Below are 71,115 nucleotides of genomic sequence, written 5' to 3'. Positions count from 1 at the left end.
GTTGTGACCACTCTCAGTGTCCTTAATGCAAATGTGCACAGCTGTGAAGGTGCTGTTCCACTGCATCCAGCCTGAGTGCATCATCTGGCTGTGCCTCCTCTCAGGGCAAACAGCCACTGGAGTGAGACCTAAAGGTCCCTCCCCAGTAGGTTGATGGAAAAGCTGCAGCAATGCACCTCTGGGAATGCTGATCCAGACTCATCATGGTGAGCACAAACCAGACTGATCACAACGGCAGCAGAGCAGAGGAGCAGTGGGAAGCTGTATGTGTAATGTGAGGGGTGGGAAGTGTTTCCCTGGCTCCCTGGGTGAGGTGGGCCCAGCCCAGGAGATATCACTGATATGCTGATTAGCTTGAGGTGCTGTTTCCTCTGCAAGCTCTGGTGTGAGGCTGCTTGGCCTCTGACATACCAGTCTGTGTTTGCTTTGCATTTTTCTGATCTGCTGCTGGTCACTGAGCACCTCTGTTGCCTTGTCAGAATTCAGGCTGGGGCAGTGCCGGCCCAGATGCTCCCATTGCCTCCAGGTCAGCTCAGCCCTTATATCTCCACATGGAGATACTTATTTTTTTCTGAATTACACTGTTTGAACTGTCATTGATACTTTTCATTAAATCAGTGCTTGAAGCTTCTGCAGAAGGGAATCGGAGTGGATGATCACATCTCTGGTGGTTGATGATCCAATGGATTGATGGTCCAAGGTGAGGTTTCCTTGGCTGCTGATCTGCATAACCCAGAGCTGCTGGTTTCTTTGGCCAGGTGCTTAAAGTCTCTCAAGTATTTTTGTTGTGTCTCCACATGATGGATCCAGAAACCTTCTATTTTCAGTAGATGATAAAATCAAATAACATCTCCTGTGTAATTTCCTTTATTATTTTTAAAAGTCCTATTATTCACCTGGCAAGAAAATGCAATTTCAGAGGGCAAAAATCCCTTAAAACACAAGTAAAGAAAGGGTTCAGTCTATAGGCTCAGGGCTATGAATCACTTCTACTGCATTTCCAGGCTGAACAGAGCTGTCCCAAGGCCCTACACATATCTCATGATGCTCTGTCCTGCTCCACTTGCTCTGCAGCCTCCACTCCAGCATGTTGTGTTGCTTTCCCTGCAAATCCCTATTCTCTCAAAGGCATTACTTAGAGCAAAAGAAAAGGAAAAACCACACCATCATTTCCAGTTGCAGAAAAAACTGACAATGCTGCTGACACTGTGCTGTTCAAAACCTGTAACTCCTGACAGCTGAGGAGCAGATGGTGGAGTTGGGTGGATGACCAACCACGGCCATCAGCTCATTGTCCCTGCAAAGAGTGAGAGCTAACAGGGCCTGGGGCACATCCATAATTTGGACTGTAAGACCAGTACAAGACAGAATGAACAGATTATAACCTTTCTCTGTTACTTGTTTGGCACACTGAAGTTATTTTCTAAAAAATAGCAGCCACTTCCCTGCTGGCACTGTTCACTTCCCTGACTCTCAGCTGTAGGATGCTCCAGCTCTTGAGCTGTGGGATGCTGGCTGACCATCACGCTCCTCTCTCCTGCAAGGGGCCAAGCACCCCAGAGCCCAGCTCCCACCCACAGGTGGTTGTAAAGATCCACCCACTCTGTTCCATACAGGGTGTTCAGCAGCAGCAGCAGTGTTAAACACTAAGGGAAGGGCAGAAGTGCTGTGGCTGATCTTGACTGATGAACTGCTTTAAACATCTGTATTCCAGCTGTAACTCTTGTTTTCAGTGAGGCCTCACAGCCACTACCACGCTTACACTCATTCCCCATTTTCGAAGAAACTGGTATGCTGGATAATTAAGAATTAAAAAGTCACAATTGTGTTTTGTCATGTCCCTAAACACGCTAGTTTCTGCATAGGTGATTTGCTGGCACAGGCTGGGTTTCAGTTTTTCAGATTGCTTCAAGAATGCCAAATACAGCTTTTTTTTTTTTTTTTTTTTTTTTTTTTTTTTTTTCCCAAAACAACATCAAGCTGCTGGTATTTATATAATCTGATTTGGTCTCTTTGGATGGTGTTCCCACCACCACCTGAGGCTTCTCCTCCACAGCTCTGCTTTCTCCCTTGGGCTGATCAAGTACCATAAGTTTCCCTAGTTCAGTCAATTCTCTAAATCCCTAAATGTCTACATCACCTGCAGGGCAGGCCTAGAGATCCTGTCATGAGTTTACAAATTTCTCCTGCAAAAGCTGTAACAAAATGCCCATGAGCTGTTGTGACACTGGAGATGAAAGGGCTCTGTCACTCATCCTGGAGCTGAAACCTGAACTTGACAACCTGCATGACCTTGTCTGGAGAAGCTAAGGAGAGGCTGCTGTACAAACACACAGGGATGCTCCTTGCGAGACATTTCCAAGCAGGACAAAGTGTCACTTGGGTTACTCTGGGCAGCATCCTCCAGCTTCACAGGATCTTTGAGCTCATTCTGTGCTGAAGAAATGGAAGGGACATTTAGAGATTTGGTGTCCTGGTGCATAAAGTGCCCCCTGTGCTGCAATTGGAAAGAAAAAGCTGGCACAGAACTGGGCCCATTATAAGCACATGCATGAAACACCACCAGCATCCTGCTCCTCAGTGTCATAGCAGAGGACCTGTGTTCAGTAACCTCAGCACCTACTCCTGGCATGGCAGAGCCAGCAGCACAAGTGCTGGAAAAGGTTGAAGCTGCCTCCACCAACCAGCTTTGTCACACACCCTGTTTCACTCAGCCTTCCCAGCAGGCTCTCACAGTCCTACAACCAGCACCCTGCATTTCCCTGCCCATCCCTGGGGACATGTCCAACCCACAAGTCTGTTCAAGGAGAGGCTGGGAGAAGCTTCACGCTGAGGAAGACCTGCATAAATCCAGCTTGTAGGAGACCCAGATCAGTCCTCCCTGGGGTGCTGCAGAGCAGGACAGGGGTGGCTCAAGGAGCAGGGGTGTCCCAGTCCCAGCACAGCCACCAGTCGGGTGCTGGGACACAGCTGAGCACTCGGTGGCAGTGGTGCAGAAGATGTTCTGGTGCTGCTCCATCTGATGGTCTCTATAGCAACAGGCTTTTTCTTTCCCAGCTGAACTGCCAGGAGCAGCAGGTAGATATGACAGAAATTCAACGCTGCAATTAATTTACATGAGCTGGGTGAAGCGTAAGCAAGAGGAGTGTGGGGGATAAGGAGCTGGCAATGTTCTCCAGGCAGGTTCCTTACACCAGCCAGGCTCACCTTACAGAGATCCCCAACTGCATCCTGGAACCAGAGCTGCAGCAGAGCTTTGGGTCACCCAACATTCCAACCCTCAGGAAGTGGCCTGAAAGGGGGAAAATTGCATTGAGGTCTGGCCAGGGTGCCTGGGAGAAGGAATTTTTGGGTTTCATCCAGCTCTACAAAACTTTCAGGCATACACAAAACCTGGATTTAAACTTATGTTTTACCAATTTCAGGAATAGAAAGTCTATTTTCCCTGGTGGGGGGAAAAAAAGTGAACTGAATTCAGTGACAGAACTGCCTGTCTCAGGCAGTGTTTTGCTACCTGCTCTCCCACTGCAGCCACCTGCAGCACTTATTGGGGACTCTGGCACGAGTCACATGTTTGCAGAGTGCCTATAAGCACAGAGCTGCTGGGGCTCAAACCCAGTTAAACATCTTGGGTGGTGCAGACCATGGTGGTGATCCTCAATATTGGGCTGCCCCCAGTGTTCTGCCCCAATCTCATCATGGCCACGACGGCAAGGAGCAGCAGATGCTCCAGGAACTGCAGAGAGGAATGATGTTGTTTGTTTTTTCGTTTATTTAATACCTGATTAAATGAGCTTCCCTTGGTTCCTCTGCGACAAAGTGATTTAATTAATGCTGAAACTGCGCACACGGGATGCGGCAAAGCTGTTCGTGGTTGGCATGGGCTACATCTATAGAATTATTTTGGAAAAAAGAAAACGTCAGCATGATAAAAATGGAAAGTGTTAACGTGCCATGTGCTGCTAGGAAATGGGGCTGGTACCCTATTCTAAACCTGGATCACACTTTTAATGAAAGTTAACTTGTTCACCCCACCTTTTACCATTTAAAACTAATTTAATGGAAAACCCGCCCCCAGCTGAGGGCCAGCAAGTGCTGCCGTAGGAGGCAGGTAGGCTTCCACTCACTAACTCATCAGTGCACATCAACTACGGAAAGCCAAGCGGCAGCAGAACTTCAGTCAGACCATGACAAAAACTAGGAAGAAACTCTCAGATGGCTGCAGGTTTAGGACATTGCCCTGTGCAGTCACCTCTGCAGTGAGGTGGCTCAGCTGTGAGACTCTGGGTGTCTGCACTCCATCGATTGCTTACCCACCTGGCCAGGGCCATCTGCAGCCTGGCTGCTTCCAAATCTACACCCTGCTGCAGGCACAGATGCGAAGACCACTGGTGAATTTAGAGGAAAGACCCAGGAGAAGCAAAGCTGCTGGCCAGCCATCAAGTGTGGAAATAGCACGGAGGAGACAGGGACAAGGAAGGACACCACCGTTTCAATTGGCAATCGAGCTGCTTCCTGCCTTACAGACCAGGCACCGCTCTTTCATGCCAGCCATTCACAGGCACGATTGAATTCACTCTCTCCTGCCCTGCAGGACAGCATTTTTAACCCGTACAACTCTCCTACAACACTTCAGACAGACCTTTACCGACAGGTAAGTACCAATCTGCAATTCCAGCAACATCCTCACCAGGGCAAAATCCTGACTGCTGCGGAGGTGACTGAGAAGGCTCCTGTGTCTGACCAGAGGCAGGACCGCGCCCCATCCCCTTCCCTCGCAGGGCAGACTGTGACCATTTCCGGCCACTCAGGCTCGCCCGAAGCAGCTGCTGCAGCAGGACAAGCGCTGCTCCCAGCCTGGGTCCGCCGGCAGCTGCCACCCCTTTCCAGACCGGCTCCTGCTGGCTACTGGCGGCAGGTGAGCCTGCATGTCCAGCTAATGAGCTGCCAAACCCGACCCGCCAGAGCCAGACCAGGCCAGCTTTGAGCAACACTACAATCAACAGTGAGAGGAAGCCCAGAGCTTTCCTTGGAGCAGAAACTATTTTCATGTTTCTGTTTTTAAGCCTGGTGCTAAGGTACGCTTCATCCTGCCTGATTCCCCCTCTGCAAGGCATCCACCAGAGAACAACACTGACTATAAAAGCTAAAAAGCATCCTAGGCAGCCAGGGAATCACTAGACAAAATCCTCAGGAACATTTGGTGGTGGTACTAAGGAAATACTTGCACAAAGGGTTTTACTACCTTTAACTGTTGGTACCTGAAGTAAGCACAGTCCTAACGAAGGCTGCTCCAAGCAGCAGCTACTGCAGAAACACTTGTAGACATAAAACTCAGGGAGGCCACTGTGCCTTGGTCCCCTGAGCAGCAGGAACATCTCTAAGCCCCCACATGGGTCATGCAGGGAGAGGGAGGCTACAGAAACAATTTAAAATAATAATTCAAGTGTTGAGCAAGACAGTCCCAAAACCCCAGTGCCGGCCTACGTGTGCAAATCAGACCCTGAAACTCCACAGCTTCGGATTTTATGTTCCTCTTGGCATCCTAAATCAAAACCTCATCTTCCGAGGGCTGAGCCAGGGTCTTGTTTCAGCTGGTGGTGTGCTGGTGTGCCAGTCAGAGGCAGGGGAGGTTTCCTTCTCAACAGCCCCTGTCTCTGCAAGGGTTTCAGCAGGAGCCTGGCCACGACCCACTGCCCACCCTACCCACCTGCAGCCCTGAGGTGTGGGGGATGTGGCTCCCAACCCTGCCAGGATAAAGAGTCCAGGGCACACAGCCCCTCCTTCCTCAGCCAAGCTGGAGGGCTGCTGGAGGCACAGCAGCAGCTCCAAGGCAAGTCCCAGGTCTGTGGGATGCTTGTAGAGCCCAGGGGCAGCTTCTTCCTTGGGCAGTTATCACCCCATGATTTTGGGCACATGCCGGAGGTTTTGGCAGCTGCTGCTTCAGATCCAAGTCCTCTGATGGATCTACTGGCACAGTTCCCAGTGCAGGAGGCCATTGTGCAAGAAGGCACTGCCAGGAACACAAAGCTCACTCTCACAGGTTTAGTATATTCCCAGGGCTGCTAGCTGGATTTGAGAATAATTCAAGTATCTCCTCAGTTAGCAGCTTCCTTAATTACCAGCTGTCTTCTCCTTCAAGTGTAACTAAAGCCTCTCATTGGCTTACCTGGTCACAGCACCAGATATTCACCTGGAAACTCCACTTTGGATTGGTGCTACAAAATGAAGTAAAACTTCTCAGAGAAGTGAAAGAAAATCCCCTAACATCACTGATCATCAAATGAATAGTGATTCTTTGGATGAATGTTAAAACCCATTTATTCAGGCTTTTGTGCAGGGTGCACAGTCCAGCAATTACGTATACACAGTATGCACATCCTGACAGCATACAAAAAAGAAAGGAGCAACGGGTGTTTACACTGGGAATGTATATACAGACATATTAAACTGGGATTTTTACATTAGAAAATTATCTGACACTGTTCAGGTATCATCAAGGCTATTAGAAATTGTGTAGAAAACCAATAAAACTTGGAAAGTATCTACTGTCATTTTACTTTACCCAGGCTGGATATAAGTCAGGCTTCCCACACTATATCCCTTGTGGACAAAGCCTACAGGATGCCTCAAGCACTTTGGAGGGTCACATTACTCTAGCACATCCCATTACAAGTTAAAGAATAACACATTAGCATTATTTCCTGTTTTCCTGGAAAGAACAACAGCTTAAATATTTCAAATAGCTAATTTTCTCCTGGGAAAAGACAACAAAGGAAAGATTTAGAGACCATGAGAGAATCAAACACTAATGAAATGTTGTAACAGCACTTCCTGGTCCTTCCAAAAACTCTTCACAGACCAGGAACCTAATTTAAAACACTGTACACTGTCCAGATTTACAGAAGTGCAATAGCAGGCCTTGGCAGACCCCAGGTCTTCTGCAGATCTTTACCTTGCTCCTATCCTAAGGGTTGCAAGAGATCGTACTTTTGTAACCTGCACAGAAAGACACAGAGAGATCAAATAGATTTAGCAAAAGGATACTAAACAATAGACAGAAATATGCAGCAATATCATACGAGCCATACTTCACTTCCTGTAGCTATTCCTTATTTAATTTCTGACTGAACTTTTTTCCTAAGGTGTCAGCAGAATGAGGGAGCATCAGAAACACAGTGATTTCAGAACACATGATTCTTGTGGCCAAGGCACCCAGGGACACCCAGAACCCATCTTCACAGGCTTTCAGCTTGAAGAGCAGGTCCAACTCTCTACATACTCTTCTATGCCAATTTTTTGCACATAGCAGTCCAGTTTTGGTATAAAATTCTAGCATTACAAAGAACCTAACTGAAAATCCACCCATGGGGTAGTTTTAAAGGACCAATCCACTCTTGCAGGTAACAGAAACCACATATGAGTGCAACACAGAGTGTGTTAAAACTGCTCCTAAAGATGGCTGAAATAAAATGCCTTGTGCACAAATACACCAAATATAGGACATATTTGTAGAACGTTCAATCACAGCCAGTATGATTTCAGACACATTTTCCTTTTAGCACAGCACATGTGCTATTTGCTATGTAAACTCTGGTGTTCAATTAATTCCATTTGCTGTTCTGCATGAGCCTTTTGGAGAAAAAGGTGAGGACAGCATGAAGAATCTCTCTCAAATTTATTTCTCTCCTTAAGTTTAAAGTTCTCTGGTGGAAATCGTTACAATGAGTCTAAACTTACTTGAGTGGAGACATTTCAAAAATTTATATTTTCCATGTAGAGTTTTACAAAAAAGCATTGTTGAAGTGGCTTGAAAATTGCTTTCCTTTTGCAGAATGACCCCCTTAAATATATTATGACTAGGCAAAGGATAACTAGTATTTTATACTCAACCTCCCTATGTAAACCTTCCTTTGTTGTGAACAACTCATTTTGATTGTTTAAAGAAAAAAACATTTCAGCTGTAAGTAGCAATATATCATAATACTCTTCAAAATTAATCAGGAAAAACAGTAAACAACCAAATTCTCTTTTCTCTTTGATACTAGTAAGCATGAGGAATAAGCAGCTATTCAAAACAAAGAAGCCTTCAATAGCTTTTTTTTTCTTCATTTATGACTGCAGGTACAGCATGTAACATGTAGGAACTTCAAAATTCTATACCACAGCCTGGTTCCCTCACAGATCATTTCCTGGCACAGAAAGTCAGAAAGAACTTCTAGGGCTTGACCATAAGCAAATAAGGCATGTGGTTAATAGTGATGCTTCAAAAGTCTGACAGCAATTCCTGGACATGGGTGGGGAGAAGAAACAGGTTTATGTCAGTGGGTGAAACTGTAGGCTGGGGAAGGCACTACTGAAACCAGTGAAATGTTTCCTGGTACCAAGAGATCCCCAGGAACAGCTGGCTTTCACAGGTGGCTAAAATCAAACATGCAGACAAGTAGATTTGATTTTAAGATCAAGAACAAAACTGAACCATACTCACTCTGCCTGCTGTGATTTTTTTAAAATTGTATTTTAAACACAGTTTTTAAAGGTCACATTTTTAAAACTAAGCTCTAATTCAAGATCTAAGTTCCTATAAGTGGCAACTTGTACATTTCACTTTAATGCAGCCATTACAAGGCCTGATGCCACATGCTGTATTAGAATTTAACCATGCTATCTATATATTTTTTAAATATATGCATATATATACATACATATAAATCAGAGCTCAGTTAAACATAAAACAAACACCTTTCCCTCAGAAAATAGTTTCTTCCATTAAATTCCAGATTGCAAAGATAATTTCAGTATCATAGGCAAAACATAATTTTACAAAATTGCTGGAGATGAAAAAAAAAAAATTTTACTCTTAAATAGGTGGAATAAGTCACAACAGAAGTAATTAAGGGAAATATGATTGAAGAATGATTCAATATTTTCTTCTCCAGTGTTCTCAAAATAATCCAGCAAGTGCAAATAAATAAAAAGTCACGTGAGTTTTACCAAAGTACTTTTCTTTCATGAATTTAGGTTGAGAAGTCCACCTTGCCATACCTAGCCACCTGCTTCCATTTTTCACCTTGAATCTAAGGTCTCATTAGTTAACTAAGTGCACCATATTTTTTTGCTAGGACTTCAGGCTTAAACTTGCCCCCACAATGTTTTTAAACTAATAACTATGCAACATCTTCCTTCCCTGTCTTAATTTACGTTCTCATATTGAAACAAAGTTATTTAATTGCATTGAAACTGTCAGTGATGTAAACTGAAATCTGTTCTTCAGATTAAATAAAAGGCATGACACATTAGCAAGAAGAAAAAAAGATAACAACAAAACAAAGACAAGCCCAAACCAAGCAGTAAAGCAGCAAAGAGAAGCGAGATGTAAGAACCAGCTCAAAGACTGGGAGAAGCACATATGATAGGACCATCCCAAAGCATACAGAAGCCACTGCTAGTAAGAAGCAGAATTCCAGAATTTATTTTCACGGCCTTCTGTTAAAATGAACAGAGACAGGTATTTTTTCCCCACACCTGCCACTGCTTTTTACAGACAAGTGTCCTGGGGTGACTTTATGATGCTCATATCCCCATTTGTCTGTTTAGCCCAGAAAAAAGTTTTGCACCTTTGAGACTGGTTCCTAGACCAAAGCAGGGGAGACAAGAAGCACACAGTTCGTTTCCTTTCCAGAAATTGCACTCACTCCTCCACATTCTTGCTCCTGGACTGGGTTGTCTGTGGATGGATGGGCAGACAGTGGGACAGAGCTCTCCTTTGCTTTTAGTTAGTTTTAGCTAGGTGAGGTAGAGAAGCTCCCTGGACTGTGGGTTTTCTTTTTCTTGGACCTGTTCAAACCTGCTCTGGACTGAACACCCAGAGGAGCACCGGCAGCTTGCACCTGTGGCCCATCAGGCTGGGCTTGGGCTGCAGCACTCCCAGCACCGGAGGGACTGGTAGAGACTGAGTGAGCTGAGCTACAGCCCATGAAGGAGACCTTTCTGAGTTTGTCATCTCTTTGGAGTGGCAAGAGGTTTTATTGTTTAATATTGTTATTTAATATTGTTATTTTTTGTGTGTGTGTGCTGGTGAATGCTCTGCCTGTTAAATAAACAGTTTTTTCCACTTTTCTCCAAGGAAATATTTTCCCAAACCAGTTGAGGAAGGGACCACTTGAATTTGCTTTCTAGAGGAACACCTTTGGAGGTTTTCTCCCAAATTTGCCCTAAACCAGGACAACAGGGCAGGCTGAAGAACCATGGGATACCTGACTCCTGTTCTCAGGTATCTGTGCTTATGCTACAGATGAGTTCAGTTTTTACACAAGTGACCTGCAGAGAAGGTTCAAGCCAGACAGGAATATAACAATAAATAAGCCTTATTTAGGACTCCATGGGAAAAGCCACCTATTTAATGGCTGCCTTTTTTTTTTTTTTAAATTTTTATTTTTACATCCAGGACACCTGTTGTGCAGGAAAGCAAAGCTGCAGCACCATGCAGTTGTGCTGACAGCTCTGCTGTTTGAGCGGGAATAACCATCCTGCTCCAGTGCTCTCTCCTGCCTAGTCCAGCCAGCCAACCTACACAATGAAAGCACAGAATTTCTCTGTCTCCCACATGCTCCCTTGTGCATGTTAGCAGAGCTAGGCTCAAAGCTGAACCCCATGGGTATAAACACCATGATTCAGATTCTACATTAACATATTTGTTTTATAACATTTTCTCCAGAAAGCTATCAGCAATTATTAACTAGTCAATACAATTATTTATGCTATAAGGTGGCATATGCCATGCATGTCTGGTAAGAGAACATGCACACAAAATTAATCCAAAGACTATTTTAAGAAGCAGCAGTAATAGTTCTAAATTTGAAGATGAGTTCACTCGCTTTGCTGAAAACAACACTAAGATCCCAAATGCAAAAGAAGAAAGAGCTGTGTTTCCAAATGGTATGGAAAAGTACAACCAGCACTGAGCAGCAAGACAGATGCCCAAAACATTCTTCACAAGAGATCCAAGAATTCAAAAGGTGAATTAAACTGAAGAAACACTATCAAGGACATGAAACAAACAGTGGAGTGCTGATTAATGGTGTGAAGACTTCTTAATTTTTTTTTTAGTTTTTTCAGGTGTGTGAACAAGGTTGCCTGAGTCTCAAACACTGAATCTGCTCACTTGGATGTAAATGAATTTGTTCCCAGCAATAAAGGCAGCATCAGGATTGACTCATCTGTCTGTTCTGGATGTTATTTCTCATCTTCACTGAAGACTGAAATGGACTTGGCAGAAAAGTTTTGAGCCTCCATCTCAATGCAAATGAATCTCTTTCTGGCAACACAACTGCAATTACCATACTCACAGAGATTATTAATTAATCAAAAGTGCTATTTGAATAAAAGTGTGGCTCATTGCTATATTTTAAGAAAGCATTTGACACAGTAATCAACCATTCACCCTAAACTTAGTTTAGCAGAATGTTACTGAAGCCACAGATTAAGAAGTTAAATACTGTATCAAATTCAAAGAAGAAATCAAGGGTGAATAAAAGGTGTGAAAGCTGAGGCTGTAGGCAGCTGTGGATACAAGATCCCACTGAGCCGGGTGCAGGCAGCTGCAGGGCTGTGGAGCGATTACTGTTTCACAGGGGCACACATGGGTTTCCTGTTGCTGGAGCATGCAGTGGGGCAGCAGAACCCTGCATGTGCACAGCTCTTGGCCCTGCAGAAACGTCCTGGGGCAAAATTACCACACTGCAGAGGAAGTTATAACTATAACACAGCAGCCAGGCTGGGAGCATGTGGCTGTGAGAACTTGAAGACCTTTAAGTGCTGGGCAGAAGTTTTCTAAAAGCCTTCAAATAATGGCAACTCCTCCTCTGCAAATAAGGTAGCTTAGAAGCAAATAAAGAAACAAATAAAAAAAACCAAAAACAAATAAGCAAAAAAAGCAGTGCAATTGTCCTACCTCTGAGCTTGATCTCTTTTCACCTGATCCACTTATCCAGAGCACAGGAAACATTAACTCTTATGCACACATGTATTAGGAACACTTGCACCAGCCAGGTCGCCTCCTTTGATGTGCATTTCCATCACCCCTCGTTTCTTCTGCTGCCTAAAGCCTACTGCTGTGAACAGAAACACTCTTGACATATTATTTACAAAAGCCAATATAAACACCTCAGGGAATACCAGCAATTCAAAATGCTTCTGTTTCCTCCTGCTAACTTTGTCGTTACCTAAACTATGAGCTATGTGAGCATAATCCGTCTCTTCCTGAGGCACTGCTGTAAGTATTGTGGTCCCTTCTGAAGAAATTTGATAGCATGGTGAAAAAATCTTTTGGGCTTGGTGAGTCCACTTCATTCACACTGAACAAAACATATACATTTGATATGACAGCAATCTCTTGGGTGGAAGGAAGGAAAAAAAGGCAATGCAAAGCACTTTAACAGCACTCCAAAGTGGCACTTTATCAGCTCAGACAATAAAGTGAACACAAATGACAAACTCCATGAATCAAAACAAAATCAGGCAACTGGCCTATGCTTATGGATCAAGACTCAGCTCAGTGCAATGAAAAGTGAAACTTGCTCCAGAAAATTGGCTGCTAAATTTGCTAAACAGTTTACTGGTCACACACCTGCCACAGGGTGATAATGAAAAGGAATCCTCCACACAAGTAAATAAATGAGCCAGTAAGGGAATCTAGTGCACATCTGCATTTGGGGTTTTCTCTCCTCTCTGGGCCCTCTACCATCACACCAGCCCTTCAGCTTTAAGTTGCCCCTTGCTGCTGACTGGGTCCCCGGACTGGGAAAAGGAGCAGCCAGGCAGAACTCTCCAACCTGCAAACCAATTTTGTGGGGAGGAAAGGACTGTGCTGCTTGGGAATGGAGCAGTGGGACATGGTGCTTGATGTCTTGGGCAGAACAACTTTTTAGATTATCCATATGTAGACAGACACAGAAAATGCTTGCATAAAAGTTCCTCTTCAAAAACCAAAGGTTTTAATTATTTTAATCGCTATATTTTCTTTAAAAATGTAGAGAAAATATTTGTGGTACTTTTTATTCAGAAGTTTGAAATACTTAACTCAGAGGTGCTCAAAGCAAATAATTTGAAAAACCCTAGAGAACACATTCTAAGAAAAATGCAAAAGCACTATAATGCTTTCCAAACTGGTACAAGTGACAGAGAATTGCAGGTTTGGATGTGTACAATGGACTATTTCAAGAAGACAGAATATCTTCTTGCACAACAAGGCATTCTGTTTGATTGTAATAGTCTGTAAATAGTGGCTCTATTTTGCATCTTTTTCTCTCCAACACAAGAGCATATTTTTGAAAAAACAATCTTTCAAAGCACTTCCCTCCCCTTTCAACCACACTATTGGGAAGCTACATACCTATGTAGAAGCTCTCTAACAAGTGAGAAACCTCAGAGCTAAGGCTTCAGCAGGAGGGGCTCCGACAAGAGGGAAGCATCAAGCTAGAAATATGCACATTTACAAGTACTAAGTTTTAATTCCTCGTGGCAATTCTGCCCTATGGAGCAACAGATAGGGTCACATGCTTGTACTGAGTGAAAGGCCAAACAAATTCAAGAGAGAACAGAATGGCCTGAGAGGCAGGATAATTTATGTGAGAACATTTTAGCAGGTTATTTGTACACCTATTTACATGGACTGTTCCTGTCTTTTTCAACTGTATTAGAAAATTAAAAAGCCCATTAACTTGCCATTGTTTAAAACACATGGTGGCCATGCATGTGTTTGACAGCACTGTCTACTATAAGGTACAGTATAAAAAAAAAACTATCAAGGTTTCACAATAATTAAGATATAGACCCATTAAACTAAATTTCACTTAACCTGGGACTAAGCAATATGTAGGCAGTGATTGAAAGTTCTTACATTACCCACAGAGCTCTTATATGGCCAAATTACCCTATGTTCTCAAGAGACCAAATTTGCTGGGATGATTCAAATCCTGTTTTGAATCAACAAACACCAGTGCTTCCTCCTAACTGTATGTGGTAATTTCTTAAGCAAAATACCATTCTCCAGGGATACAATTTGATTGTTTTTTAAATTTCATTCTGACCAGAGTGTGTAACAAAAAGATGATCAAGATCTCTACACTGCTCTGGAAAGAGAGTCTATTAAACTGTGCTCAATAAAGTTGTCAGAAAAAAAGGGCATTAAATAACAACAATGGACCTCAGAGAAATTAACTGTATCTCTTTATTGTTAACCAATGAATGTTATCCAAAATAGTAGATGTAATTGTAGCTTAATTGTACAACACAAAACATGATGCTAAAGGAAAAAGCATGTGGAAAATTACTTCACTGAGTAATCATTAGATGTATTCTTAGTATTTCTGCACCAGTAAGTGTTCCCAACTGCTGGTGACAGCAGCTATTACCACTTTGTTCACTGTGAAAATTTGTATTACAAAATGGTTGTTCTTGGTTGTTTGAATTAAAAAAAAAAAAAAAAAAATCACACAGCTTTATAAATGGATCTAATCCATCCAGCCCTACTCTATATGTTGTAGATTTAAGAACAACAATCTTTACTGGTGTTTTTTCCCAACACTGAAACTGATAGATCAGTGTTAGTGCACACTTTTCAGGGAAAAATGAAAACTCACTGGAAGCACAGCATTTCACCTGCCATGGCCAACTGCTCAAATACTTCAGAAATTTGCTTACGCTTCGGTGTATGAAGCCTGTGAAACAAAAACTGTTCTTACAATGCACTGCAAGTTGAAACACCAACTTCCACCAAGCAGCATTTTGATGCATGTGCACACTATCTGCACATCAATCTTCAAGGTCAAGCAGATATGTTTAGCCCACAAACTAAAAATATATTAATGTATCTTTATTTAATTTTCATGATGTCACCCCACATAGCCAAACTTTTACTCCACAAAATAAAAAGAAACAAACTTAGTTGGATTGTTCATGAGAAATTTAGACCTACTGTGGATGAAAAAATGTTTAATAAAATGGCAAATTTTAATAGATAAGTGTAAATTTATGAGTGCATAATATCAAACAGAAAAAAAGCTGAACCATCCTCAGAGAAACCTAGGTTCTTCTACTGTTGATATTTATTAGGGTACTCTAACATAGGGAGTAACTGAAATCCACATTAACTGTAAAGTTATTACTTAAGTTCAATTTCTAAGCAAATTTCTCAAAAGAGCAGGTTTCCTTTTCAAGAGGGAAAGAACTTAATAATCTGACATTAGATATGACAATTACAATACTGGCTTCACTGAAACACTTTTACTCCAATTCTGGGAAGTTTCATTTTGTATTTGAAACCCAAACTGACTGACAAACACATTCTACACACCCCTCCCAGAATACAGTATACCAGTGACAGTTACAGCTTTAAAACACACCAGATGCTTTCACAATTTAAACTCAACAGAAGGCAGTTAGACAGTACTTAGCACTGTAAATCCATAATAAAGTAAAATAAAATCCTAGGAGTAAGGGCTCCTAGCAATCTTTAATGTTACTGTGTAGTGACAGTCAATTTAAACAGTTTTATTCATGGTGTTTGAAGGACCAGTCATCATGTACATAGTAGTGAGGTAGGATACTGTCCCCTCCCTGGGACTGATGTTTTCATATGCTCCCTTGCCAGAAAGGTCCAGGTTTTCCTACTGCAAATAAAATAATTACAAGCAAAGAGCACATTAAGGTTTGTTTCTTTTTTTCCCCTCTTTGTTGCATTGGAACATTTTGCACATCTAAAGAATCAGCTAGGAAAAGCAATATTTACTCAAGCCTATTAGCAGCCATGTGCTGCCCACAGGTAGTGTTCCATTTAAAAACATTTCCTGGAACTACCACCTGTCATCTAGACCTTTGTGAACAGGTAGGCAAAGAAAACCATCAATGATGACGGGACATGAAACACCACAGAATTTCACTTGGGGAAAAAAAAAAAAAAGACACAGAACTCCCCAAAACAAAACAAGAAAAAAACAAGCAAAACTGAAAGTGAGCAGAGCAGTATTAAACTCTTTATAGAGTAGCTACATTGAAAGCTAATTTCAAACTTCATATTGAAATAGTACCTATCCAGTTTAGGTACCTATACAGTTTAGGTACATTCTTTCTATTTTTTAATGTTTAAGCAATATATACACTTGTCAGTCATTATATACTTCACATCTGTTTCCAAAGGGGGAAATAAACCCAAACAAACAATGAAACTGAAAACACAATGGGGAAAAACCTGCTATTAACCCCTACACCCTCCCCCCCACCCAAACCCTAGTGTTAACAGACTGCCTTACTGTTGAATAGCTTCCCCTAAATTTGTCTTCTAGTCACTGTAGTCAACCTGGTATTAAGTGCTTTGGCAAAGTGGGGTGCAATCCATCAAATCTGCAAAGGCCTGCTTTTTTTCTCTGTTGGTGGTTCAGCTTTACGAGGAACATATATGCAAAATACCAGCTCTCACATTGCTTCAAACTCATCAATACGCTGCTTTGTATTGCCTTGTCGGATTTGCCGGAGAGTCTTGTACTTATCGCGGCCTGCTTTAACATTCTCAGCATGAAGGACATCGTTTTGTGTTTTCTTGGTTTCATCTCTGGCTTGAGCCAACTCTGAACTTAACGCCTGTTGAATAAAATATTTGAATTTAAGTGCTTTGACTAATCCTTTAACAGTTCTGGAGTTTCTGATAACAACTATTCTGCAATCTGGATAAGAATTTCTTGAATGCCAATCTATGGAATGCTTGTTGTGCTCCTCAGTAACTCAACAAGTTGTGAGGTCTATTAGGAGGAATGCAGAAGGAAAGATAAGGACAGCATAGGATTTCTTCCTCACATGAGTGTAAACATCAAACTGTATTAAAAAAAGCCTCATCCACCATAAAATCCAAGCAGAAAGGGACAAGCAAGCTAAGAGGAAAACCACCTTCTTTTCCAATTTTTCTGTAACTAAAGACTTAACTCCCTCATCTGGTCAGTGACAGACAAATCAAGAATACAACACATACAGGCTAGTAAGACAATGCTGTCAGACAAAGTAGCAGCTTTCCTTTTCTTGTTTTCTTCCCAAATAAACATTTTGTAACCAGGAAAAATGTTAGATGCTATAGATTATTATGCTTCGAGGGGTAAGACATTGCCTGGGAGGAATTGCTCCGTTTTAGGGAAATAAGAACAATCCAAAACGAGTGCAATTTGAATTTTTGCATTTACAACACTTATGAGTGACTACAAACTAACATAAATACTACCAAGCAAGCATCTGTTCCTACCACTTAATTAGTTTTGGTATTGAAAAAGGAAAGCATTATGTTTTAACATGCAGAGTTCTGGAAATCATATAATTATTAGAAACATTTACTGGCCAATGCAACAGCATACTTACACTTTAAAGCTATATAAAGCACAATCTTACATCTTGCAATTTTGCTATATATTCCATTTCTAGAACACTATGAACGATATTGGTTGGTAAACTGCTATTAAAACAAATAAATTATAAAGAAGCTGTTTCCTTAGCAGACCATAACATCACTGAAGTTTCTTACAAAAGAAGGATGAAAACCCAAAGCCTGAATTGTGTTGATACAACTATGAATCTTCATTACCTGGAGCTGTTTCTTAACACGTTCATTTTTCTGTGTTTCTGTTACCCGTTCTTCCTCACTCCTGTGATTCATGACACCATCAGAAGACAGTTCTGCACTGGCTTCAGCATTGTTCTCATCATGTTCATCATGTTCATTCTCTGTTGGAGGAATAACTGGTGGGGGTGGGGGTGGAGGAGGAGCAGACATTACAGATTTCAGTTCTTCTTTGGTCTTTTCCAAGTCCTCTTGGGCTGCAAAAGCCTAAATACAGTAAACAGTACTTAGCATCTTTTTAAATGATTTATCAAGAGTCAGAAAAATAAAAATATGAGATGTTCTCAGACACATGAAACTGCTGACATGACTAGCTTACACACTGAAAATTGTCAGAGACACAGAGTAAAAACCAGATATGGCTCAAAATAAGCTGTACTAGTGTCCAGCACTAGTACAGGCTCAAAGATTTCCTAGATCAAAGGTGATGAGAATTCAAATTTCATACTTAACCAGAACTTATGAAAATTTGTTCAAACCCTTTTTGAACCCATGCACAGTAACTATTCACACTCCATAGCTAATTACAGATTTTATGAAGAAATACTATTTTGCTTTAAATTTTTACCCAGCTGCACTTCACGTGCCTTTGTTAACCGTTTTGGTTCAGCTTTCCATCAAATCTCTTGATTTTATACACCTTCCTCCTGAGGTGTTTTCCTCTCTGAACACAAAGTTCCAATCTACTGCACCATCACACAAAAGGAAGCAATTTCTAATCTTTGACCATACCTTTGTGATGAGAATGTCCCCCCCTCCATGACTATGTAATATCAAGAAATGAGTTAAACAGAAGCATAGGCTGGTTTCAGTAGTCTGGAGGACAAAAACCTTTAAGAAAGACTTTTCTGAAGCCTAACGGAAAGAGAGAGATTTGACCCCATGGACTTCTAGTGAGATTTCCGCACTCATTTCCCTCAGCCTCTTTGAAGTTCTGACTTCACACAGCATGGGCTCATTACTTTGTGCTGCCATTCTGAAGCTTCCTCTTCTTTCTTTTTCTTGGCCTCCTCTAGAAGTGCAATCTTGGCTGTGAATTCAGCAATTTCTGCTGCCTGAAACAAACAAAAGAACAAAGAAGTTTTAATTTGGTATCAGTCTGGCTTTGCAGTGGAAGAAAGCAGAGACTTTGCTATGATCCAGCTTGAAAAGTTAGTTACCATCGACCACCTCTCTGTGAAAAATAGAAATTTTAAGCATACATGACAGAGGGAATGAATCAGAGTACTCTTGCCTAACAGAAATAAAAAAAATCTTCTGCATTTCCAAAGCTTCCTGGGAAACAGCTAGCTGTCATTACAAATTAGTCATTACATTTCAGGCTGTTTCAGTCTAATACAATTTTGATGGTCCCACCATTAAGATTATGATTCTGGATCATAATCTCAGTACTATTAAGCCAAATTTTGCCATCAAAATTATGTGCCAAGTTTACAGAAGATCAAAAACTCATTTACAGTTGAGAAATCATCTCTTCTATTTTCATGCCTTTCTCAATTATTATGCACAAATCTTGAATTAGAAGTAGTCTAACACAATGTAAAAAGATACTGCAAATACTGGCAACAGAAGAGGTAAAGTAACAAAAATACCCCAACAAAGCCCAGTGTCACCAATTCCCCACCACCATCAAGCTTCAGAACAAACCTGCCTCAGAGAGCAGGCTTCCCGGTGGGCTGCAGAAGGAAGCTACGCTTGTTCTCAACTGGATAAGCCTGAGACTATTAGAAAGAGAATGTAATGAGTGTTGTCAGTCTGAAGGATGGTGGTTGTCTTTTAATCTCCTACAGACACATAGTTCTATTTATGCCTTGCAAAGTAGAGGCAAGTCTAACGCAGTTTTCTAAAACAGTTCCCACAACACTCTGTAAAGTATTTCAAGTATTTTTGTGTTTCAATGTACTTCTTCATTTGAAGAAAAAGGAAAAAGGCTAAATTTTCAACTGTATTTTCCAATTTTAACCCTATTTTGAGGTAAAAAATAAAGTTTCTTACTAGCTGCTCCTGGTTCTTCATTTGATCAGCTGCCTGCTTGGCTAGAGCAGCTTTGGCTACTTCAGCTGCTCGACGCTCTTTTTCCAGGCGTTCTGCTTCCTCTTTTGCACGCTTCCGTTCTTGATCCAGTTCTAGAGCTCTCCGAGTCTGCTCCTCTAGCTCTGCCAAGAGGAAAGTTTTCAGACAAGGTATCACTACCTAGCTCTTCCTCATATGTATCACAGATACCAGCAGCAATATGCCCAAAATAAAGTAACATAGAACACCAACCAAGAATAACAAGACCACCTCAAGCTAAGAAAAGCTGTTTGAGTATGCTACCCAGAGCTCTGTTCCATGTCTGGTTTCCCTCCCACTTTAAGATATTCTTTGGATATACTTCATTTCACCTGACATTTCTGACAGCCTTGTGTTTCAGAAAAGTGTCACCTCACTCATAAAACTATACACCCAAATACATGTACATATACATGCACATACTCCTACCATAAGGATATTTCATGTACCTTAAATCACACTCTTAAAGAAAGCAAAAAAAAAAAAATCTTCTTACTGAAATGCCTGACAGATTCCTTAATCACAGCTGAAAATTTAGGCATATGCCTCCAATAAAATGACTTAATATCCACTGAAAGGGTCAGAAAAATTCTTTGTATGTGAGAGGAGGAAAATTTTAAATCAAGGGAGAGATAATAGCTGTTCAGCTGCCTGCATAGCAAAATATTGAAATCTAAAGGGCAGAACCCTAGTGAAACAGGAAGAAGTAATAGTCTAGGAGTAATGCAAGGTTAGGTTTACACAGACAAAATTTTACTCCTCCCCTGATGAGAAAAACTAGATGACTATGAAAAAAGTCTTTCTAAAGCTCTTCACTGGTTCTAATGATAAAATTTCTGCCATGATCTTGGCTAGGCACAGCTCTCAGACTCCTTCAAGAGAAAACCTAAACAACTACTCATTTTTTTCAACAATCCATTTGCCTTCACCACAAGCTTTAATACTATAAAAGCACCTCCCCAGATATGCTGACACACGCTTCATCTTTGTACTTTTAGTTTTAAGTAGTAATGCAACCGTTATTCTTCAGCTGGTTTCCCAGGCCTACTACTATTCCTTCAGTTATAAAATTAAATGAACAGCACCACGAGTATGTGAGGTTCTACAAATGCAGTACCTAGAAATTAAACAAAACTATTTAAAAACACTACTCAAACAAATCTTCCTATGAAGTTGGAGGACACAAAACTAACACAGACCACTTATAAAAAGACTTTTCCATGTGTGCATAGAAAGCTAAAAAGTCCAGCAACACATAACATTTCGTACTGCACTAGAAATTAGGCGACATTGCTCACAAAGTTGTGAGAAAATGTGTATTGTTAAACCTCCAGAATTACTCCGACACTGTTTTGTCCTGGGCCAAATAGCTCGTCTTAAACAATGCCACAGCATTGTTAGTGTGTTACCTGTCTGGAGGTGTCCAACCTGTTCTGCATCGAAAGACAGAAAAATGCACAGGTAGAGCTGAAGAGCAGTGCCATGCATATGTAATTTATTTGCATAGAGTTAATCAGTGATTCTCTTTATGATGCTTGAAGCCAAGAGTTAGGAAAAGAAAGGAGAGACAAAACTTTTATGAATGTGAACCAAACCTGAAGTAGGGAAAAAAAAAATAGAACCCGGAGAGGAGGGGCAGGGAAGTCATGGAGGCAGAGACTCTACAGGGTGATTAAACACAAAGAACTGTGAGTGGTGAAACTACATGTTTTGTCACTCATGTCTGACAAATTCTCAAATCTTACAAGGGAACAGGAACAAAGGAAGGAACAAGGAATTTCCAAATTAAAAGCTAAATTCAACAAAATCCTAGAGAAAGTACTTTGAATCTTTCCCTCTAATTTCCCAGCTCCCTTCAACTTCAATTGTTCAGCATTTTAAGCATTTCATAATTCTGAGTTGAACTGTGTATGCATTTTCTTTTTACTAAATCAAAACTTTTGCTACATTAAAAATTGGTTTTATATTAAAAACATACAGACAAAAGTATGCACACCATCATTTAAACACTGAAAAAAAATACCTCTCATATCAAATAAAACACTACTAAATTCTTGCCACTATTAGTAAAACAAACTTACCCCCCACCCAAAGTAACAAAACACAGACATACAAAAAGAACTGTGGAACTGAACTTCCCAGCTAAACTAAACACTGTCACTAGATTTAAGAAATCTATGATCTCACCTTTCTGAGCTTTCATTGTTTGCTCCTCAATTTGTCTCAAGCGCTCCATTAATTCCTCCTTTTCACGCTCTATTCTTTCCTTTTCCTTTTCTGCTATCTCCCTTTTTTTCTTCTCATTTTCTAATTGTGCTCTGAAAAAAAATAGTGAAAAGTTTTTTTTTAAATCTCCAACATATTAAATTATATTGTTTGGATGCAGGTAGCAAATTTTTCAGTCTACTCAGCTACCAGGAAAGGATAATTTTAAATGCTTATAATCCTGTTTCTGCTTCAAAATACTGTAGAGAAGAATAATTTATGAACAGAAGTGATAATCAACTTTGGTTGTGGTTCAGCCAGGTATATCCACAATTATATCTGCATTTTAGGCATGATATTTCATCTGGGCTAAAATGGCAACAGGATTTTTTAAAGTTAAAGGTAAACCAGGACATGCTTCACTGAATTTGCTTTAAGCGTTCACCTATAGAGTATAAAATTCCCTAAGAATCAAGCAACAGAGAGGTAAGACTTGCATAAAAAAATATAACAGGGAACAACAGTACTGTGTTGAAAGCTCAAAAAACATACATTTATATATTAAGACAGGGGAGCCATGCCAATTCACAAACCTGCTTACACAGTGCAGAAAGAAAAGCAGTTCTCTCTTTTCTAGAATTCCAAGATACACGATATTATATGACTTCTTAAAAAGCTAGAATTTTTTTATGTTTCATGGCAGTTTGTTAATTACCTTTCCAATTGTTTCTGATGTTTCTCTTCTCTAGCTTGGGCCTTCATCTGTTGCACTTCAATTGTATCAGGTTTCCTCCGCCTCATGTACAATTCATGATTTCCCATACACAGTGCCAAAATTCGCTTGTTAATTCTCAGACGGGGTGCATAAAAAACAAAATCCTAGGAAAAAAGTAATTCCAGCATATCTATTAACCTAAAACAATACACTTAGGATTCAAAGCATTACTGCATGCTTGCATTGGTTAAATGAAAACTCACAAGTATTTTCATATTTTGAGCAGCTGAACACCATAATCTATATATCTAGTCACTGTCAAAGACTTGTAAAATAAATTCAAAACTGCACCTGGAATACTCCAGAAATTATCTTGCTTATATATTTTTTTTTAATGAGACTATTCTCTACTCTATTCTGAAGTTACTTGACCTAAAAAGTCTCATGAAATGTCCTGTTGTAATAAAAAAAATGAAAAATAAAAACAGAGGAGGAAAGAGGTCAAGAATTTAGCGTCTTATGCTGTCTTTCCAACACATCACAAAGTATTGGTTGACCTAAAACCCTACAACAATTTGGGAGTATCAAAGAGAATGAAAAGAGAGAAAACAAATATACCATATTTCAAAATGAACATTTTGTTTTGATTACTGTCTATTATATCAGTAAAAGTAATAAATGTCACCAATATTTACTCATGCCTTAATGCCAGAGCAAGTCCCTGCAGGCTTAAATCTCTTCATATAGCAAGTGATACTATTGTACACACTACTTACAGGGGCCTTTTTGTCAATCGGCTTTATGACAAATTTTTTGTCATTAAAAGAGATGTTTCTTATTTCACTCCAAGGAAAACCAATCTTGGGTGTCAGCCTTCAAAGAGAGAAAGTTCTCATTAAAAGCAGCAAGGATGTGCACTTTATATATATATGAATTCAGTAAGGCTTATGTCTGTACCGTTCTCACTATTACACTTAGCTACATATAGAATATTACATTTACAACATGTTTTAATGTAAACATTAACAACATTTTAAGCATATTTTGGTAGATTTTTCTTTTTACAAATATTCCATCAAATTAATTACATTTTAATAAATTAAATGGCATTGTAAAAATAGGAATTTTGATTTGTGACTACTATTACCTAGATGCTAAACATCACGACAATGTACTCATTCCTTATAGGGCATTGGCAACTGTATTTTCACTTCAAAGAGTAACTATTTAAATGTGAGAAATTGACATTTCAAATACTGAAATTAAAGTAACTTTCAGCCATACTGTACTTCTGTTTAGCTCAGATTTGCGTTCTTATGTTTTCAGAATTCAAGTTAAATTTCAAGTTAAGTTTCCTTGTGTCTTAAGCAAAATACATTAAATTCAGAAATTGTTACAATGTTAATGTATCAACTGCATAACAGTAAATATTTTTCTGTCAGCACAGAAGTTTCTTCAATTCATATTATCTTAATTATAAATAGCAGATAATATTTAAGTAATTGATTGCTTATTATCAGAAGACAGGAAATACCAAAAAATTGCATCATAGCTCAATCTGATCCAATAATTTTGAATATTTCCTGATTTCAGGAGTTATATTGCCATCTAATGGCAATTAAGGCTTACAGAATTTTGTTAGAGAGTATATACATCTAAAGTTCACTGCTCCCATTCTGTAATTTGACATATCATGTGTAACTTCAAACAACTGTGAATGGTCTGTTGACATGGGATACTACTAACAAGTGCTTGGAAAGAAAGAAAAGAGCAAGTCAATTCTGTTTTCAAATTCTTCATATTTCCTACATTTCTGCTCTTCCCTCTTCAAGTAGAAGAGATTATTTGATCTCTTTATCAGGACACATGAATGAGCTATTTTCTTCGATGTCTAAAAGGTTTCACTTTTAAACATCTATGTTTATCATGCTCCAACATCTATAATCCTTGTCATAACTCTTACAAATGTTTCTCATTAAATAAATTGCTCAGCTTTAAAATGTCCTTTTCATCCTGACCCAAGGGAATGTTTTGACTGAAAGGTACAGGAAGAAACCACATAAAGATAGCCTAGCGGTAGTAATCCATATAAAGCAATGTAAATTTAAACTTCATAGAACTGCTCTCCCTTTCCCTTCTTTTGCATCCCCAATCTTTAAAATTCAAGCTTTCCAGCAGTTAACTTCTCTCTCTCTTTTTCTATCTCTTACATAGATTAGAAGGAGAACCTGTTTTGCCAGATCTTACTGAACACACAGTAAGGTGGAGGTTGTACAATCTCAGATAGCAACTCCTAGGACAGAACTGCAAAATGAGTATTTCCCACTTACTTATCATCGTGCTCATAAATATTCAGACCCAAAGCATCAACTCCTAGCCACAATTCAGTTCCTTTTTTATTCTTTATTTCAAAATAGTTGACTCCATACATTTCCAAGTCTTGTGCTATCTTAAGGTATTCCATCATAGAATCTTCCCTGATGAAGAAGAAAAATTGGTATAGTTTAGACAACAAATCATAAGTACATTGTAAGAATAAGGGAACTACAGAATAAACATCTAGGGTAAAACTAATTATTAATTAAATCTCTTTCTAAAATAGTTTGACTCGGATATTTTTAAGAGCTCTACACTCTAATATCCATTAGATATTAGAGTCCAATCATTGCACTTTGTCTTTTTGCCCCATGAGCTAAGCAAATACTGAATTTATTTTCAAGGCAGGCAACTGTGGACAAAGGTAGTTGACAGCCTTACCAGAATCATGTAGGTAAACCAACAACCTAGCTGGAAACTCAACTCTCATGGAAGTCTTTCATAACTACCTACCTTGGTCAAAATATAAGAAAGCCACTTTCCAAACAAATACCTCCCAAAATACATCCTAATAATAATGAAAGGTATCATGAACATTTTTTATGTAATTACCTTAACATTCCCCTGTGCTCTTCATGCCAGTTCTGTATTCTTTCTTCCCACTGTTCTTTTGTCAGTTTGTGCTGTTCTAACACGCTGTGAATAGAAATTGTTGCTCTTAAATGACACTGACAACAAACTTAACCTCTTTTGTTGCACAGCAAAACATATGCTTTAACTGAATAAAAGATGACTTAAAAGATGACTTCCTATACACTGCCTATAGTTTCAGCACAGAAGCAGTAGCTTTGTATTTCAACAAACACCCTTCTAATTTGTATTTCCAAATTCCCACACTAACAGAGTAAAAGTCACCTCTTTTTTCTTGGTATGCTATAGTCTTTGTAATATAAAAGTCACACCATTGCATACCTCAGCTAAGTCATATAATGTAATGTTTATGACAGCTGAAAACACACATCTATAGGATCCTCTGGCAACAATGCTGCAAATTATCTCTAGGTGTGCAAAGACACACTCAAGCTTTCATTCTGCTCTCATTTGAGAGAAAAGGTGAGACATTACAACAAGTTAGGAGACAACATTGTTGAGGGCTTTTTTGTGATTTTGGGTTTATTTTTCCTTTATGAATAAAATCAATAGGGAAGCAGCTTCAGAAAGCTACTTAATGCTTAAACTATAAGAGGCTGCAATGATGGAATTATATTTTGGCCTACTAGAACTTTCAGTGTAGTACTGCACTAAGAAATCAAATGCATATGATAACTTTATTACGCTTTCATCCCATGCACCCAGCATTTCAGGCATTTCTGGAGAAGCTGTTTTAAAGAACAATTAAAAGATCATTCTGAGCATTTGTCTACTGAAAAGAACACCTTAAGTATATGAATTTGCAATATATTTTATTTGCGGTACACTTACTTTCAGGAAATTATTTTCATGTTTTTGCACACTTAAATGACAACTAAAGAAAAGGAGTGAGTATCAAATTAATTTTAGTTACTTCTGTATTGGAGTATTTTGATTTTAATTTAGCAGAAGCAGGCCTCCATTAACATTAAATTATTTCAGAGTACTTTGGAAATGTGTAAAATTAAATCTGTGCAGATGTTTATGGACAGAACAGAAAATCCATCTCAAGAAACATGTGGCTGTGATGTTTCTTCACTGAAGTCTAAATTAGGATCTCTAAATTTTACTAGCAAAAAGAGGAACTTTAAGAAAACCACCATTAAACGCATATATTGCTTAATATTTTATTTATAAAATATGTGCTATAGTTAAGTTTATGTGCAGCATTTGGTGCAAAATCCATCTCACTCACCGCTGGGGGAGAAGCCTGTCATTGGCTAGGTAGCCCAGTTTATGGATCTCCTTACTGTAATCTCCATACTTGGATTGGACAGCATAAGAAGCCAGAAGAACTGCAGTTTCTGGTGGGCAATATATTTCATCATTTAAGATCGACTCTTTGACTTGCAGAAAGAAAAGTCTCTGAGTTATTTCCTGAATTAATTCTTCAGATACATCCTCTGGAAAAAACTTGGCCCTGAACTTAAACTGCAAAGGATTTTCTTTCCGTACATCTTGCTGTGTTACCTGAGGGAGAGGAATAAAGAGAAAAATAAAAAGAGCACTAAATGGTAAATTAAATGAGATTTAAGAGTACTTAATTCTTTAGGTCCTCTACACTGAAAGCCAGAGCTTCCAGACAAGCCCACAATGGAACTCACTGAAAGGTTCACATGGCACAAACAAGTTTGTTTATTTGAATGAACCAGATAATTTTGAAATACTACTTAAAGGATGATTAAAAGATTTATTTTTTATTGTCTTGTGTAAATTTTTTATTTATCACTATTAAGACCTGGAAACAAAGAAGCTGCAAGACATTAAAAAGACCAAAACTATATCAAACGATGATTTGCAGGACGTAATAAATTAGGGTCTAACAATGGTTCTTTATCAAAAACTACAGCACATTTCTTCAATGTGAGTATGAAGTTGATTCTTTTAGAAGTCTATGAACTATTGAAATAAATATATATGCTTTCTCCCTGTGCAAATAGCTCAATTCCTTTAATCATGTTATTTTTCTATAATGGATAAGCTTTAAAACTAATTTCTGAAAAAAAATCAGATATAGTCTGAAAACTTCCTCTACTTCTGATTTCAACAGTTACTCATTTTTATGCAGAATTCGATTTCATTTGTGCTCAGCTTGCAGCACCAATTATGGCCAAAGTTTTGGACTCACGCGGGAGCTTCTCTAAGCTCCCCCGGGATCCAAGGAGAAGTTCCTTCCCTCTGCCCAACTGCCCAGCTGGCCGAGGTCCACAGGGGATCTGTTCCCATGGATTTGAGGGGGAGATGCACCAGGCTTGGCGCTCCGGCAAGCCTCATTTGCATTCTGCCGCGCGATCACAGTAATTATTCCACGCCAGAGCATCTCATCTGGCACTTGTGCATCTATCACCCAATGTAGCCAATCTACAAAACTTACAAAAGATTCTAAAGGCTCCTGCTTAATAGAAAAATAGTTAACAACAGGGCCACTGGGTTTCAGTTTAAAAAATGCTGTCTCTGCTGCTTTTGCACTCAGAAGCAAAGCTTCCCTTGGTAACTTTTCTGCCGGCTTTTGACCTGAATCCCAATCCTCATTCCCGCATAAGTGGCTTACTGATATCATTGCCTAGCTCAGTTGGTAGAGCATGAGACTCTTAATCTTAGGGTCATGGGTTCGAACCCCACATTGGGCGCCAAGCCTGCTGCGTCTCCCCCTCGAGTCCATGGGAACAGATCCCCGGTGTACCCTGGGCAGTGGGGCGAGTCGGGCAGAGGGAAGGAACTTCTCCTTGGATCCCGGGGGGCTTGGAGAAGCTCCCGCGTGAGTCCAAAGACGAGCTGGTCCCACAAGCAAAGGAAAGAGGCGCTCTCCCTCAGGATTAGTTCCAAAGTTTAATGAGAGCCTGGAGAGATCCCAGGCCACATCTGACCCCGAAGGACATCCAGAGCAAGAGAGAGGGTGTCCCTGCCCGGAGCAGCCAGATATAGGGGGGCGGGGAAACCCGAGCAGGCAATGGGGGAAGGACATGGGAGCGGCTCTCGGGGGGCAAGGCCTCAGAGTGACCACTGAGGAGGGTCGGGGAGGAGTCCCAGACAGGGTCCAGTTACCTGGTGACCCTGGGAGAAGGATCTGGACAAAGGGGAAGGGTCACCAGGTGATGGACACATCCCCTGGGAGGAGACAGGGGGATGGGTTGGGGTTTGATGGACATACAGGTGCTGATGGGAAAGCTGGGATGAACCGAACAGGTACAAAGAGGGGATATGGAGGGACAAACCATTATGAGGGGATATACAGTGCAAACACAACTCTACACAAAGCAAAACCAATCAAAACTAAACTAATTTTAACATAAAATAGTAATTGTTAAAATGTACATTCAGAGTAAAATAATTCTCATACATCCCAGTTCAAGTACTTTATTACACATTTAGTTTTATGTGCACTATTAGTCCCACTAAAACCTCTTTGTTTCACATGAAATTATGTATCTGTTAGCTTGACTTCTAGGAAGTCTCAAAAACTGTGACTATAAACACAGCCTTTTAAACACCAAAGATAGCCTAAGTACATATATATTCAACATTTGAGATGTCAGTTTTAAAAGTTCTGCTTGCTTTTCATTAGTGTCGTGCACTATGTACAGTCACAGCATTTTATGTCACCAGTGAAAAATTAGTTGTGGTCACCATGATAAAATCTTACTTGCACATCTATTCTTTACCAGATTTTATCTGTATTTACTGAAAAATATGTAAATAATAATTTAAAAGTGAGAGGCGGTTAATTTGATGCATGTCAGAATCAAATACAAGTGTTTTTAAAGAAAAGATAAATAACTGCTTTAGTCAAAGTTTAAAAAGGAGCACGCCCTCAGCTGCTTCTGAACTGTACCAGAAACTTAACTTGCTAAAGAATTTCATAGACTAATGTCTTCTGTATTTTTCACACCTGATGCAATAAATCCCATAGTCTCCGACCACTTGAGACAAGCCATTACAGTTAACAAAGTATCTGTAGCACTGCAAGACACAATGAAATTCTAGGAGACAGATTTGGTGGTTAGCAGGCTTAACTCACTGGATTTACCACAGAGGAGGAGAAGCAAAGATTACATAAGTGCAGACAGTGGGACTTGCTCCTAAAACCCTCCAGTCTGCCTCCTAATATTGAAGATAAAAAAGGCATTCTTGATTAGGTTCTAAAAAAACTAAAAAACAAGTATCTCCATTCTAAACAGTGATATTAACATATAATCTGACAGCCAGATGTGACCATTCAAATTCATAAATAGAATTTAAAGTAAAATAACTTAGTTCCCAGTAACTGGGAGATACAAGGTACTCAATGCTATTGGAAAAGAAAAATTATTATCCTACAATCTACCTATCAGATATTTAAAGTTTAGAAGTCGATTATTTAATGATTCATAGCTGTATGTGCACAAATTCCTGAAGCTCAAATACTTCCCGTACACACGCCCAAACTGTAAAACAATAAGTCTATTATGTTTTGCTACATGAAAATGGGACAATCATATGAATTCAAGTTTTCCTAATGTATGCATGCATACATTCCACAGTACTGGAAACTATCTCCTCAAATTAAATATTGATGCAGCTTTGCATATTCTTTATAACTTACCTAACTTAACACTATTTTGTTATTTAAAGCACATGAAAAGTAAGTTTTCAGCTAAATTTGAAGCCAGCTGTACCTCACTTTAAATATCTTTTGTAAGCTTTTCTTATTCAATATCTTAACTGTACACTTGGCTAAATATGAGGGAATTGTTACCTTTTTATTTAGCTTCAGCCAAGTTGAGTAGCCTTTGCTGTCCACATACTGCAGTCCAAAAAACCAGACTTCACGAAGACCAACAGTTTTCACCACCTAAAGATAAATGAGCCAAAATCATCAGTAATCACTACAATACATTTTTTAACTCGCATTGTGTAGCTTAATAACACTACATGAACAATTTCAAACTGAAATGTAATCAAGTCTTACAAGAATGAAAGAAGATGAAATAGTGGCAAAACATCAAGTTCAGAGAACCCCAGAGTTCTAAATAAACTCAAATACTCCAAGCTATCAATTGGAGTGGACAGCCCACTGTGTAGATCAGCACCTGAGGAACAGAAGGTAGTAACAGGACCCTGAGGTTATAAAGCACATCTGGGAAGTGACCTGCAGCCCTATGGAGAACTGACTACACTTCAACAGAAGACAACTGGTAAAACGATAATAAAGAGTAATATTTGTGGATAAGTATGACATAATGAGGATGAACTGCCTTCTTCAAATAGTTCTGCCATCTTCAAAGAGTTAATAATAAAAGGGGTAAGGATGATCTACCTAATTTAACATATATGACCCTGTAAGATTTCAGACCAATTCTATCACCAAAAGCTACTAAAGAAGCAAAATTGTCCTTGACTAGAGAAAACGCTGTTTTATGCATACACTGCTTAAAAATACAGATGAAAAACATAAGCTGTTTTCATAATAGAACTGTAGTGTAACCACTAGGGAAGTCCCCCAGGACTTCAAAAAAGGATGGAAGTGATGTAAAAAAACCTTCCATGAAGATTTGCAAATAATAGTGAAAAAAGATGAACCTCAATAAAAGATCATATTTAATAGAAGCAAAACACTGTACATAAAAGACAATTTAAATTATGTGAACAAAGTTCTAGTTGTAAAGCAAAAAGGCAAGAAAGCTATTACATTACTATACACATGTATGGTATTCACAAATCTCTAATGCTACATAAGGACTGGTCACATCAACTTATAAAAAAGGATGTTGCAGCATTGGAAATGTTTCAGAAATGTTGAAAAGAATGACTTGGAACATTTTCTGCATAGCTAAGATGAACTACAGCTATTGACAGATAAATAAGGAAGGCTATGATACAGGTCTATAAAATTTGCATGGCATGTAGAAAGAAAATAGGGAATGATTGTTCATTATTTCTTATAATGCAAGAATTAAGAGAATCAACAGAAATCATGACATAGCAGGCTCAAAGCAAACAAAAAGAAGCACTTTTACTACAGAGTATAATGAAACTGTAGCATATGTGGATTTAATAAGCAATTAATCAGAAAGGTCCAGCAAAGATTATTAAATGACTGTAAACTCTGGCTCCAAGTATGGTAGTACTTACGTATGTCCTCAGGTTGGACCATGGTGCCAAGCTGCTTTACTGAAGGCTGTTTTATGGAAGCATTCAGATGCATGTGAAGTAAATAGAATTTTACACATAGATCCTCCTCCATTTTAAAGTAGTACTATCGGGTTGCAAAATTAAGATTTTGAAAATTAGAAAATGTCATAAGATAACTATGCAAACTTACTTCTGCTGCCTTGCATATTTGAATAATCACTTAACAACCATTCGAGTGCGCACTTTCTTCCCCCTTTATCATTTCACCTTCAAACTCCAAAGCACAAAATGGACGATGTTTGTGGATCCAACCTGATTGATGCCTTGAGTGAGCACAATTATTTCCTCTAGAATTCCCACATAATTTACTTTAGACCATAAGAAATGCTTAGAACAGGTGTATGTTAATACTGATCAAACTACTTACGGCTTTATCAGATGACTGAGAATGCTCTTTACTTAGCAGCTGTCCAAGCTGAGCCCTTGTACCTTATCAGCTCTCTGAGCTGCAAAGAACTGCAGATGCTCAACAGCTCTGCCCATAAGGCATAAGGAGACAAGTGCTTATGCTCATGTCAAAACATTTTGCTCTCAACCCACTGACTATGGCCGCTGAGATGCACGTGATTTAAATACAGACAACCTGAGTACACCAATGCAGAGCTACACAAGTTTGCAAAATCAACACTAAAACTAGCAGAATCCACAAATAAGGAAAAAGCATTGCCAACTTTGTACCAAGATAATAACATGCATTTATGAACTGCAGTAGCATGTTAATGAAAAGTAAGTGGAGAATGAAGAACTTGGTTTGATTCTGGCACAAAACTTTTATTAAGTAGCTTCAGGCAAGTGTTCATCCCATCTGTAAAACAGATTTATCCACCATCACATCCTACAACTTGACTATTAATAGGCAATAAAAGCTTCCTGGAGAAGAAAAGCAACCTGAACAATGTATGTTTGGGCAAATCACAACATGCACATAAGACAACCTAACAAGGATTTCATATGGTCACCTTCCACAAGACTGTAAAGAAGGCTTTGGAGAAATCTGGAAAGGACAATGGAAAAAGGACAAAGGAAAATTACAATATGAAATAAAGAAGACAACCCTCACATTTCTTCTGAATGGCAGCTACAGTGAACCAAAAGCTACTAATGCACAGTACTATCAAAACAAAACAATTCCCGCATTATTACCACCAGTGTGTGGAAATATCCCTCACAGGGTTCTTCCGCTCTCACGAAAGCTACAGATGCTTAACTGGTTGACTAGAGGAGGACAGATCCCCTCTTTCCTGGTCTGACTACTGACAGGATAGACAGAGGGACCAGTGATAAGTATGTTAGTACACCTTCTGAAATGCAAATAATTAAAAAAAAAATCTTTTGCAATAAATAAGAAGTTTACTGAGTTTGACAATGGAAGAGAAAAGAGAAAGCCACAGATTTCAAATGCTGCATTCTTGCCTGCTAGCAGATGAAGATGGTGAGAACACTCATATGGAATGGCAAACAAATCAACAACTCCAGAAAATGCCAATTAAAAGCCTAAAAGAACACTGGCTGGTAAAAGGGTGAAAGGTTGCTCACCAAAAACGTAGGGGAGCACTAGATAACAGCTGAATCCATGGAGAGGTTATTTTCTGCAAACAATAACCAACCTGCTTGTCATGTTCACCACTTCTGCATAAACTTTGAAAGCCAATCCGTTCAGTAACAGTGCTATTCAATTTTCTATCTATAGAGAACAGGATAACTTTTTATCTGAAAATTTCATGCTGGTTTCACAATACAGTTCAGCTCTTGATGTTACACAGTGGAACTCACACATGAATTTAAGATCAGGCTAAAAAGTGTTTCTCACGCACAACTATTCTGGTTGATTTTTTTGCCCTACTTTTTTTTCAATTTAAAACTCCAGAGGTAAGAGTTGGTGAGATGTCAAACACCACACAGAGAACTGAGGAACAAAGAAGAGAGCATGACAACAAATTCAGAACTGTATCTTTAATCCCTGTTTGCAAATGCTCCAATTTGGATGAGCCTGATTACCTGGGCACAAGACATTACACACCAGAATGCCACCCCACCCAACAGTGCACGGCATAAGATAGCAAAGGCTGGCAAAAGACAAGAAACAGCTTGAGCCTTCTATGCCACAGAATACCATACTGCTATTTGATGATGATGATAATGATGGTTAGACAAAAAGCAAGACAGCCTCTTTTTTCAAGAAATCATTTTAAGTCATGAAGTTTATTCCTATGTAGGGGCTGAAGACTTACTTCACAGGTATACCCATATACTGCTACTGATGTTAGAGAAATGGGCAGGCAATAAGTGTTAAGAGTCAGTCACTTCAAACAAAAACTGCAAAGGTGATTTCATCCATCTAGAAGTTCAGTATTAAAACAATAAACATTCTCTTATTTTCAATTTATATAATAAGACATTTAATTGACTCTAAAAGGTCAACTAAAAGTTTAAAGAACTTTTTTTATGTATTATTTTCTCTTAGTACTCATGATTACATACGTCAAGCATCTATAGTGAAATGGACAGAAACAACTATTAGACATAACTGTTGATCTACTTAAACTATTTTTGAAGAGTAATTTCAGATATTTCCACATTTCCTAAATAAAGGCATACATCTTGGATCTGGATAATAAAACGTATTTATTGGTATCTTGCTAGAAAACAACACAACACATTGGTAGGTTGTGACTATTCTTAAGGTTTCCTCTCACACTCCACAACACAGGTCAAAAACTTGTTTCAAGATTCTGATGGCTAACATCACATGAGCGCAAGAACGTCACTGTTTAAGAAATCATTCACTTAGCTGATGTACAACACACACCATCAAGTAACAGTGTGCAGTTCTGATAGGTGTGCAATCCATAAGGATATTAAGGTCATAATTTTAAACTATTCCTTTTTATTTTTTTTTCTTTTTAACATAAATTCAAACTGGTTCATAGGACAACAGTATTTAGTTCTAACATATGGGAAGTGGAAAACCATCCTTCAGCATCTATTGCTGGAAAGCAATTGTGTTAGCTTTCATTAATGAACTTACTGTTACATACATATTTCTAAAACTTGCAATTCTAACTATATTGCAGTAGCAACTATAATATTATCAGACATAAAAACCAGAATTAATTTCAAAGCAGTTCCATACATTATTTATCTGAAGCCTCACTGGTAACATACTTAGAGTTGTCTTTGAATTCAATATGTTCCATAAGAAATAATGAGGAAATTCAGACTAGCTCAGGGCATAGCTTAGATAACATAAGGGAAAACAATCAGTACATGAGAACGCTACCACTTTTTTAGACTATGCCTTAATAACAACAATACTTTTATGTGCTTGCAGTCATATATACATAGAGACATTAAGTTACCTGATCAAAGAGCTGCTTGCCTGTCGTATTGGGCTGGATGGCAAATTCCAACTCTGCATCCATTGTGGTTACTCTGACATTGATCTACAGAACATATGGAAATATTTAAATCATACTGTAACAGTGTAATACTTCTATATCCTGTGATTAGCCTGTAAGAAACAATATATTCAACAGTTTTAATGGCTTTGTGTATACACAGAATGTAGCAGTAAGAAAAACAGAAAATTTGAATCTGAAATAATTCTCATCTTTATTTATTTGTTTATTCCTCTTTAGTGCACAGGAATATAAAGTATTGAAGGTCAAATATACCTTCCTATAAATGCAGAAAAACCAAACTCACAAAGATCTACTGTAATTTCTATCTTCTGTAAAAAAAGGCACAGGAATAAATTAGGACTTGTATTACAGGCTCTTACACTACTTTATGCATGTGCAAACCATTTCCTTTAACTATTTCCCTATTTTTGCCACCAGGTGGAATACTTTGAGAAGTGATTGTCTAGAAAAGAAGGAAAGACAAAACATGGAAGGGAGATCTGAGGTGAGGAAAAGAAAACTGCAGAGCAACTTGTCTTCATGCAACAGATGAAGCTTGATCACTGCTCTCTTCAGCATTAAGCTAAACAACGAGGGGGATACACAAGACAAGAATAGCAGGAGCCTGAGGACCTGTAGGTTATAGACTTGTAAACAAGAATGATCAAAGGGGCTTAGCCAACTTTACTGAGTGTGCAAACACTGATAAAGAACAAGAGTTGAAGACTTTGGAGTAAAAGATAGTTTCTTTTTATTGGAAAAAAAATTAAATAAATGGTGTGTGTCAGGAAAAGGGAAAAATATGTAGCTTTTCTGTAGATTCTCTCAGTCTGCCCACTTAAGGAAAAAAAACCCTCATAAAAAATAACTGAAGTAACAAAATAATTTTAAATGGCAGTTCCAGCTCACTGGAAGTTGCACTAGTTTAAGCATGAGGGATTGCCCCTTAATTACAAAAAATTAACTTTTAAAAACAGCTTTTCTATTTAAAAAATGAAGCCTTCTTTAGGGCAGCCATAAGTAAGCAAGTTATAAAGAATAAGGCCAAAAAATAATTTTATTAAAGGCCAAAAAATTCTGTTATATAACAGCACCATTGCCAAAACAAGAAGCATCACAGATCTACAAAGCACAGCAAGTTCAAACCTAATTGCAGCAGTAGAAACTTGTTATATAAATATAATTACAACAAATGTCATCTACAAATGCAAGAAATACTACATGCGAGTTCTTCACAAGAACTAGAATACTCAAACAGTAAAATAATAGCTGTAATACAGAGACAAACTCAATACAGTTCTAAATTCTGGCTACTTCTGGATGTTACTGTCCCAAAAAATCTGAGTGCTCTAAGAGTACAGAGCTTCTATACCTGCAGTAGGTACAAACAGACAATAAGAACACCTGGCCATTTATACACATTACAGTAACTGCTTAAGCCTGCAGCATTTTGTTTATCTTTGTACTTCCAATTAACAGATCACTCAGCTGCTAATCAATATTTACACATTCAGTTCTAATAAGAAAGTTGCAAATTAAATTATACCAATGTTAAAACATTACCTTTTGTGATATCACTTATTTAAAGAGAGACAAAGTAAACGCTACAGTTTATTTTCTTTCTGAAGGAATATGGACTGACTTTGATTTTTGGCATACAAATAACAGGCTTCTACAAACTTGTAACACTGTTTCACACCTTCAATTATTTCTGGGCATGGAACATAAGAAAGTTACTTTTGTCAAAACCTGAAGAGCCCTAAAGGTGAACTCATCTAATTCAAACCTTAATAACAAAGCATTCTCTCAACAAAACTCAAACATCTGGAATCAGCTGTACTGCCTGTAAAATAAAGCTAGCAAACTACATTAACAAGAGTCATTGGGGAAGTTTCCACATCATAAATATGGCAGGGAATTGAGAAAACACAGGCAGAGAAAGAAGGTCCAGGAACTTCAGCAATTATCTATCATTCATGTAACCTCTGCTGGGCACCCGGCCACTTTGAAGCAATGCTCTTTACGTGGGGAAATTATCTGAACCACAAATTAGGAGGACAGGCACTAATCTGAACCAACTTTACCACACAAATATAGAAACAGGAAGGAGCTCATGCAATGGTGACAAGAGAAACACAAAGGCTTCCTGTAGCAAGTATTGGAATGCTACCACTACACATACCACAAGATCCATTCAAGCACCTGCTTTTCAAACTCGCTCTCACCAGCATCCCACATCTTTGTAACAGAATATGACAGCTCCCTTCTTCACATAGTTCAGCCAATTACTATCTCAAGTTTGGATATTAAATAGAATCACAGAATAGTTTGTCTTGGAAGGGACCTTTAGAGGTCATCTAGTTTAACTCCTCTGCAATGAGCACAGACACCTTCCCCTACACATCAGGTTGCCCAGAGACCCATCCAACCTGACCCTGAACATTTCGAAAGATGGGACAGCTACCATCTCTCTTGGCAATTGTTAGTTTCACCTCCTACATCATAAAAATTTCCTTACTTATATGTAGTTCTAATCTATATCCTTTTAGTTTGAAACCATTAGCCTTGTCCAATTACAACAGGCACTGTTTGTCCATACCTTTCTTATAAGCTCCCTTTAAGTACCGAAAGGTCACAATAAGGTCTCCCTGCACCTTTCTCTCCCCCAGGCAGAACAACCCCACCTCTCAGCTTTTCCTCATAAGGAGGGATGCTCCATTGTGCAAATCATTTTTGTGATCCTCCTCTAGACTTGCTTCAACAACACCATGTCCTCCTTGTGCTGGGACCCCAGAGCTGATGCAGCCCTGCAGGTGGGGTCTGAGCAGAGCAGAGGGGCAGAATCCCCTCCCTGGCCCTGCTGCCCACCTGTGGATGCAGCCCGGGACACATTTGAGCTTTCTGTGGGTGTGAGAGCTCACTGACAGCTCATGGCCAGCCTCTCATCCACCAGCACCCCCAAGTCCTTCTCAGCAGGGCTGCTCTCCATCTGTTCATCCCCAGCCTGTGTTGACACCAGGGGATGCCCAACCCAGGCGCAGTATCTTTTACTTGGCGTTGTTGAACCTTAGGAGGCTTACACTGTCCCACTTCTCGAGCTTGTCCAGGTCCTTGGCATCAGCAGCAGGCTGAGTTAATCTGTATTTTACCAGACTTGCTTCAGAATAATTAAACATGGCCAAAGGAAAGGGAAGGACACACACTAAAGAATTACACACTGATTATTCTTTGCCAAGGGAGCAACTGATGTTTTAATAACAAATGTTGCTAATGGGTTATAAGGATATATGCCACAGCTCACAAAATACTATTTATAGAAAAATATTCTATAGCAATTTATTTATTAAATCATTTATCTAAGCCAATGAAGAGAACAGATATTGAAAATTTATGGAACAACAAACATTGATGTGCACTTAATAAAATAAATAAATTCATAAAATAAAATAAATTCATTAGGGAATTATATTTTTATTGCATTCTTTCACCTTTAAGGACTTGAAAAAGTATGTCTACATTTTCTTATAGTACCTAACTTCAACCCTTCACAATTTATGGGAATATTACATTGTCACCACATTAACCTTTGAACCTCTCCTCAAACAAATACAGTCCATGAAACATGCACAAAACCTGGCTGTAAGCTTAATAATCTAAAACTTTCTATTACTGTACTTCAGCCATCCTTTGCAAATAGTAGTTATCGCACTTGAGCTTTCATCATGAACTCCAAAACTGAGTAGGTACCAATACTGAGAAAAAAAAGACATTTAAAATAACATGGAAATGGTTCCCAAAAGTTTTGCTTTGGTTTAATAAATGCAATACAAATTAGTCATTTGTAAAAGCCACAAAAAACAGTCCGACTCACAAGAAAATTGCATATGGCAAAAAAAGTTTGTTCAAAGAGCTTCCTGACACTGGTTCAGCCATTTACAATCTCAAGTTTGCATACTAAATTGTGTTAAGAGTAGCAGTGTATTGGTCCCGTTGCTTTACAGACTCACAGCCCTCTCTCCAAACCAACATCAAAGTAGATAAAGGAAGAGAAGAAAAAAAAACTTTGTGAAGAAGATAAGGAAAAAAGGTAAGAATTAAAAAGCATTAGGAACGAAGGCTACAGAATAATACAAAAGAGATTTTACTAATGAATGAATCAAGAAAGCAGTCCTCCAAGCTGACATCAGTTGTCTATTTATACTACAGAAATAAATCATAAATTCAAACCACAATTCAAATACTGCATTACAGAGACTCAAAGGTTTTCCTGTGTAACAGCAGCACTGTAGTAAAAAAATTATGTACCATTTCAGTTCAACCACCTTACAGAAATGAGTTTGATATTGCAAATATTAGAACTTTAATTAATATTATAATTAATATTCCAGAATTTGTTATTTACTCCTTCTGAATACACAGTATCATAAAATGGTGAATAAACCTAAAAAAAAATCCTTTTTAGTATTAGTAACTTTGACATCTATCTCTGTTATTCCTCAGTGTAATGCTTGCTTTGTTTCATGCCTTGCAGTCTTGTACAAAAATGCTGGAAATTACCACAAAAACTAGATGATAATTTAACTCCTTCTACACCCTATAAATACAAAATTTCAGTCAATTAAATCTAATCTTCTTAGCCTATGAAATGATTAACAGTTATGTAACCCATGATGTCTAATTTTAGCTTCTATGTTTCTATTTTTGGGGCAGATCTGTGAGAATGCCATGCAGCTCAGAAACATTTTGTATCTATTCTTTCAGAGAGAAAGCACTGAAAATAAAGAGCCAACAAATATTCTGTTCTTCAGCAAGCTGAGAACTAAGCATACTGAGAACAGCACTTGCAGCAGCTCCAATTTTGATTACAGCAGCAAAGATGTAATTAAACAAAGAAGTCATCAGTTTTATTCAGATGGTTCCCAACATGCTACATGAAACTAAAATTCCACACTGCTAGGTAGAACTGAGAACAGTTAAGTCTCTTTTAAAAAAAAAGTATTTGGTTGTAAATTTAGAGTAGATGCTGAGTAACAGCTTGAAAAACTGGAAAGCCACTTTGTCATATACCCAGGCAAAGTGAAGGAAGAGACCTTTTACTAAAGCAATCAAAAATGAAAATGTTTCAATTATGTATACTTTTCAGTCATATATTAGCTTAGTATCCCAAGACAATATACTAAAGTTACTTTTACCCTTTCAAAACAGCCTTTTCACCCAAACTACTTAACCTACTGGCTTCTAAGAAAGAAAATCTGAAACACATGACCTTTTACTACCTTGTAAAAGAATCATTCACAGTGGCATGAAACTTATTTCAGACTGAGACTTCCAGGAAAAATGAAAGATGTTTCCTATAAAATACACCAAGACTTCTAATTTTGTCTGGAATACTACATAAATTTTGAATGTGAAAAAAAAAAGTGAAACCAAAATCTATTTAAATGCCTTTTCTGTGGTTCAGTGGGTACTGATTTCATTTAGATTGATCTATGGTTATTTATTTGTTATTTTCCCAACAAAAAAAAAAACTAATCCCAGAAACCCATGAAGTATTTATAGTTGTACTGCACAGGTTTACATAGTTACAAGACTATCAGACTTCTCTGAAAACTATCAATTGGATCATCACAGCAGAGTCTGAAAAATAAAACCTAAATAGGTCACAGTAATACAGAAGAGAGATAAAATAACACTGTCAAAAATCTCACCACTTATGTTAACTGGGTTTCTTAGCTCTTACCCATGATTATTTCATTAGTTTTCAGGTTAAATGATTTCCAGCAATAAAGCTACAGAACACTATCTTATCACAACAGCTGTCAAAAATAAGCAACAAGGAGTTAAAGCATAAATAGTTTCTGGACTAGAAGTACATTTGGTTATTGTGGATTGTACATAAAGACAGCTCCCAAGAGCTTCAGTAAATATCCATAGCAAGAGACCTCCTACTGTCCAGTACTATCAAATCTGAACAGAACAGCAAGACTCTTCAAAGAACAACATCGGATTCATTAAATGTAACCGTGGCTACGCTCTTACAGTCTCTGAAGAAGAAAGAAGGAAAAAAAAAGAGAAAGAGGGAGGAAGAGAGCTCCAAAGCCATCTATCATTTAAGAAGCAACCAGAACAAAATCTGAGGTTTGATTTTTATAGGTAATACTACTTAACCTTTGGCAAGCGTGTTCTTCATTCACTGATTACCAACTATAATTGCAGCAACTTGCAATTTACAGGAAGACACTGAGAAATGTAATCAATTTTATTTTATTTATAATGGCTCTTTTCACTTGGCTTCCTTCTAGTATTTCACATGCACCTACATCATCAGAAAACACATGAACTCTTCATAAAAAGTCCCTTATAAAAGAAAAAAATTATCTTTGGCAGAAGGCCAGCTTCTTTGCCAAGATCTGGCAGCTAATATCCATTATTAGGGTGGATTGTGCACCCTTTCAACACCACTGCAATCTCAGTTCTAAGGATATTGCTTTCCTCATGAATAACCCTAACATTCTTATTTCCTTCAATTTTCTCTGGTCCTTAAAATAGAGAGAACCCTGCCTACCTAAATTTCATGGTTCCAATCCCAGAATTTAAAAAAGAAGTTACCTCACCCAGGCTTTTTTTTTCTCCTAGTCACCACCTCTGTGTCTCCATGGGTCTCCAGCTGCATGGAGCCAAAAGCCTCAGAAACTGCATGAGCTCACAATGACTTTCTGCCTCCTTAAAACACAGTTTTCCAGTTGAGAAGCTCCATCGAAAGTAGTACTCAATCCTCATAGCTAGCACTCAAACAGGTCAGAAAACAGTATGCTTCTAATTCATTTTCCTGCACGTTATGGTGCAGCTTTCTCTCACCAATGAGCAGGATACAGCAACTTCCAGCTAGAGAAAGTAGGTACTGCCCCTAATCCACTGGCAGGAAAAGAACAAATTACAGAAACAAGGTGGCCAGTTGGTCATGAGACCAACTGCAAAGCTCAGAACAGGACTTCAAGCCCTTAGTCCATGCTTGCAATATTCATCGAGCTGTACTGGTTCCAAATATTGGCACACAGCACTGATTATTTATAGGGGCAATTTCTTATTCATAGCAAAAACCGTTTATGTATCTACATATCAGGATGTATGTGTGTTACACATGCACATAGACACATCTTTTCTTAGCAATAGACCTGCCCTGCTGCTAATCTGCTACCAAAGTGAAACATCAGTAAACAAAGAAAACCCAAAGGCTATTACATAAACCAACCAAGTTGAGTAGAAATAACCTGACAATTCATTTCCCTTTCTGAATGCTTTTCTCACCGGACAAAACTGGAAGAGACGAGCAAAAGTCATTTAACACATGGCAGGTGAAATCCTAAGCTGGCACTATAACATTAACAGAAAAAAAATCAACATACTGAATAAGTATCTCCTCGAACACTTCTAGAATTATTATCAAAACAGAAGATGGAGATCTTTTTTGCCCCCTGGCTAGAGAGTGGATGAACCCTCATCTTAGCTGAAATGAGTGGAACAAGACAGCATAAACACTGCTTATTTCCTCCATTCAAACTTACTTTCTATGCGATACCCTCTACCATGGTAGAACAAATTACTTAGTGCAGACAATTTACACATTGTAGAGTTGTGTTTGCACTGTATATCCCCTCATAATGGTTTGTCCCTCCATATCCCCTCTTTGTACCTGTTCGGTTCATCCCAGCTTTCCCATCAGCACCTGTATGTCCATCAAACCCCAACCCATCCCCCTGTCTCCTCCCAGGGGATGTGTCCATCACCTGGTGACCCTTCCCCTTTGTCCAGGTCCTTCTCCCAGGGTCACCAGGTAACTGGACCCTGGCTGGGACTCCTCCCCGACCCTCCTCAGTGGTCACTCTGAGGCCTTGCCCCCCGAGAGCCGCTCCCATGTCCTTCCCCCATTGCCTGCTCGGGTTTCCCTGCCCCCCTATATCTGGCTGCTCCAGGCAGGGACACCCTCTCTCTTGCTCTGGATGTCCTTCGGGGTCAGATGCGGCCTGGGATCTCTCCAGGCTCTCATTAAACTTTGGAACTAATCCTGAGGGAGAGCGCCTCTTTCCTTTGCTTGTGGGACCAGCTCGTCTTTGGACTCACACGGGAGCTTCTCCAAGCCCCCCGGGATCCAAGGAGAAGTTCCTTCCCTCTGCCTGACTCACCCCACTGCCCAGCTGGCCGGGCTCCACAGGGGACTGATCCCTGTGGATTCAAGGGGGAGACGCTGCAACACATGTTCCATCTTCCCTTGCCAAATCCTGCAGCAAACCCTTCTACCAATTCTAACACATACTGAGTCAGGCTCAAATTATTCCTCCAATAACTACTGTAAGTCAGCTCATCTCACAGTCAACAATTCCTGAAAAGTCATTCCTCCTGCCAGCCAAATGGGCTCCAAGTACTCTTCCCATTTCCAATTATCCTCCATGCAATTTGCAGCACCAAGCTTTCTTGATCTTTTTTTCCCACATATTGGTACTAAACTTTCAATTGTACAAGATCAAATCTTAGGAAATCTAGAAAGGACAATCAAAACAACTAGAACAGTTACAGGATTATCTCTCTAAAATGTTAAAAAACTTCCTAAATTTTAGATTAATATAAATCTGCTACTTACTGGTTTCGGCATTTTTCTTGTTTTCTGTAGTCTCCTGTCCACTTAAATCTTCCAAAAACTCTTTGCCCCCTTCTGCCAAAAATAAAATTAAAAGGGTTGTTTTTAAATTAATCAAAATTTGATCACAGTAAATAGTACAAATTCCTATACATGTACACAAGTGCTCTACACGTACAAAATACATTTTTCAGTAGGCAATTATGTAGTAATGTTACAATAGAGAGACAAGAGTTCTTCAAGTGCTACAAATTCTTTTAAAGGTTCATTATCATACATCATCTACTATTAAAAATCTCTAACATTATTTACAATAAACATCATGAGAAAAAAACCCACTCTAATAATTTTAAAGCTTCAAAACTTTTAATTCCTGGCTATACAATAATTTGCTTCTCTCAGCAAAGAAATTACATTAATTTTTCCCAAATGAAAAGAAATGCAAGTACACCAACAGTAAAAAAAGGAAGAGATTCTGCTATGCTTAAAATAATATTTTTTTCTTTTTAAGCAGAAGGCTATAAGTTATGCCTATGTGGTGATGAAAGTACTTCCTATTGTTTTCTGTACCAAAAAAAGTTTTTATGCCTTGAAAAAATATGTTTGCAAAGGTATTGGTAGATATCATCCTACCTCCTTTTCAACTCCTTCTAACTCAGAGCAAGCAGCTAGTCATCTTCCTGCAGACATTTATAGAAATGACATCCACAAATCAGACTGTTGCTGGTTTGCAAGGAGCATCAAAGACTGCACTGCCTTCTAAAATAATATTAACTGGAATTACATGTATTCTAAAAAAAATGACTGTGACATGCTAGTCAGAATAATCTGAGATTTCAGTATTATAACTCCACAGCTGCAACAGATGAATAAAATCTTCAGAAATGCTTGAGAGAGAAACAGAATACATGAGAGCAATCCATTTATCAAAAACAAGCTTTTGTGTAACTGATCTTTCATTCATAAAGAAAGATGAAAAAATAAAGTATTTTTAACAAAAAATTACAGAAGAAAATTTTCCTTGCTTCTTGGCAATAAAAATATAGTAAATATTAGAAACATTTGCACAGCAATTTAAGGTGCACTAGCCCTTTATTTTTTATTTCTTCTTCTAATCTGTAAAGATATGTTTGAAAATACTAAAAAGAACAGATAAAGGATGAAAACAGAATTTAAGAAGCATAAATGTTGTTGGCTGGTAAAGAAATGTTAAGACTGAAGATTACAGAAACAGATCTAATGGCATAATTCAGATATGGAACAAAACTATGTTTAATGAAAAATCAGCCAGAAAACATTAACACACTATTTTGAAGTTACATTCATTACGATATAACTAATCCAGCCCAACTCTAAAGGTATAATAATACACTGTTTGCCTAGCATAAAGACAATTACATTCCAGTAGTTTTTTAATTACAGAAGATACTCTAGAGAACTGGGCAGTATCAGTCATGTCTCAAATGCAGGCTCACTGCCTGATGTGCAGTGCCAGTTTACGCACTGAGCCAAGGTATTTCCATTTCTTTATTTTAATCTGCTCAGAGCAGGGAGCTGGGCAGGAACCCACCAAAGGCTGGCACCCCAATCACCCAAACTTTACACCTTTCATACATTTTAGCAAGCAAAGAAATCACATTTTATTGGCTACAAGTCACACAGCTCTCTTCTTGATCAATATTCAACCTTCTACTGGTTCAATGATTCTCTCACTTCTCCTGCCAGTCACACCATATGCTCAGCCATTCCCCTCTGGAGTCATGGGTTAGGGAGTCAATGGGCCCCGAGTTGTGGTGACAGTCACCCCCTGCCAGAATTACCTTTTCTCCACTTGGAGCTGATTCAGCACAGTTGCTGAGTTGGCTTTGTTTGTTTCTCCCTTATCTTGGAAGTTCTGCCAAATGTCCTTGTGGTTCATGAATTCTGCATTCCCTGTGCCCACTATCAATGGAACATCCTTCTTCCAAACTTTGCTAACTTTTCCCTGGATCTGAAATGGTTGAAGAGTGTCAAGCCCCAAACCTTAATAAGGCAACTCTACTGACAAGTAATTTATCTTTCTAACACCTGGACATCAGCAGTAAGACTATAGTTCTAAGATACTATTAAATATATTCTTGACCTTTATGAATACACAATTCCTCTATCCCTCTCCCCGCCTTTTAACTACAAAAGCTTCCTGGGGAGGAGGAAAAAAAAATTATCTTTTGATAAACTGCAGCTTTTGATAAAAATTCAATAGCATGTTTCCCTTTCAGAGAAGAGACTGCCTCCTCTTCTCCCTTCTCTCCCTAATGTACGCCTTGGAAAAATTCAAGTGAATAGCAGAAACCAAAACAAGCTTGGCTCTAATATCTGCTAACAGTTAGCAGGATTCCAAGCTGTAGTAATCCCTGTGCTCACCTCTGACAGCAGCAGCTCAATGCTTGAAAAACTGAAGGCAGATTGAAGCCCTAGAGTTACACTCCGTTAATTAAGGATGCAAAAGCTAAATTAGATTCTCATCCACCATTTTGTAAGCGTGCCAACTCAACAGCACCAAAAGGAACAGAAAGTAGCACAGCTACCTTCCTGTGCCTTTAGTTACACAGCACTGAAAAGAAGGGGTATGGTAAGATGACTGATAAGGGAGTCCAGTCTCCAGGAGAGCAGTGACAGCACATGGCACAGGACCAAGATCTGTGTTATCAAATGATTCCTTTCTAAGGTCTTTCTAAGAGACAACGCATCTAGCAATTTCTACAGTGACTATCATACCCTCATACATTTTATCACCACAAATTCATTCATAAACATGTCCCAGATTTTTGCTTTGGGATTTACTCAAACACTTTGCTATAATACTACCAACAAACCATAAATTATTTACTTGAAAACTTAATTTAAAACCTTAAGGTTACTTTTAAAATCAGAAATGTGACTAGGGAGTTTTACAGGTTAATCCTATGTCATCAAACTACAATTGGGAGACATGTTTTCCCATGCAAGAGAACAAAGTTATCAGCAAAATGCAAGAATCCTCTTAAGTAAAAATCAATAAAAATGAAGTCTCACTGTTAGTCCCACAGATCTCATGGGCCTGAGAAATCATCACAGTATATGAGCAATAGAAAAAAAAAAAATCTATGCAAAACAAACAGCATGCCATGTATTTTTTTTGTTGAAGTGTTTGCTTGAAGTATCTTTAATGAATGTAAAAAATAAAATCTATAATTTCTTTTTAAAAAGTTAGCCAAATATAAATTTATAGCCAACTATGTTGAACTTACTTCCATTGTTTTCATTTTATATATAATACAAAAAAACAGCTTGTGTCAGTCTTATTATATATAATACAAAAAAATAGCCTGAGTCAGCCTGAATATGCTTTCATGTTCAAAACGTTGTGCAATTTTAAAACAGTACATTCACACAAATGCATTGTAACTATTATATGTATATATAAATCAAGAAGTTCACAGGTCTTAAAACTGCAAACATTGACGTCAAACAAGCACTGAATAAAAACCAAAATTCACCTTATCTTTCCCAGTTATTGGCACCAGCTAACATTAAAAACAAAACAAACATGAGGGAAACATTGGGCCAAAAGAAACCAAAAATTGCAGCCAGGCAAAATATTGTGTATCTCCGCTGTTATTACTGGAGTGGCAGTTCACTTTTGCTACTAATGCCAGTTCAGATAAATTTCTATTTAGCAGATACAAAATTTTTAAGTTTGAAGCAATTATTTACTTACACTTACTTTAATCTTAACACTCATGGGAAATGGCATTGCAAATAGTGAAAAAAAAAAAACCCAACAGCAAAAAAAAAAAAACCCTGTCAGCTAGGACTGGGAATGATATTCCTTTTGATTCCTGCATTCTGAAACCAGCTTCTGACCTACAAGGTATAAAGGCTCATCATTTCAGCATTTAAAATCCTAAAGGTCCCTCTTCCAAGTCAGGATTAACAGGGTTTGACTTTGCTGACTTCTTACTGCTACAACACTCAGGACCTTCAGACGTGTGTGCAGTAATCTGGACTCTGGACCAAAACAACAAAAGTATCATCAGCCTCCACATCACAAACAGATAAAAAAAGTCATCCACAACATCAAGAACGCTCTTGAAATGAAAAGCTGTGATTTCAATTAGTTTCACTACAAGGCAGTTAGGATTTTTAAATCAGTATCATCCAAGTTTCTAGTTATGCCACAGAAAGCAACAAATAAAGCAATTGTTGAAAGATGACAATGAAAGCTTTCTTCGGAAAATGATGGTGCATAAAATGCCTCATGCCAAAATTCTGTCAAATAATTTATGCAGCAGCTGTTTTCAAAAGAAACATTCATACACACAGCCATGGGTCTGAGGTCAGGTGAGGATGGGAGAGCAAACAGAAAGCTCAAGCAGGATGCTTGGCTGGTAAAGAAGTAACACTCAAAAGTAGGATCCCTATCTGATAGCTTAGGGCCTTTTCTCAGAAGCAGTCTCTCCAGAAGCATCCCTCCTAAGCTTGAGCAAGAGGTTTATAATCTGTTTCGCTAAATACAGATAGATGTCAGAGACCACAAAGCTTTACCCACAGCAATATAACTTACTCACTTATTAACAGAAACTTATTTAAAATTAATATACTTTTTCTTTTCAAAGTCTTATCCCATTCCATTTTTTGTGGTACCTAGAAGATTTAGTTCTTTGTGGGGGAAGCAATAGGCAACTCACAGGCCACTGGACCTGACTAACTGGTCTCAGATTTCTACAAAAATGTCTCTCTACTCCAAAGCAGTCTGTGAATGTCTGCAGGGCAATCATCTTTCACACTAACAGCTCCCTAATGACACACTTGCTGCAATCCAATAAAGAAGTTCATTTGCCACAGACTACTTCTGCATACATCTTTTTCAGACGGACAGAGAGACCGCCTACACAGTTGTCTGCAATATAAGCAAACCAGGGCGGGAACTAAAATAAGCCTTCTATCTCACAAAAAAAAAAAAAAAAAAAAAAAAAAAAAAAAAGAATTTTAAAAACCCACCCTGAATTGTACACCTAATACATAAAAATTCAGATTTGACCAGTGCAGACATCACATGCAGTTTTACATGCTAACTTTTTTTATATATACTGTATTTTTCCCTTCTTAAAACCATCATTTTCCCCAACCCTCCATTCTCTGAAACACCCAAAATAGGCTTGCTGTATATGAAAAATAATTGCAATAGTACTAGTACAACTTACGTGTTTAAAATATCGATAGGAAAATATATTTTGAAGAGTTAAGTATTTCTTCTAAACTAGACTTCCTGCAAACTTCAGAAGTAAAATGAAAACCTGGCAGTAGCCAACACAGTATTCAATTAAAAGCAACTTCACAGCAGTTGAAGAATATTTGTGCACTACTTGCAGTTTTGCCAGTATAAACTGGTATGTTTCAAACATGCTACATGATTTACATACACTTAATATTTATTGAGTTTAGTAACCTTAACTTCAAGTACCCATAAATCCAATACAGGAAATAATTCAAAGATTCTAAAGAGTCCAACAACAATAGAATGGCCAATCTTACCATTTACACTGGCTACCCCATCAAAAATGGAAATCATTAACATAAACTGATAGAAGTACTGTTGCTTCCTAGTGCAATAATCCTTTCTCTAAACATATAGTTAGCAAAGAAATAGGACACACACCCAGAATTTTGGGTATATCTCATCTCAAAGTCAAGTATGATATTTTCTGAATGATGCTATTAAGTCTCTTACAACTAGCTCCATGAAATAAAGGAAATGTATGAACTGGCCACTCATCATTCTCCATATAAACTAGCTAGAGTTCTTAAACTGCAATGTTCTAGTGTAAAGATTAACTGCCTTTTTGGGCCAACGTCATATTTCTTTTTCTTTGCACTACATGACTTGCAGGTTTCACTTCCAAGAGTGATTATAAATATCTAAAGCAGAAAGGAAAAAAATGTTTTTTATATCCAAAGTACAGATTTTTTATATCCAAAGTACAGCTATTTTATATCCAAAGAACAGTATTAGCCTATTGGTACAGTTAGCCAACAAATGCAGTTATTCAGTATTGAAAGGAAAGAGTTTACCTAGGCTCCTTCAGCTCTGGAATAAACTTGCTGAGCATGCAGGATACACTGGGTGCTGCTTTAATGAATCAGTATCTTTCCACAACCAGTTCTTTCTCCAGAAGTTTGTATAAATCTTTGTTTACATTTACAAACTTGAAAATCCTCTCTTTCCTCTACTCCCACAGACATCTAATGCAATATAAAGCAATAGGATGGCTTTGATGTATTTAACACATCCAACAGAAAGACGTAGTGCCTAAAACAACTTTCCTCTTCACCTCCGGCAACAGAGGCAGCCCTTCTCAAAAAGCAGAGCAAGACTGTTGAAGAAGAAAGGCTGTTCACCTATCCTGACAAAGGCCAAAGGAACTCTGCCAGGAACTGCCTTTGCACGTCATAACATCTACATGTCTTACCCTCCTGGTTTTGCAGCTCGTAGGTGGATCTAGATATTCACTTTCTTTATGGATTTACCCAATTTTCTGTGAAACAACCTTTTTCTGGCAGTACTATTACCATAGCCCTGATATGGCAGAAACATATCAGAACTCTTCGTCATCTCTACACACACTTTCACCTCTTTTCACTGAGTCAGCACTCAACAAAAACTCTCTGGACAGCTCCAGACATGTCACACCATGTCCTTTTTTCATGCATTTTCTAAAGATGTTTCGCTTTTGTTCTACAACCTACTAGAACAACTGTGTCACTTCTGTACAGAGCTTGGAAATACGCCACTGCCTTGCAATTGCCATTTGCTGGGAGGCTGCTTATCTGGGAACATTGCACTGACTCACAGTTTATTTTTCTCACAGTCCCTCTTATGCTAAATCAATAGATCAATAGAGGTTAAGTCCTATAATCCAACAAACAGTTACTACTTGTGCCATTTTTAACGAATAAAAAACAACTTCATCACAGCAGCCATAATGTTACTGTACAACTCCACATCTTCCCTGGGAGCACAGGTTGCCCAGCAGCGCTGTGCCAACGCGCTGAGAGCCGACAGCAAGAACCGCATCTCCACAACCTTCTCCGTGTGCGAGGTGCTGCGCAGGCACACGCACCCCCAAAAACGCTCTCGTGGCGCAGACACGGCGACAGGCATCTCCAGTGGAAACAAACCGGAGCGACATACAGCGATTCTGACACAAACCAGCCGCAGGGACAGAACTACTTAAAACTCAGAAAATGCCACTCCCGTAACTCAGTTTGAAAAATGGAATCTTTTTAAAAGTCTGTACTAGAAAGAGGAACACGAAATACTTGTCTAGGGTGTTACACAGAAAAGACAGCTGGACTGGAAAAGACAGCTTAACAGCACCTTACAACCAAAGTGATTAGTTGTGTTGGCATGGAGTCCAAAGAGGTTTTTTTTTTTCTCGCGTTCAGATTAAGAAACTGACAAAAGATAAGTATACCACAATACCACAAAGTAAAAACTAAAACCTCTTATCCGCGCTAAACTTTAAGCGACAAGGTTAATTACAAATGCCCACGACTCGTACAAAACATTAATCCATTCAAAAAAACAATGCACAAAGGCTCATTCAGGGCCGCTGCGCCCATTACGTCGGTCAGTACTTAAGGACTCTTAAAAACGCGCATTTGTCGAAAACAATAGACAGCAACAGATGCTCCACAGCACTTGTTTATGAAGTAATTCCTTATTATTCTCCCACACCGCCGCACTCAGCTGGCCCGACCCGACTGCCACATGTCTACTACGGTGTGCCTCCCGAGCCGCGCCGCTCGGGGACATGAATAATGCAGCGCAGGCTGCGCGGGCACGCCGGGCGCGCTCCCGGGGCGCCCGACAGAGCGGGGCGAGCCGGGCTCGGCGAGCCGGGTCCCGGTCCCGGGCGGGGGCGGTGTCCCGCACACGAGCGGCGCGGAGCCGCGCTCCCGCCGCCGCAACAAGTCGCTGCTGCCCCCCGCCCACCGGGGGCTGCGGGCGGGCTCACGCCTCGGGTTGCTGCCCCCGCGCTGCCCGCAGAGCCCCGCCGGCGGCCGCCGGCGGCCGCCCGCGCACCCCTCGCCTCAGCGCCCCCGCCTCACCTGGGACTCCGCTCCCTCCGCGGCGCCGAGCGGAGGGGGGCAACGAGCCGGCGGGGCAGGATGCCCGGGGCGCGGCGCTCTCCGCTCCTGGCGGGGCGGTGTGTCCCCCCGCCGCCCCCTCGCAGCGGGGCAGGAGGCGCTGCGGGGCCGCCCCGCGCTGCTCGCCGGGGATGCGGCGCCGAGCGCGGCGGGCGCTGTGACAGCTCCGCAATATGGCGGCCGCCGCCGCCGTTCGGATTTTCCCCCCTATCAGATGTGGCTCCTGCGCACGCACTGCGCACGCGCGGAGCGGGAGGGCGCGCATGCGCGGCGCGCGGCGCGAAGCCGCTGCCCGGAGGGGCGCGGGGGCGGCGGCCACGAGCGGCTCCCGTGAGGGGACGACTCGGGGAGCGCGGCTCCTGCAGCGCGGCTCCTGGCGCGGAGGGGGACGGAGCCTCCGTGAGGGGACGGCGGCGAGCTCTCGCCTTCTGAGACGGCCGGCCCTCCGCGCGGAGTTCCGCGCGTTCCTTGGGGGCCCCAGGCGAGCGCAGCCCTGCCCGTGTGGTGTGAGCCCGGGGCAGCTGCTCCAGCGGCAGAGCTGCCCCCGGGAGCCCCTGCTCGCCTGAGTGAGGAGCGGAGCAGGAGAAGCAGCTCTCCCGTTAGCGCGCCGGGCGGGAGAGGAAAACCCCGAAAAAGGCTCGAGGCAGGGAGGGGGAGTTGGCGGCGTGGTTTGGTTTATTTTCCGCCCAAAGCCCCGGCAGGCGCACTGCCGCCTTTTTGGCAGGCGTGTGCTGCGGGGCGCGGCGCGAGGCCGGGTGTCCTGGCAGATAGGGTGGCTGGGAGCTGGCGATGCCACCGGCCCCAGGGTGCGGCGGGCGGGAGCCAGGGCTGGAAGGGTCGAGCTGTGTCGGCTCATGAGAACAGCGATGCCTTCAGGGAAAGAGCACGGAATGCAGTTTGAGTGGAGAGCACTGACCCTCTTCTCTCCTCCATATCATCGCAGTGATGGGCGTTCTCTCTTTTTTCATCACTCAGTCGTGTGAGACAGTCACGCTGGAGCATGGGATCATGAATTTTTTAATTTTTTTTTTATACAGCCGCAATGGGAATGTAGAATAAAATAGCAGTAAGGAGAATCCTTCTGAAGGACAGAGAGGTTGAGGCAATCCCAGCCCCCACTATGCTTTCACAGTTTATTTTTGTTTGCAAGGTAGTGAAGGTGCTCCCTGAGCACTGTGGCAACCCAAGCAGGGAGGCCAAACAGCAAAGCTCAGTGCAAAGGGATCCACTTGAGCTACGAACTCTGAGTCATGCAGCTGCTATTAATACACCTTGCCCTCTGGCTGTCTGATAAAGAGAGGCTGGGGGAAGAACTATGAGGAATTTTCAATTAAAAGCTGCTTTTAAAAAAAAAAAAAGAACATTCTATGGTGAATTTGAGATGGGGAGAAGAGGAAGAAGAGGAAAATAGCCTGACAAACGGAATAATCTCCAAGAGAATTTGTGGGAGCCTCACTGACTAAATATTTTTAAAAGAACATTCTGATAAGGCGAGTGGCCACATTATACAAACTACTATAAAATTAAATTTAATTATTGATATAAACTTGAATGTAATTACTTTTTTGGGAGACAGTTTAATTTGTGATATTTTTATGCATTTTGTTGTATATTTCAAACCAGCATTTATCTTAAGTCATCATCACAGAATCTGAACATCTCAGTCTATTAAAGGTATATTCAATTTCCTCACATGGACTAAAATTTCATTTGCAGCTTTGTTTGTGCCATATTGATCCAAGGAAGAAGTGATGGTGGCTAATTCCTTCTTGTCTCTGTTGTTCTTCACGGTGAAGAACACCCTCATGTGAAAGAGTATTTTGCAGTAGGTTAAACTTCTAAGGCATCTTGCAGTGTCTGCAGATACACAGTTTCACAGATCAGCCACGGTTAGTGTGCACTGTACTGTTCCCCATTCAGATGGCCTTTACCTGCAGGTCAGAGCAAGGGAAATTAAACAAACAAAAAAATGCAGGAAAAAAACTGTTTCATTCAGCCACTTAAATAAATTGGCTATGATTCACTGCAGTGCACAGATAAAAAGTGTTTACTTTAGTTGACCGAATTAAAGGCTTGCTTTCTTCTCAAATAGTCCATTCTGAACCGGCTCAAATATAGGATTATTGCACTAGGGCTCAGTTTCGTTACTGGTGTTGATAGCATGTGGAAGCCAGTTCCTTTCAGTTTGTGCATTATCACTGCAGGATATGCTTTATCTCTTATCCTGTTACATGAAGAATATTATTGCTCAGAAATGTCAGGGTAAATAATAGTCTTATCTTCCTTGTCAACAGTATAATGTGGTTTTCTTCTCACCTTGCTTCCTTAACAAGGTGTAAAATTGCAGTTTGTCTGATAAAACAGGGCAGTAAAAACAGAAGCGTAGTTAGAGATCATATTCTTTGTAGCCATGAAACTGAAACTACAGAAAGAACTACAGGCAATAAAGAGAGCTTTCAGATGCCCCTATCAACTTAAATTACACAGTTCTTTAAGAGGTAGGTTATAAAGATAAAGCTGATGATAAGAATGCCGTAAGTGCAAGACATAAAAGTTTGTCTTTCACCAGTAATGACAAAACCCAGGTCTTCATTAAAAAACAGATTTTAAATTTCTATTGCCTGATCTGAGAAATCAATCCTATAATCCTTTTAGAACGTAATGATTGTTGGGCCAAGGTTTCTCTTCTTCAGTACACCTGCAAAAGCATAAAGCATCAGTCAGTGAATACCCAGTTTGTGTTAGAATCCACTTTTATTAAAGCCAAATGTACAGTTCAAGGGGCATTTACTTGGTGAGGCATTTTGGAAAGGAGAACTAAGAAAAACAAACCATGAAAAATTTCTGATTTTCTGCTTTTATTTTCAAATGGTATGAAAACACCTCGACCTTACCTAATTCAATTATGATTTATGCCACCAGCCTGGATATAAGTGTAGTGCTGCCCATACCATGCCCCTAACGTGAAGAGTTATACATGGACTCAGCCGACACGCCTGGAAGGCAGCCATTCTGGGGATAATTATACATATGACTCAACACATACTCAGCTATTAATATGTTTACAGAAGCAGACCTGACATTGTCTAAAGTTATTGCAAGGGTAATTTTACTCTTAGTAATTGCATGGTCTAAAACCAAATTGCTTTTTCTTTTGTTAGTTTTTGAATAACAATAAAAGTATACGTTGCCTTAATGGATATTAATAGTAATTATTTTTCCAAAAAGTATGTTAGATTGCCCTTTAAAGTCTTTGCTAGAAACAAATGGAATTTAAAGTATTCTGTGGTCATCAGATGAATTCAATTCACAGGTACTTCAAATATTTGGTGAAATTACAATAAATGTCTAAAGTAATAGTTTTTATGTCTCTTGTTAAATTTGTCTGTCATTTGAAACTAAATGTATCTAATTCCAAAAAATATTTTTCATGCGTGGTATTAACATATCAGATTTCAATAAATATAAAAGGGTTCCAGTACCAACACTGAGAATTCCAATTTATCTTTGTTACATTTGTATGTACAGTCTTAGCTTTGATCAAGTTCAAAAGGCAAAATATGGTATGATCCTGGGGAATTTGGGTTTTCCCTCTCTGAAATACCATGGGTGTGTGAAGCTTATTTAGGTGTCCTCCAAGATCCTGCTCTTGCACCTCCAGAATCCTCCGCTCCAGTGAAAAAGTCTAGAAGTCCATGTCCAGGATAATCCCCTGCACGAGTGTTGTAATGAGGGAGGACTGAGCTAGCGTGCAAAAAGCTATATGGAAGGGGGATCCTCCCTCTTCAGAGACACAGTGAACAGAAAGGATAAATCAGCACCTGAAAGCCTGGACAAAACATCTGAACAACAGTGGGCGGGGTAGTCTGCCACTGAGCGGCGGTGCTGGCAGCTAGGCAGCCTCCGTGTCAGGCTGTTCTTTCACCCACTGATTTGATCACCCGGCTGAGGAAACTTCGCCTCTAATATCGACTGTGAAGCTTGGCTGGCCAGCTCACACCTTTCCCACTGAAATTCCAAAGGGCTGTTTGAAAAGCTTTTCCTGCAGCCCAATCAATTCCTGCCAGTGTAAGATTTAAGAACGTTGTTCCTCTTGCTGACTGTGCTCACCGGAGACCTGAGACCAGGGTGAGTAAGAAGCCCGAAGGCTTTATCACTGATGGTGAGTCACACGTGGTGACTTCTTCCAGTGACAGATTTTGGCATTTCCCTGGTATTTAGTCTCTGGTACTACAGCAAAGATACCATAGTGATGTCCACCTATCACAGAGTCAAATATTAATATATTTTCTACTCAAGACAGGGAGTAACAGAATAACTTGCAGAGGACTGTGTTTAACTGCCAAATATGGATCTATGGATCTCAGCAATTAATTCTAAGTGAATTAGCATTTGCATCTCTTGGTAATAACTTGCTCATTTACCTTTTGTACACCAAGTGTGTATTATGCAGCACTTACATTCAGTCTATTATTTCAATCACCTTTATAGTGTTATGATTTTTTTTTGTTTTTGTTTTGCAACTCAGTAATTGCACAAGAGAAAGATTAATAAATAAAGCTGCTTGCAGTTAAGGTTGGGGCTAGCTGATTTCTTGTATATCACTGCTCTAGTATTGTGTCACCCACACATGCCTTCACTGATACATAGGGTTGTCATCCAACAGCTGACACTTAGCTGCAGTTCCTGTTTATGTCCACTTAATATTTTTATCTCATTCATAGTTATAATTATTATGACAAGTACAAGTTGTTCTGCAGTGACAGCACTGGTTTTTTAGTGATGGTGTTTATTTAGATTGTGACAGTAGCTGTGTCATGTCCATAGCACTGAAAATCAAAGTCATTGATAACCATATTCACTTCAGCAAAATAATGTTATATCAAAATAAAATAGTATGTAAGGTACTAAGCAGTTAAAGGCAACAATCCAGACAACTTTTTTGAAGAATCTATTTCTGCAGGCAAAAAAACCCAAAAAATTAATACGATTACCAGGAAATTCGATTCAAGTGTTTGAAACCTTGAAAAATGTATACACCTGTTACAGCCAAAGCAAATGCTTTTGGGGGCTGTGTTATTGTTGAGTTTGTGTTTTTTGGGCTTTTTTGTTTGTTTCTTCTAAGGTGGATATACACTGTTCTGAGAGACAGACATAAACTTTGTGAATAGATAAAATCTTAACAGAAAGTGGAGTTTTTTACTAGAAATCCATCACTGGACTATGTTTAGGTCCTAGTCCCTTCTAATTTTACTGCATTTACTTGCTTCTTTATTAACAAGTAGAAATAAGCAAAACCATAGAAGGAGTGTTACAACTTTTCAGGCAAAATATATTCTCAACATTCTGTCATTTCCCAGCTTTACAAAAATATAACTGTCAAAACCTCAAAATAGGAGTACATTTTTTTTTTCAGCCTCTTTTAAGTATGAGAATTTTTTTAAATACTTATATATATTGAGGGGGGAGGGAAGAGGAAGAGTGAAAATTGAAATAGGTTTGTGTTTTGATGGCATTCCAGTAGCATCACAAAAGATTAAAAAATGTCTGGAGGAAACACCCTGTTGCCTCTTTAAAGGGGATGTTCCACAACAGTCTCCTCAACACATTTTTGCCACAGTTGTTTTCAGCTAAACCTTAATCATGAAACTGCTTTTAAAAATAGCAAAAAAACCCAAAAAGGTCTCAGCATTAACATTATGTAAAGAGGTAGCAAGAGACTGAATACAATTCCTCTCTTATTTTAAATGTTCCATGCCTCCACTGAAATCACTGGCTTATTTCAGAGTTAATCTACCAGTACTGAGTACAAGGTTTTAACTCCACAGACATTCTAAACTTCTGAGGGAATTTAGGAACAAGAAGGCTGAGCTGATATTAGCAAAAGCATGTGTCATTAAAACCAGGTAGAGTTCTATTGCTGAAGCAGATATCCACACAGATTAATTTTTTCCACCTCACAAGCATAAAAATGATGAATGTATCAAGGCACTTCATTTACTGAACCAGAATACCACAAAGCTTTACTATCAGCACACCTACAAAGATGTAATTTGGAGGCATGAAGGCAATTTAGCCCTAAGAGGGCACATGCTTTTGCAACTGAACTTATCAGATCAAATCACCCTTCACTGAAATTCATCAAATAGAAACAAGGCAGGAAAAGGAGAAAGGTAAGATAATGCTAGGGTGCTAAGATCTTCAGTATGCTGTGTCTTCCAGTATGTTTTTAAAGGCTGCTTCTTTTTCATTTCACTGTGTATGAAGAAGGTCTGAAAGATTTCAGAGTATTTGTTTGCCTTAGGAAATAAATACTAAAAGATGCAGTCTTTGGCTACCCTTAATGTTACCTCAAAGGCAGTTGAAGAACCAGGTGGGCTACAATATAACAAGTACCAAAACCATGACATTATTTAACAGAAACAGGAAATTAGTGAGCTTAAGAATTTGAATCCTGCTAATGGTTTGCCGTTACCTGGTGAATGAGATATGGTACATAAGGGCAGAATTGATACTGCAGATGCTGCTGAAGTTGAAATTACAAAATAGTGAAGTTTCTCCACGAAACTTCATTGACATAGGTTGTGCATGCTTGGAAACAGCGCCCTGTGACTGACTGACTTGGAGTAGCTGTGATTCTGTCCTGTGGCTGAGGCAAACTTGAGAGCTCTGCCTGGAGTGGATTCCCTCTGGGCCAAGAAGTTACTAGATTGCTCAGTCAATCCTTCCCAGCTGGCCACACCTCAGTTGTATTTTTCTTTTTTCCTGATGGATATTTACATAAAATTTCTTGGATACTATTTTTTAACAGGGTTCCTACCTTTGTTGCATTTGGTTACATTTGGCAAGCAGGTTTTAAAGTTATCAAGTAAACTTGCAGAGAAGCCTACTTTGATGACAAAAGCTGAGCTGAAAAATAAAGTTATAAACTGAGATCCCCTATGAAGGCAGAAGAAATAGCAATCCCAGCTATTTACCCTATTAAACAATGAACAGGTTTTTTTTTCCTATATCCTGAACTAATGTGCAGATTAGACTGTAGATAACACATTATTAAGTCTGATATTGGGCAATAAATGCTACTTGTAGCCTACATTGTTTGGGTACAAACTTTTCCATCTGAAAAGTCAAAATTTTGTTACATCCTGACCTTGAATTCTGGGAATAGGTTGAACATCTGTCTGGTGCATGCATCTCTGCAGCCCAACTGTTCATCTTTTGAGTTTAATTAGATGTGATGGAGCATTCCTCCTGCAAAGATGTCTGGTTTGCTCACTTTTTGTTTCTTTTAAAATGAAATATGTTCCTTGCATTCATTTAACAGATCAAAGGAGAGTTACTCTAGTTGCCCTGCTGATTGCTCATCATCTTCTATATGGAGTTTCTTCTGCACAGAGCCAGTCAAAATAATTGAGGCTTTGCATGAAAATAAAGGTTTAGTACCTTGAGGATCTGCCCTTTCTTGTTCCTTTACATAATCCCCTATGATTTAAATACAGCTAAGATTGTTCTTCCTTTGTTGCTTCAGTGATGCCAGCAAACTTCATTTCTGTTGTCAGTCTACACAAAAATGGGGACATTTCCTCAGTGTTTGTGTAGAGGGAGCACAGTGACAAGTTTGCACAAGGTAGAGAAGACAAAAATCTAATTGTGCACATTATACATTAAAAATATTGTTTCTAGAAAAAGGCAGAGCTATCAATGTAGACAGTACAGTACTTGTTATGATCAAGAAAATGTTTAAGACTCATATATGTACAAATGATACAATCTGGGCTGAAATCTGTACAGCTCTGGTTGTTGCAGTCTAGGAGGCTACAGAATTAGGAATCATTTGGATATAGAATTGGCATGGAAAAAAAAGACCTGTAGCTGAATTAGAACATTTTGCCTAAGAAATGAAACAAATAAGAAGATATTCAAATATGCAGGCCTGAGGCTTAGGAGAGGACAAAAAAACAAACAAAAAAAAACCCTTGAAAAAACAAAGCCAACCCTTTTCTAAGCACTGTAGAGGAATGGAAAATCAAGAGGGGATGAGTGCTCCATTTGCATCCTGTGGATACAATAGGAGTTGAGCAGAAAAGAACAGGCTTGAAACCTTCTTTTGGAAGGATATGTTTTATTGTATTTCTGTTAACAATTCAGACACTGCAAGAGAACATTATATAAATTTGGAATTGTGATGTAATTGCAGTAATGTGTGAAAATCCTGGGCAAACTAACTCAGTGTAAATCTGCTCAGGGCTAGCAGTCATCTGACTCTAAAACTTCCCTTTAGGCCTGGGGTTGCAGCAGCTCCTAGAAGGGAAGACTGTAAAAAGCAATCTTCCTGGAGCAACAAGGATTTATTTGTGTCTTAATGTGTTATCTCCTATGAAAAAGCACAAAATCACTAGCAAGTCACTAACAAAAAGCAACAGCCATCAGGATGGTGAGTAGTAAAGGACAGCAGAGGACTGGGATCAACCAACCCAAATTACATGGTGTTACTTTAACACACAATAGCCTGGATTGAGGCTGGTGGTAGATACACAGGCATAATGCCAATGAACAAAGTATTACCTAAGGGGGTAAGTAGCTGTCACCTGCTCTAAGTAATCAGGGGACCACTCTAAGTTATGACTAATAACTTTTAGGGAAAGTGTAATTACTGTCCCATTTCCCTTCCTTTACTATCCTCCTTTCTAAGTTCTGTTTAATTAGGTAAGACAGTACTTTAAAGTCACTTTGTAGTCAATATTCCCTTATGGATTCTTCTTCAAGGTCTAGCAAACGGATTGCAAACACAAAAATAGCATAGAGAACGTAGTTTGAGAGCTTTCATCTTATCAATCTTGTAGTACAAGAGGAGGCAGGCTGCATAGCTGACAACTCTGTGTGTTGTCTTTTCATCAAATAACAAAACAGACTGTGAAACTTGCCGCTCCAGGATGTTATTAAAGTCCAAACATAAAGCAGGATTATAAGAGGGAGGACAATATTATCTTGTCCTGAATTACTGTATATTTGGATATTCTTGTTATTTACATAAGAGGTACAAAAAGAAAAAAGCAGCTTGAAACACAAAGTTTAAACAAGTAAGTACTTAGAATGAAATCGCCATCATCCCAATTCTGTCAAAAATATGTTTGAGTTTGCTTTGGTTTTGCATCTTCTCAAAAGCACTGGGAATCGACAACAGTTACACAGCTGGGCTAAATGAACATAATGCTGTATGGCAAGTTATATGCTTCAGTGAGCTCAACATTTTCTTAGAAATAAAACTAGGTTTAGCCCACAGAGAGAGCATGTCAGTGATCAAACCATACATGCCTCAAAGAAAAACAGAGGAAGGAATCTCTAAGGTTTAATTCTGTAAAGCAAAATTTCAAAGAGACTGCTGAAGAGCAAGTAATTGCTCCAAACTCTCTTCTTGTGAAAGGTCATTTTTTAGTTCCCTTTAGAAGCACATGCCCTTTAGGGGAATGTAAGAAATACATTTTACACAACTGTTCAGAAAATCCTTCATACTGTAGGAAGTCAGTTCTTTTAGGCTACTTAGGCTTTTGGGAAATTTATTTATGCAGAGATCCATTTCAGATGTTACTGTACAGCTATTGGGGCTTGGAAAAACTTGTTCACAAATGCAACAGACCATGAAAATGGTGAGATGGATTTCTGTTTATAGCTCTTCTAAGGAAGTTAAACTTTCAAGTTAAGCTGCAATAGCTAACTAGTAAGATCCTCAAAAGTGCTACCATGCCCTGTGGAAGGGTTTGTCATGGTTCCACCCAAGATTCTTTTTAGTATTTGCAAAGGCTCATTTTGATATTCATTCTCCCACATGTCCAAAATCCAATGGCAGTAGTCCTGCTTTATAAATGTAAGGAAAAAAAAGTCCAGCTCCCACTGTAACCTGCTTACAATCTTTCAATTAGCAGCATGTCACAATATTACTGCCAATGGTAGCTGAGCAGAGCACAACATTTTTGCTTACATGTCTTTTTCATTAGTAGTTGTATGATAAAACTGAAACACCACATCCTGCGAAATATAGCAAGGAGGAAGGCTGTATAGTTAAGGTGGTTTTACAAGCCAAATCAAGATATGTCTGAAGTCTGCATAAGGGCTTTTAATACAGATATTGTGAATAAATCCAGCAGCAGTTCTGCCACATGCACATGTAGGCACATTCTCTGCCCACTTCTTCACTTCAGCTGCTGAAATTTCTTCATCAAAACTAAAGCCTTCAGAGCATTGCTTTAGAGAAGGTTCAGGCCTTCTTCCAGATGTTAGTATAATGAGATGTTATTTGCTTTGCATTACATTTTCAAAATCCCTGGAAGGGATTTTTAATTGCTAACACTTTTGTTCATCAGTTTAAGATACTCAATGTACTCATCTGCATCTTAGTATATTCAGATATATCAGTTACAAAAATATTTGTGTAATACCTAATGTTATTTATTACTTAAAAGCTCACTACATTCTATTGCAGTAAGATAAAATCCAGAGTAAAGTTAGTCTCAAAAGAGCTATGAGTCTCATTAGTAGTACTGATCATTTTAGTCAAAGTGCTGCTCATATGCATTTTGGTTTGAAGAACTTGTGATCTAAATTTTTCCAGATTTAGTGAAATCTGAATCACTAGACTGGTATTTTTCCTACAAAATAGGCAAATCCAGAAAGAAACCTGTGGGGGGAAAAAGATAATTCAGCAAGTCAAGGAAAGATTAATTAAAAGATACTGTTTATCCTAAATTTAGCGGTGACTGTTAATTTCTTTACACAAGATGTCAGAGCTATAGCAGAAGTCTGGGAAAAGAACACAGGATTTTCCCTAGATTTTTTTAACTTGTGGAGGCAGATAAACTTATGACATCGATCCTGCAGGGAAAGGTGTGGGTAATTCTGCTTTCACATTTTATCTGGGTGGCTGTATCTCAGCTGCCTTTTGAGGGATGCTCCACATTCGTCCTGTAGAAGAAATGTATTCTGTCATGCATAAACCTGGCTATGCAGCATGAAAGAGAGCCTCAGAGAACCTCAGAGGCTGGTCGTCAGTAAGTACAGCTTAGCCTTGGCCACCACTTAGCATCAGCAGAGAGACAGGATGCCTATGGGCTTTCTGTGAGCATTTCTGCAGGTTTCACATGGGCTGACATCTCCACAAGGGACAGGCGCACCTTGACACAGGTTGTGTTCCAGAGTGGTGCTGGAGGGTGAGTGCTGTTCTAACTGCTAACTTCTTTTATTTCCACTAAAATATGATACTCTTAAATAAAAGCATGGAACTCTGGGGCCTTGTGTTTGAATTGAAGTATTTTAGCTTCAGTAAAATTCGAGTGTTTATAATAAAACAGATGTAAAAACAGAAGTATTTTTATTGTAGCTGTTGTGTGACAACCCAGTCTTTCATGAAGTGAGACTACTCTTTTGAATGTAAGTGTTCATATATTCACAGTGCCAAGAACTTCCATTTTTCACACCTCTAAACTATTAACCTAGAATAGGTAGATACAAAACAAAACAAATTCCGTCCAATTAATTGGATGTCCCAGATAGAAAATGGTAGCAGTACAAGCAGACCTGCAATGAGTGCAACAGCAGGGCCCCAGGAAACAGCCCACACACTCCTACCCTCCCTCAATAAACAAACAGTAATTTCTGGAAAAGCATTTGCTTTTACATTATATGACGGCATAGTTCAAATTTCTCCCAACTTAGCAAGACAGCAGTCTACAGATAAAAGCTGACAAGTGCAAAAACACCCATCCTGAAATCACAACTGTAAGCAACTCAGTGAGACCAAGATGTTACAAGGAAACTTTGACAGACCTTTGCTTTTATGGTTACTAAAAAAAGTATCACGATTAATTCCAGAGGGCATAGAAGCTGGAGCTAGACATTCATTTACTTGTCTTTGCACAGGCCTCTGCATCAGGGCTGTAAGTCTAGCTACGAGCTGGTGCAGCACAGCAGGACCCGTAACTTCACAGCCATGCCTGTTTAAATCACAGAATTTGGCTTGGTTTAAGACTTGAGAGCTGCGTGACTCTGTTACCCTCGTTCCCACGTAGAGAACAGAAGTGTATAAAAGGGTAATAGTGTAGGGAGCTCACTCAGTAGTCTGGAACCACAGCAGTACCACAGCTATGGGTTGCTAACTCCAACCTTGAACCCGCACTTTGGCTAGGAGCCCTCGGAGTGGCGCGGGAGAAACCTACTGCATGCTGTATATACGCCAGCACAGTGCTCTGCCTTGAAATAAGAGCCGACAGGCAAAGCCAGTGGAGTACATTGGAAGCATTGTTTTATTGCTGCTTTACTGCTGAGATTGCTGAACGGTCACAAAAATACCTGGCGCTGCTGCTGCACTGTTCCAGCAGGACGTGACCTGCTGCAGGAGATGGCTGCACACTGCGTCTCTTTGGAGTGCAGCAGCAGCTCATGTGAATGCTGAAGAACTGGAAATATCAGCAGAGTTCTCGCTATGCAACTGAGTTTCCAGCAGCTGGACTAGTGCCAGCTAAACTAGCACAATTTAAAAGTCAAACAGAATTTCTAAACCAGCCAGAGCGTGTCAGCAGGACTAAACCCACATAGAAGCTGGTCCCATGGAAGCAGAGTGGCCCTTGGCTCCTCATCCGAGTCCCGCTGGCCCACACCACCAGCTGGGCCCCACGGTTTTGGATCATTTTTTTCATTTCCCATGCTTAAAGGTTCTTGACTGCACGCAGCAATCTTGGATTACAAAGGAGCATAGGCTACATCTCAACTGTTTTAAGTGCTGCCAAGAAAAAAGGGGACTTGGGTCAAGCCCAAGCTAGCCAAGCACAGAATTGTCAAAAAAGGGCTTTAAATAAGTTTCTTCCCAGAAAGTCATGGGGCTGGCATTATAAAACCAAAACTCACAAGGACTTAATAATAGTTTGGGGTTCTCTTTATTTCTTTTCCATGTTCTTAGATTCAGGTTTTTCTTCAAGCCTGGGAAGAGAACTTACTTGCTTGGGTTTAGATTTTCAATTCCTAGCTAATGACCAGATTTTGAAATGACATAAAAGAATTTTACTACTTTAAAAATCACAAAATTTAGCAACTTTGAAACCACTATTGATCATATTCCTGATGTGCTATACATGCTTCTAGGATCAGAGAGAAGGACTTTTGTTTGTAGCTCCAGTTACACTGTCAGAGGAGGAGCATAGCTGATAAGCTTATGACAGCCTGTTTTCCCATGAAGTCCCAAATGTACAAGTGCTTACTGGTAAATTTCCAGCTGGTTTTGCAACCTCCTTTATATTGTTAAGATGTAACAGATATGAACATTCACATCCATAAGTGTTTGCAGCATCATATGGTGTGATCCTTGGGGCAGTCCTGTGGAGGGCCAGGATCATGATCTTATGGGTCTCTTCTAAGTCAGGATAGTCTATGATTCAATAGTTCTAACCCTGTCCTTCTCCACATATACATTGGATACGTGGAAATATCTAATTTGGCCTCTCACACAACTTCTGGTGTATCCTTTAAGAAGCTCAGCCCCAGTATTGCTTTAGACACTGAGCAGCATTTTTATTTTTGACATATTGCTTATGACTTCCAGTGCCTGTGAACAGCAACAAGGTTTATATTAAATTATAGCCTTTGACCAGACAAAATTTTGACATATATGCACTTCATTCAGCCTCTTGCCAGATCTCCACATTTTCGACTTCCATCTGTAAAAATCTGATGAACACTTTTGCTCCCCTTTACGGCTGGTAGGTGCTGCATGTCCAGAACTGCGAGGGAGACGGAGCCCGAGTTCGCTGTGCCTCCTGGTGGACGCACAACCCCCTGCCTCAGTGCACTCACCACCTTTGAGCATCACTTTCTCTAAGAATCTTATAATAAAAGCCTTTCTCATGTGTAATTGAGCATTCCAAACCAATAGACTGCCACTAAGAGGAAATCCATTCCTTCACAGAGGTTTATACGAACAGGTATTTTCCAAAGGTAGGAAAGATCAGCATGCAGAACCTTACACATCACTCATTCACTTGCTACCACCAACACAGCAGGACTTGCGGCATCTAGAGCAATTGACATCCTTGTTTGATGGAGAGATTTTTAATTACACTTTGTTGCACATCTTCTGAAAAAACAATTGTATGGACTTCTGAGAAGAGAGTGTATTACTGAGAATTCATAACAGCATTATCCAGAGAAGAGAAGTGGGTACCAGCAGACAAGAGGAGTGCATGTCAGGCTGCAATTCATTGCCAACCAATAAAAATTAGGAAAGCATCAGACCAAAAGAACAATCTGTTTTATGTTAGACCAAAGGTCCTTCAAGCCCCATATTTTGTCTGCAGCAACTGTAAAAGTTGCCATCTCAGAAAGAAACTAAGAATGAAGGAAGCATCTGTTTCCCCGGAATACCTTCTCATCTACCAACAACATGCAGGTGAAGGATTTCAGACATGAGCTGGACGTGGTGCTTCTGTTTTTCATAGTGGTTTTCCCTTCCGTGACATTGTATGATTGCATATTTTACACACTTCAACGTCCCCTATTGATGGAGACAAATAATCACAATGGAAATGTGGCTCTAGCTCAGTGCTGACAAATTCTGTTTGTTCTGAAAATTTCATATTACACTGTCCATGTGTTTTTTCAGCTTGTCAAAGAAAGGAATTGTTGCTATGAAATGTTATGCAAAACATGAAGTTGAAGAATTTCAGAAATTCAAAAGAGTAGGAAAAGTTTTCCTGTGGAAAAACTAATTCATCTTTCTATTAAAGAGTATCAAGATTTTTAGGCAACTAACTTTAAAATCCCCTATCAGAGATGCAAATTCTCACATAGATTTCACAGTCTATTATATATGACAGAACCATGGCTTTGAAGTAATGGATTATTTACAGTTTAGCAGAATTTCTTGTCAGTAATTCACCTTCCTGTCATAAGATAGACACACCTCCTCAGCTTTCCCTCTGAGTGGATAACAAACATCTGGCCTATTCCTGGAGTGCCACCTCTTTGAATGACAAAACTCCAAACATTTCTGTTTCCAGCTGTATTTCAGGTGCAATAGAGAAACAAGCAAAGATAAACAGAACATGCTCTCACCCTCCTGCACCACAATTACCAGATCCTCACCAATAAAATGCCAAAATTCCCAGATCTCCCTTTAGCTACAGAATCACTTGGCAACTACAGACACTTTCATGATCCTTGGATTACCTGCCCTTTAGAGAAAAGCTTACAAACCACAATAATTCTCAAAATAAAAACATCCACCCTGTAAGCATTTTGCCTGTCCATTAATCTTTCATTGGTTGATGACCTCTCCTTCACATTCCTGCCTTTTCTCAAATATGGGTTACTGCAGACCTCACTGCTCTTAAGTCCTGTGCTCCTGGGCTGAGGGTAACAGAGCCTGTGTCCCACTCACTCAGCTACAGATGGAAACTCCATGGGTTTATGGCTGGATGGATTCTTTCCTTTCTCTGGGATCTCCCTGAATATTTTAACTGAAAGGGATAATTTGACACAATTTTACTTCCAAGAAAATCCTGGTTCAAACACATGTTCACAGAGAACTTGATGGTGACCAGAAAAGCTAATGGTATATAAAAGTCTAATTACTTGGTGGATTATTTTCTATTTTCAAAATCCCTAAAAAAATAAAGTTGGATTTCTATTTTGTAAATATGCATTCGTGCCATGTTTATTTTAGATAGAAAAACAGCACTCAGAGAGACCCTCTGTAGTAATTTATGCAAATTATCTGTTGATAGTGATACACATATTTAATGTTTGCATCATCCTGAAGCTTGGAATTCTATGTCCAAAAAAAAAAAAAAAAAAGAATATGTGGTACCTTTGCTTAGCAGCATAAAACAACCCAAGCTGGGATTGCCTTTCTCCCAGGATATATCTTGTTCAGTGGATCTCCAGGCTGGAATGAAATGCCTGGAAACTGCTTGCTTTTTTCTTTTTCCTTTCTGTATTTTTTTTTTCTTGTTAGTTTCTGCAAAAATCACCTGTATGAATCCACCACACACCTGATTCATGAATCCTACAACAGCAAAAGAGAGGGACAGGCAGAGAGAAGAAGGGCCATGTCAGCTTCAACCCAGATTTCCCACGTCCAGCTCACAAAGTTGGACAAGAAAAGGAATGATAAAGCTGAGGGCAGAAGGTTGTATCAATACCCATGTGTTCTCTTGCTGAAACTGTTTGCCATCTAGTGGTTTGTTGGCCTCCTATAAATACAATCTTAAAAATAGCAAAGACTTGGAGGATATAATTTAAAAAAAAAAAAGTTTCCCAATATGCAAGAACCTATTAAAAAAAAAATACAAGAAATTATGTAGTGCCTCTTGCAAAGTGTTTACCATTAGGATGAATATCCCACAGAGACAAGGAACAGAAATCTGCACACAACTGACATTCAGAGAGACAAAAGATACACATGGCTTGTAATTTTCCTCTTTTATTCCACTGCTACTCTTGTTTCATCGAGAAGTCCTGATCTAAATTGCTCCACCAACTTGTTCAAGCTTGCCCACCCAAAATTGTACATTATATAGAAATTACTAGGAAATTAGGGGGGCTCTGTGTTTAGGGGTGATGGATGTCAGGGAGGAGCAAGATTTGGCTGCTTTGCAACAGAAGGTGTTCCAGCAACTAAGCACAATACCAAGACAAATGAAAGCAGTCACTTCATCAGCAAGGAGCCAGGATGTGAAGCAGCAACTCAGGGCCAGGATTAGGTTGCGAGACAGTGCTCAGGGTCAGACACAGCCCATATGGTCAGCCAGCAGGGCTGCAGTGGCAAGGCAGGTCCGAGGCCAAGCCAGGATGCCAAGTCAGCAGGCCTGGATGAGGGCCAGACCACGGAGATGCGAGCTGGTGCAAACAGAGCTGCTGCATAGCTGCCCTGTGGCACAGGTGAGCGCTGGCACAAAGCCACAGGTTAAAAGTGGCTCTCAAGGGACAGGCAAGCCCTTGCTGCTGGCTTTTTTCACAGCTGCTCTTATCAGTGAAGGAACTGACCTTGGACTCTGCCAACTAAACTTCTGCAAAGGGGAACGTGCTTGGGGCCACGGCAGTCAGAAGGCTAGAACAGAGCTATGGAACATACCCAACACGCGGGAAGCAGGTTCATGGACTTGGCCTTTTTTGTTAAAATGGAACATGAGTGAAAGCCCCACATGAAAGTAGACCGAAGCAAAGTTCAAAGACCTCACTCTGTTCAGTGTGGGCAAGCCAAGGACTCTTGCTGTTAATGATGGCTTCATTAATGAGAAGCAGCAAAGGACATCTGGATTATTAACTACTCCAACTGATTTAAAGCTCACTAATTTGAGGCTACTGATTTAATTTGTACATGGAAAAAAAGATCAAACACAATTCTAGGATGTATCAGGGTCATGCTATTAGAGACACTCAAACTCATTATCTATTGGGGATGCCCTATGAGACCTGAAGTGAATGTACTAACTAGTCACATGTGTTTAACAACAGGGAATTCAAAATAAATATGCACAAATGGCTCAGTGGGATAACCAGGAGAAACAGTGAGAGTTTCCTGAATTATGGAAGGAGACTAGTAACAACAGTGGCTAAAAAAAGGAGGCTGGAGGAGGTACAACAAATGATGGGTGAACAACACAAAGAACAGGAATGGTTTTAATTTGTGAGCAGCCCTGGCTGTGGAAAATTAACATAAATATTTCTGTATTCAGAATTAAACAAGTAAAATAAATTATTCAAAATCTGATGAATAATTAGGCTTTCTCCACTTGCAAGGAATTAAATTTTGGGACTGTTGTTCAGTGCAATAAATACAAGCAAGAAAATTTTAAGAAATGGATAAATACCTCTTTATTTAGTTGCTTGAGTTGAATGTGACATCAAAGGTTTACATTAGAAGGTACAGAGGGTCCCTTTCAGGCTTATTTCCTGCATTAACCATTAATTCACAATGAGCAGCCTTCTGGTTAAAGTCACTCTAGATTATGCAATGTGCTCTTTTGGCTTTACAATATTAGATGTTCAGCTGAAACTGTACGCATTTAGTTGTATACTGCCTCAAGATTATGCATATATAACCCCATGCCATAGTGACAGCATTGAAATAAACTGCATTATTCACAGCCACATTATCTTGTGGTACAAAAGAGTGAAACCCAATGAAAATGAGATCAGTGTGGTCTATGGATCACTTGGTTTAAGGACAGACAGTCTGGACGCTCTGGAAAATTCCAGCAGGGCATTTCCACCAGAACCCACTCTTCTCCTTAAAGAAAATACAGAAGTTCAAGTTATACAGTATATTTTCTCCCTCTTCAATCTTGTTCTGATGCAACACATTAAAAATAATCTTTGCAATCTTGAGTGTATCAGAGGTAACATTCCCTCCTCTTTTTCCCCATTAATTTCCATTCCTGTTTGAAAGAACTATTTCAAAAAGTAATTGTTGTATTTCTTCCTTATTCACTCAGAACTCTCCAGTCAGAGTGTGGTAGAATGAAGGGTATCTACAAAACCATCAGATCAAAAACTACCAGAGACAAGTTATTCCTGCATATGTAGTTTGTGATTTCTCAGGAAGTTTCAAAATTTCCTGTGGCACATATTGGTACTTAAGCCACACACCATGAATGTTCACCCCCTGCTAGACCTTGTGACAGCAGAACTGCTGTCTATTTGCTGATGCCTGTGTTTTAGAGGTTGGATCCTCTGTCCTAAGAAACATAATGAGGAACTGGGAATTTCTCCATGGTCCTGCCCGGACAGCAGAGGCGGCCAGCTGAGACTCCTCAGCTGCCGGTCTCCATTTCCCCAGCAGTTCCGCATTATTATAATATATTTCAAGAGAGTTCCAAGCAGCACTGACCACTTGCCCAGCCTGGAGCTGGAGCTCACTCCCCCACAGGCCAGACCTCCCAAAGGAGCACTTGGGAAGTAGCGACGACCCTTTGTGTGACTCCAGCGCGTGTCAGCACCGAGTCCTCGCTGTGACGAGGAATCCCCCGTGCACCCAGCCGGGCAGAGGACCGTCAGCACGTGCTGGGCTCCACGGCTCGGCTCTCCCGGGCAGGGCAGAGCCGGCGCTCGGCTG

At 39.6% G+C, this 71,115-nt stretch overlaps 1 protein-coding gene and 1 non-coding gene across 12 annotated transcripts; one reads left to right on the top strand and one right to left on the bottom strand.

The window, feature by feature from the left end:
* Positions 1 to 14,207: 14,207 nt before the first annotated feature.
* Positions 14,208 to 52,225, bottom strand: RDX (radixin). Of its 11 annotated transcripts, none has more exons than XM_085581139.1 (16): positions 51,978 to 52,225; positions 45,665 to 45,834; positions 44,478 to 44,603; positions 43,848 to 43,919; positions 35,168 to 35,251; positions 30,373 to 30,468; positions 26,833 to 27,107; positions 25,560 to 25,643; positions 24,962 to 25,108; positions 23,408 to 23,504; positions 22,632 to 22,795; positions 21,899 to 22,029; positions 19,655 to 19,815; positions 18,622 to 18,714; positions 17,624 to 17,866; positions 14,208 to 16,638 (listed from the first exon to the last, which is right to left on the bottom strand). In XM_085581139.1, exons 4-16 carry the CDS (start codon positions 43,857 to 43,859, stop codon positions 16,474 to 16,476), a joined length of 1,752 nt encoding a protein of 583 aa, XP_085437265.1. In that variant the 5' UTR covers positions 43,860 to 43,919; positions 44,478 to 44,603; positions 45,665 to 45,834; positions 51,978 to 52,225; the 3' UTR covers positions 14,208 to 16,473. The 11 variants fall into 11 exon arrangements, with proteins under 11 accessions (XP_085437265.1, XP_085437257.1, XP_085437290.1 ...); XM_085581131.1 differs by having other exon boundaries at positions 44,478 to 44,524; XM_085581164.1 differs by lacking the exon at positions 35,168 to 35,251 and having other exon boundaries at positions 44,478 to 44,524.
* TRNAK-CUU (transfer RNA lysine (anticodon CUU)) lies at positions 28,199 to 28,270 on the top strand. Its single transcript has one exon. It is a non-coding gene; the product is annotated as a tRNA-Lys (tRNA).
* Positions 52,226 to 71,115: the final 18,890 nt, after the last annotated feature.

This window comes from Lonchura striata, chromosome 1 (genome assembly GCF_050655825.1).
Source record: "Lonchura striata isolate lonStrDom1 chromosome 1, ASM5065582v1, whole genome shotgun sequence".
NCBI lineage: Eukaryota > Metazoa > Chordata > Aves > Passeriformes > Estrildidae > Lonchura > Lonchura striata.
This window is presented reverse-complemented; position numbering and strand designations above follow the sequence as displayed.

What these genes read in the sequence shown, in the direction of transcription:
- RDX (XM_085581139.1), bottom strand. An exon ending in GGCTGAAGCTAAATAAAAAG is followed by an intron (nt 27,108 to 30,372) that starts GTAACAATTCCC and finishes CCTCTCCCTCAG; the next exon opens with GTAACACAGCAAGATGTACG. An exon ending in TGAAGAACCAGGAGCAGCTA is followed by an intron (nt 18,715 to 19,654) that starts GTAAGAAACTTT and finishes TGTTTGTTTCAG; the next exon opens with GCAGCAGAAATTGCTGAATT.